The sequence below is a fragment of the Staurois parvus genome, unplaced genomic scaffold, assembly GCF_062004578.1.
Source record: "Staurois parvus isolate SC_StPar_1 unplaced genomic scaffold, SC_StPar_1.0 ptg000338l, whole genome shotgun sequence".
Taxonomy (NCBI): Eukaryota; Metazoa; Chordata; class Amphibia; order Anura; family Ranidae; genus Staurois; species Staurois parvus.
In genome coordinates this window covers 1,011,789-1,073,891 of record NW_028318134.1, presented here as the reverse complement: position 1 = coordinate 1,073,891, position 62,103 = coordinate 1,011,789, and the positions used below count along the sequence as shown (strand labels likewise).

The 62,103-nt window shown below is 44.9% G+C and overlaps 1 protein-coding gene and 1 long non-coding RNA gene across 4 annotated transcripts in view; both read right to left on the bottom strand.

The window, feature by feature from the left end:
• Positions 1-3,876: 3,876 nt before the first annotated feature.
• On the bottom strand, positions 3,877-30,469 carry LOC149457032 (uncharacterized). Of its 2 annotated transcripts, none has more exons than XR_016313758.1 (3): positions 30,379-30,469; positions 8,988-9,080; positions 3,877-6,492 (listed from the first exon to the last, which is right to left on the bottom strand). It is a non-coding gene; the product is annotated as an uncharacterized LOC149457032 (long non-coding RNA). The 2 variants fall into 2 exon arrangements; XR_016313759.1 differs by lacking the exon at positions 30,379-30,469 and adding an exon at positions 13,760-13,822.
• Positions 30,470-60,265: 29,796 nt separating this feature from the next.
• Positions 60,266-62,103, bottom strand: part of CABP5 (calcium binding protein 5) — a 22,119-nt gene continuing 20,281 nt past the window's right edge. For both annotated transcript variants that reach the window (XM_089684187.1, XM_089684188.1), the window contains exons 6-7: positions 60,600-60,747; positions 60,266-60,525 (exon numbers count right to left, since the gene is read on the bottom strand). In XM_089684187.1, the coding sequence (XP_089540313.1) occupies positions 60,500-60,525; positions 60,600-60,747 (174 nt within the window). In that variant the 3' untranslated portion in view covers positions 60,266-60,499. The remainder of the gene's footprint in view (positions 60,526-60,599; positions 60,748-62,103) is intronic.

The window sequence follows — 62,103 nt, the reverse complement described above, 5'->3', positions numbered from 1 at the left end:
ATAGGACTCAACAGTCTATGGGTATACTTCTGAATGGGACTGCAGCCTCCTATCATAGGACTTGGCAGCCCATTGGTATGCCACTGAGTGGGACTGCAGCCTCCTATCATAGATCTCAGCTGCCCATGGGTATGCCTCTGAGTGGGACTGCAGCCTCCTATCATAAATCTCAGCTGCCCATGGGTATGCCTCTGAGTGGGACTGCAGCCTCCTATCATAGATCTCAGCTGCCCATGGGTATGCCTCTGAGTGGGACTGCAGCCTCCTATCATAGGACTCGGCAGCCCATTGGTATGCCTCTGTATGGGACTGCAGCCTCCTATCATAGGATCCTCCATTAAGGAGGAACTAAGGTTTGGACCAAACTCAGTTCAGCTCTAACCCCTAAGAAGCTGTCACATGACAGCAGGCCACTAGCCCAATCAGCTGGAGTTCCCCTTCCCAAAGCCACAAGAGAGCAAGGATGCTGGTGACATCATTGACCTAATGTGGCCACATTACATTGTCTACATGTGGCTTTGTGGCCATTTTAGGTCAGTTATGCCATCCCTTTGTTCTACCCTGCAACCTCCCTCTAAAGCTTCAGCCATAGATGCCAACTGTCTGAGATTTGCCAGGACAGTCCCGCATCTCTGACCTCTGTCATGATGATGTCATGATCACAGCATATACAGTAACTAGAAAAAGGGGTATTAACTGAGGGAATCACGACAGTGAGTGGGCAGTCCCTGCATATTTAGGGGCAGGACGATGGCAGAAAGTGGGTGTGGTCATGCAAAGAACCCTACACTGCTAAGACACCAATGAAAATGCTTCTTCTCAAACAAAAGGGGATCTTTGATGATTTGAGGTCTGGCTTCAGGCCTTCTATGCTGGATATGTCACAATTTAGTTTAACTTACAGCTCCCTAATGGGGCCCTCCCTCCTACCCCAGACCCCACGGTAACCCATGCTGTTTTTACATCAATGATCACATCTAATTTTAAATACAGTTAGTGAAAGTACCATGATATGACTTTATATTAGCTTCCTTTAATCCCCTGTACCACAGCGATCTGATGTCGGAGAGGGAGGGGCAACATCTGAGCCAATCAGAGTTTCCTGCTTTACACATTGCTATCAGTCTAACATTGAACACGAGGGAGAGTTGGCCTCATTCACAAGCAGCTGCTACTTCGCTGTCCAATCAGGAGTCTGGGAACGATCCTTGACCAAGATGTACTGCCCTAACAACAGTGGAGAAAAGTGAGTTCACAGATTTATTGCGCTCTTTGGCAGGTAAAACTATTTACATATTTCCATTTCAAATGTGCTTTTAGCTGCTTGCCACAAATAAATGTCAGATTTAAATACTAAAATGTTCATATTTGACGTGAAAACCTTACAAAAAAAAAGACAGGTGTGTCAACCACCTGCAATGGTAGCCCAACTAATTCAACCAATTATAGGTCAACAAAACCCTGACCCTTCAAAGGGTTAATTATTACTCGAATACCTAATCAATGTCCATAAAAACGGGAAGTAATTATTTTCTGCTGGTTCTGTGATATTTTCTCACACTATCTACATCAGAAAAACCATAAAACAAAAGCGGAAATTGTCTTTCCTGCTAGAACAAGCATCTACCTGTCACCGAGGCTGCATATGAGGGCTGTATCTTCCCAGGCCAGGATTAGTTTACCACCGCAGAGGATGTATGACCCACATTCAAAGTGATCCTCTCAGGCCAGGTTGGTGTAACATGAAAGAGAGCCAATTAGGACCAAGGAGGTTGTATCACCCACCTTCAAGGTGATCCTTCCAGGCCAAGGTTGATGTACCACCAAGGAGGGCCATATGAGGGCCAAGGAGGACCAAGAAAGTTGTATGGCCCAGATTTAAATGATCCTCCCAGGTCAGGGTTGATGTACGACCAAGGAGGGCCATATAAGAGCCCAGGAGGACCAAGGAGGCTGTATGACCTATATTTAAAGTGATACTTCCAGGTTAGGGATTGTCTACCACCAAGGAGGACCAAGGGTCATATGCATGACTCACATTTAAAATGATGCTCCCTTGTCAGGATTGGTGTACCTTAAAGGGGAAGTGGGGCGCCATATGAGAGCCAAAGAGGACCTAGGGGATTGTATGACCCACAGTTAAAATGGTTCTCCCAGGCCAGGATTGGTGTACCGCCAAGGAGAATCAAGGAGGTTGTATGACCAACCTCCAAGGTAATGGTTTATGTACTACCAAGGAAGGCCATATGAGGGCAAAGGAGGTTGTATGGCCCACATTTAAAGTGATCCTCTCAGGTCAGGATTGGTGTACCTCCAAGGAGGACCAAGGAGGTTGTATGACCAACATTTAAAGTGATCCTCCCTGGCTAGGGATGGTGTACCACCAAGGAGCGCCATACAAGAGTCAAGAAGGACCAAGGTAGTTGTATTACCTACATTAAAAATGATCCTCCCTGGCCAGAATTGGTGTACCACCGAGGAGGTTGTATTACCCATATTTAAAGTGATCCTCCATGGCGAGGATTTGTGTACCAGCAAGGTGGACCAAGAATGTTATATGACCCACATTTGAAGTAATATTTTTAGACCAGCTGGTGTACCATCAAGGGGAGGGGGGGGGGGGCATATGAGAGCCAAAAACAACCAAGAAGGTTGTATGACCCACATATAAGTGATCCCCCCCCCCCCCCAGGCTAGGTTTGGTGAACCACCAAGGTGGGAGGGATTCGTATGAGGGCCAAGGAGGATATATGACCCACATTTAAGTGATCCTCCCAGGCCAGGATTGATGTACCGCCGAGGAGGACCATGGAGGTAAAATTATCCTCCCAGGCCAGTATTAGTGTTCCTACATGGAGTGCAGAGGCTACCACTGCACAACTGCCTGAGGACCAAGGAGGTCATATAACCTGCATTTAAAGTGGACCTTTAAGTAGCTTTAGTCAGTCAACATGAACACAAGTATGAGCTCAAGTTAGATAAAAGAATGCACACACGTTCAAAAAAGAAAACAAAAAGACACATTCCAAATCTGTAGATCATCAGGTGTAGGGCAAATCACCTGAGCTCCGCCCACTGATGGGTTTCATTAGTAAAAGCTTATTTGGAGAGTTGAAAGTTGTCAGACAAGAAGGCAACTTCATATCTGTGACAGGCCCATCCAGGACAGGTGCTTTTGGAGGGGACTGCAGGCTAGCCTCTTGCCTATGGACCATGGCCCTGGTATCTGAGGGGACTCTATTGTTTGGGAGGTGTGTGCCTGGGGGGGGGGACCTTTGGAGTAGTTTACTTTGGATTTATGTCTATGTCTCCCCTAAACACACAGACTCAGAGAGGACCAGGATACAGATTTGGGGTCTCTGTGCCCAAACCAGCATTGACTGCTTAAACCCCCCCCCCCTACCTAGACTCTAAAAAGATGTTGATATAATCAGCTCAAAACAACCTGATGCTGAGGTCTCCTGCTGTCTTTCTACCATTGTGTGCCTCCTAGGTGTGCCTTCCCATTGGTAATTGAGTTTATTAAGTCACCTATTGTTTCTGTCTGTCTGTCTCTGTCTGTCTGTCTCTGTCTGCCTGTCTCTGTCTGCCTGTCTGTGTCTGTCTGTCTGTGTCTGTCTGCGTCTGCCTGTCTGTGTCTGTCTGTCTGTGTCTGTCTGTCATGCTTATCCAGCGGCTTTACTGAACTGGATCAAATATACAGGCTGGGGGTTCTGACTATTGAAATGCATCTAATCCAGAGACAGCCAGACAAAAGGCATTTTCAGGATGAGGCTAGCAATGGCAGCCTACAAATGTTATTGTAGTCGAGTTTTCATATAGAGAGGGCCTACCATAAACTATATCTAAAAATTGTCACAAGATTTTGCACATGGAAACAATGTCATAAAAATTTTATTTCTTTTTTTTAGGAATACAATCAGGGAAAGTTACAAACAAAATCTGTCATAGCAAGATAAAAAAAATCTAACATTGTAATTGATAAAAATAGCACAAAAGCCACCGACCCAATTGTTGTGAATACATTGAAAACATGTAATTAAAAAAAAAAACAGGAATAGTACAAGAAAATTTAAACAATTAATATGTTAAATTCTAGTATGCATTGTAACTACGCTAATTTTATATTTTAGAGTAGATTGAAAAACTTGAAAAAAAAATACACAAAAGGTGTAAACATACAAACATAAACACAAAAAAACAAAAACCTGTCTCTGTGACAATTACTTAAGCTGCCTGTCTCTCCAGAAGGATGGTGCTGTGTTTGCTTGGGCATCACCCTGGGTCACTATTTACTTGCTGGACTGATACAGTCATGCAAATCCTGATGCCTGTGTACCAGGCTGTGTTCCCAAATGTCACAGATCAGCCCCTGCTGCAGCCTTTATCCTTTTAACTTGCTACAAAGTTTCAATATTGCATTCTGATCACTAAGGGGAGGGGGGGCGTCTGAGGAATATTTCCTTCTACCTGCAGCAGACTAATATTTTTTTTTTTACTTAGTGTCTGTATTATTTTTGCCACTAATCTGATGGCCCTGGAATGTAACTGCTAGTGGTGCTAGAACACATCTGCTGGTGATACTGGAACACATCAGTTGGTGATCCTGTTACACATCAGTTGGTGATCCTGTTACACATCAGTTGGTGATCCTGTTACAAATGCCCCTCCCTGTTAAATTGTAAGCTCTTACAAGCATGGCCCTCTGACCCTCTTGTATTGAATTGTATTGTAATTGTATTGTCTCCATTTATATTGTAAAGCGCTGAGCAAACTGTTGGTGCGATATAAATCCTGTATAATAATAATAATGTCAGTTCTTAAATGTTTCTTGGAAGGCTGAATATAACTGGCAATGCTTAAAGGAGAGAGAGGGGGGGGGGGTAGAGAGAGAGAAATAGGGGGAGAGAGGGGAAAGAGAGAGAGAGGGGTGAGAGAGGGAGGTGGGGAGGAGAGAGGGGGGGAGGGAGAGGGAGAGGAGAGAGAGATCAGAGAGGGGGGGGAAGGAAGAGAGAGATGGGGGGGAGGGGGAAAAGAGAGAGGGGAAAGAGAGAGATAGAGAGATAGAGGGACGAGAGAGGGACAGGGGGGTGGGGATGAGAGAGAGGGGAGAGGGTGAGGAGAGAGAGAGGAAAGAGAGAGACAGAGGGGGGGGGGAGGGGGGAGGGAGAGAGAGAGAATGGGAGAGAGAGAGGGAAGAGAGAGAGGGGGAGATGGAAGAGAGAGAGGGAAGAGAGAGATAGGGAGATGGAAGAGAGAGAGGGAAGAGAGAGATAGGGAGATGGAAGAGAGAGAGGGAAGAGAGAGATAGGGAGATGGAAGAGAGAGAGAGGGAAGAGAGGGAGACATAGAGAGAGAGGGGGGGAGATGGAGGGAGAGAGAGGGAGGGGGGAGGAGAGAGAGAGGGGGGGGAGAAAGAGAGAAGAGAGAGAGGGTGGGAGGAGAGACAGCTGCAAAGTGCATGATTCAATATGTCACTCCTACTGCCCCGCTATGAGGCTGTGTTCATATATTCTGCAGTGGACTGCACAGGACCACATTACAGTACCCTGAGTGGCTCGGCCACACCTGCCATGTTTTCTGGATTCCACGGGTAGATCTGAAATTGTTCGCTCGTTTCCTTGAACTGTCCTCTAAGCCAATTAAATAGACCACCTCCGAGGTTTTTATGCTTTTGGACATTCCTTCATATAGGAACCTTATATCCTCCAAGCAGGGGCAGACTGACCATTTGGAAACTTGGGCACTGCCCGAGGGCCCGGGGTCAGTAGGGGGCCCCATGAGATGCCCCTGGTACCTTTTTCATAGGCTTTTTTGAGTTTGGGCAAGGACACAGGGGCCCCATGATCCCCTATTGCCCGGGGGCCCCATAAGTTGTCAGTCCACCCCTGCCTCCAAGCCAACCAGGTGGATCCAATGGCTTGATATCTTCACCAACATTTCCATCTTTCCAGTTCTAAGTATGATTTGGGGCTAACGTATCTTTTTTTTAAAAAAAATCTTACAGCTCTAACATTGTGCCTATACACTGTATATCCATCACCGACTACCGACATTTTTTTTTTTTTTCTTTAAAGCAATCTAAAGATTAAGTGCATCACCCAGGAGAGACTACATTGCCAAACTTCAGCTTTGTCTTCATATTGCAGCATAGGAAGGTGATGTGTGAAAAGCCACATCCTGTTGATTGCTAGAAGCGTGCAAAAATATATGTGGCTCTATTAGCAGGCTGGTGATACAGCGTTATGGGGGCATTATACAAATGCCCCCATAAGTGGACAAACTTGTCCTCAGTCACCATGACGTACAATAAATATGGTATCAAGAAACGTGCAGTTCAATCTGCATTATTTCGTGCTGGTACGTAGTAGAGGCTGCCGAGAGGAACTCCTGTGCCGAAGCAGCTAAGCAAGTCCAGGCAGCAGTTGTCATCAGTCTTTTCATCTTCTCCATCTGCCTTTTCCTCATCTCTGATTGGACAGATCTGGCGTGCTGAAACAGAGCAAAGGTTTGAGGTTAGCACCCTTCACAGAAGTCCACACTTCAAATTTTGCCTCTATCATGATGTCATCATAAGAAAAGTTAGTACCCTTTAGAGAAGACCCCATTTCAAGGTCCATGATTTCATCAGGAGGAGCTTAGCACCTTTCAGAGAGGTCCCAACTTCAAATTCCACCCTATCATGGCTTCATGAAGAGAAAGTTAGCACCCTTTCGAGAAGTCCCCACTTCAAATTCTGCCTCTATCATGACTTCATGAAGCGAAGGTTAGCACCTTCAGAAAGATCCTCACTTAAAATTCCACCCCTATCATGATTTTCTCAAGAGGAGGTTAGTACCCTTCAGAGAAGTCCTCACTTTGAATTCTGCCTCTCTCATGACTTCATTACGGTGCCCATTTTAAATTCAGTCTCTATCATGACTTCATTAAGCTCCCTTCATAGAGATCCAAACTTCAAATTCCACCCTTATCATGGCTTCATCAAGAGAAGGTTAGCACCCCTCAGAGAGGTCCCAGCTTCAAATTCCACCCTTATCATGACTTCATCAAGAGAAGGTTAGCACCCTTCAGAGAAGTCCCCACCTAAAATTCCACCCCTTTCATGATTGCATTAAGAGGAGGTTAGCACCCTTCAGAGAAGTCCTCACTTTTAATTCCGCCTCTCTCATGACTTCATTAAAAGAAGGTTAGCCCCCTTCAATACGGTCCCCATTTTTAATTCAGTCTCTATGATGACGTCATTAAGCACCCTTCAGAGAGGTCCCAACTTCAAATTCGACCCTTATCATGGTTCATCAAGATAAGATTAGCACCCCTCAGAGAGGTCCCAACTTCAAATTCCACCCTTATCATGACTTCATCAAAAGAAGGTTAGCACCCTTCAGAGAAGTCCCCACCTAAAATTCCACCCCTATCATGATTGCATTAAGAGGAGGTTAGCACCATCGAAAAAGACCCCACCTCAAACTCCACCTCTATCATGACTTCATCAAGAGAAGGTTACCATCCTTCAGATAATTACCCACTTCAAATTCCTCCTCTATCATGACTTCAAGAGAAAGTTAGCACGCTTTAGAGAGGTTCCTACTTCAAATTCCACTCCCATCATGGCTTCCTCAAGAAAAGGTTAGCACCATTCAAGAAGATCCCACCTCAAATTCCGCCTCTATCAAGACTTCATCGAGAAAAGGCTAGCACCCTTCAGAGAGTTCCTTGCTTCAAATTTCAGATCCATCATGACTTTATCAAGACCTTCAGAGAGGTCCCCAATTCAAATTTCATCTCTATCATGACTTCACCAAGAGAGGGTTAACATCCTTGAGAGAAGTCCTCACCCACTTTGTCATTGAATTTTTTATATTTGAGGTTTGTTCATCCGATCCCCACTTGGTCATCCAATCCCCACCCCCCACCCATTTACACTCACCTTTGCCATACCCTCCACTGTTCTGCTCCATTGCTTTGTATGGACCATCTGACATATACTTGGTGCTTCTGGGTGGGGGGATAAGAACTCTTCCTATGAAACAGTACTGGGGCTGTAGGCAGGTGCAGTTCACAACATTGATACTAGGTGGCTCTGTACCAGAATAGTGTCATGTACGGCAGGGTGTTACGCCCTTTTAGGATGAGCCCTCCCACAAGTGATGTCAGGGGTCAGCACCCACATATAGGCTAAGTGGGGAGGGGACACAGCACTCCTGGGGCATGGGAACCAAACACCTCACACCTCTGAGCATGCAGCCAACATATGTGGGCCTTGGACAGGGCAGGATGCTGGGTGGAGTGGACCTGTGTGCAGGAGGACCTGGCTGTAGACATTCTGCCCCCTATAGAGGTGGTGACTTGGGGGGATTGCAACAGGCCTTTAAGCCAGGCTGGAGATCCCTGTGTGAGACTGCTTCCCTGAGGGTTCCCCCAAGAGGTGTACCAAGCTAGGAGGTGTCTACTGAGAACACAGTCCTGTGAGTACTGATGACCCTGGGCAGAGGAGAGACTATAGGGAGCTATGAGGTCAGCGCATGCTTTCACTGAGACTACTGCAGACCATCCACCTAATGTGATTGACTGTATATGTGAAGTGACTCCAGACTGTATGTCCTAGTGGTGTGACTGTCTTGCCATTCCCTAAATGTTGAGTGAAGCTATCTATTGTGTGGACAGTCCTTCTTTGGGATATAAAGGTCTATGGCTGGGGATGACCTGAGGAGACCTACAGCAAAGAACAGGGCACAAAATGGCGGAGGGGTTGGCCTCAATAGGTGGGATCGTGTTCTAGCAGAAGTAGGGACTTGTGCTTTGGCTCCAAAACTAGCCAACCACAAAGTCCCTCTTACAGGGCCTACCTGCTATGGTCCAAATCCAGACAAGCTAAATCCTAATCCAACTCCTAACCCCCAACCCAAGCATTGAGATCTCGGTGGTAGGAGCCCATAGACAGGCCTTTGGCGGCTATTACAGAATATTGACAGTAATGTTTAGCTCACCCAGCCATTTTCCAGAGTTTTCCAGAAACTGGAAAGGCCATAACAGGAAAGAGACAACACGGTCCATCTTCAGCCTTCCAATCCGTGGAAAATCTGAAAATATCAAGAAAATTTGTTTGAGCGTTACAGGCGCAACTCTTCAGGTTGAAATCACAGAAAAGTACATAAGAAAACATACCGTGCATACATAGGGGAGATTTCCCCTCACTTCCTGTCCCATAGCTGAAACAGGAAATCCCTACAAAGTAAGAGTGGAATTAGTGTCCCTATTGGAAGATTCCCCCTCCATTTCTATCATTGTACACAGTTTGTCAATGATTCATTGGCTGGGATCTGCTGATTGGCTGCCCAGAGCCCTGAGTTGACAATGAACACAGGGCCCTGTGCAGAGGGAACGATCTCTTTGTTTTTTCTCCCTGCAAAGCAGGGAGAAGGAACAAATTGGTATTTAGTAAAAAGCAGCCCATAATCCGCACATTACACTTGTTAGGCACACAATTAACCCCTTGATTACCGCAGGATGTTAACCCCTTCCCAGCCAGTATTGTTAGTACAGAGACGGTGTATAGTATTATCACTGTATTAGTATCAGTGGAGATGTCAGTGGCAGTTAGTCAGTCCCCCCCCCCCCCCCAGTGTCTGTTAGTGTCAGAATGCCCACGCAGTATCACAGTCCCGCTACAAGTCGCTGATCATTGGTGGTATCAACCACTTTCTGTAATACTGCTACAGGGCGGCAGGGGTGTGCAAAATCACATATATATACGTGATTTTGCATTTACGTGTAGGGGGTGAACCGTGTGCGCGCCCTACCTGCACCGCCATTCGTGCCGGCACCTGTCAATCACCGGGTCCTGGCTGGTGATTGCTCACCAGCCCCTGGTGATCGCTGAGTATTATCAAGGGGGGGAGAGAACTGTGTGTAAACAATACAGATCTCTCCCCTGTCAGCTCCTGCACACTGCTTTGTATGGTTCTGCATAGCACAGCCATACAAAGCAATATGCTTACAGTTGAAAGCACAAACACGGCAAAACAGCACACAGTTAACCCTTTGATCACCCCCAGATGTTAACCCCTTCCTGCCCAGTGCCATTAGTACAGTGTCGGTGCTTTTCATTAGATCTGATCATTGTAAAGGTGTCACTGGGGATGTCAGTGACACCAAGTCAGTTCCCCCCCCCAGTGTCAGAATGCCCACCGCAGTCCCACTATAAGTCACTAGTAAAAAAAAAAATCCCATTATCTATACCGCCATTTGTAGACGCTATAAATTTCACGCAAACCAATTAATTTACATGTATTAGGATTTTTTTTTACCAAAGACACAGAGCAGAATACATTTTGACCTAAATTTATAACAAAATTAGATTTTTTTAATTTTTTTACTGGACGTGTTTAATAGCAAAAAGCCAAGAATATAGTTTTTTTCTCAAAATTGTCAGTCTTCGTTTTTTTTATAAAAAAAATCCCCAAAAAACGCACAGGTGATCAAATACCACTGAAAGAAAGCTCTATTTGTGGGAAAAAAAAGGATGTAAATTTAATTAGGGTGCAGCATTGCCAGTTAAAGTAACGCCAAAAAATGGCTTTGTCAGGAGGGGGGGGGGGGGGTAAATCCTCTGCGGGACAAGTGCTAAAAAAAATAATTCCACTATATATACCATAGTTTGTAGACTCTATAACTAACACAAACCAAATATTACACACCCATTGGGATTTCTTTTTTACCCGATGCATTGAGAATACAGTTTGTCCTAAATTTATAAAGAAATGTATTGTGGGTTTTTTTTTTGTATTGGATCAGTTTTATAGCAGAGAAATAAAAAATTTTTTTTTTTTTTTCATTTTCAAGTATATAATAATAAAGAAAATTAATAAAGCTCTATTTCTGTGGAAAAAACTAATATAAAGTTTGTTCGGGTACAGTGCTGCATGACCAAGAAGTTACCAGTTAAAGTAGCGCAGTTCTAAATAGCAAAAAAAATGGCTTGTTCATGAAGGGGGTAAAACCTTCCGGAGCTGAAGCGGTTTTACTTTGATTGCCTTTAGAGGGGGCTGCCTTTATCACTCGTGGATCTTTTGGAAGCCAGAGCATGTTGCGCTCCAGAGAGAGGCTGTGTGGTGGCAGCTTTGCAAGTGAGAATTCATTTTTTGATGGGGATGAGGATGATCTCTTCCTGTGCTAGAAAGGGACATTTGATTTGTGGTTCGAGTTTGTCAGGCTAGGATTTATTTCTGTGTCACGCTTCATTGCTGTTGACATTGCTGTTGACATTGCTGTTGACAGAGCATATACATACATACATGCAGGGTGACCATGGAGCACGAACGTAGAACGTAGCCACCCACCAACAGGAATTCAGATCGAAAAAAGAGATTTTGAGGATGATGAGAGGAACCGAAGGAATTTTTTGAGTTAAGGATACCTATTGAATAGAATATATGTTTCCCCCGCTCCCCATTAAGGATTGGCAACCTTTGAGGAGAGGGGGGGGGGGCTACCCGAAATTGACAGGTACCCGCTCCCAGGCGATCAGAAGCAGAAGTTGTCCTCCCCACCTCTCTCCCCATAGTTTTTTGGGACACATGACAGGTCCCTGAAGACTACGGGGGACCATTCACAAAGAGCAGCACTTCTTGCACATGTGCAGTGGGTACCCGGCTGTGAAGCCGCAAGCTATCACAGCCAGGTGCCCACACTGAGGATGCCGGCACCAAGGAGACAGGACGGGTGGTCAAACCACTGGATGATCTTGTCCTGGCACTGAATGACCTTGTCCTGGACGCTGGGTGACTTTGTCCTGGCACTGGATGACCTTTCCCTGGACCTGGATGACCTTTCCCTGGACCTGGATGATCTTGTCCTGGCACTGGATGAACTTGTTCTGGACGCTGGGTGACCTTGCCATGGATGCTGGATGACCATGCCCTGGCACTGGATGACCTTGCCCTGGCACTGGATGACCTTGCCCTGGCACTGGATGACCATGCCCTGGCACTGGATGACCTTGCCCTGGCACTGGATGACCTTGTCCTGGCACTGGATGACCTTGTCCTGGCACTAGATGACCTTGCCCTGGACACTGGATGACATTGTCCTGCCACTGGATGACCTTGCCGTGGCATTGGATGACCTTATCCTGGCACTGGGTGACCTTGTCCTGGCACTAGATGATCTTGTCCTAGCACTGGATGATCTTTTCCTAGCACTGGATGACCTTGTCCTGGCACTGGATGTTCTTGTCCTGGCACTGGATGATCTTGTCCTAACACTGGATGATCTTGTCCTGGCACTGGATGACCTTGTCCTGGTGCTGGATGATCTTGTCCTGGCACTGGATGATCTTTTCCTAGCACTGGATGACCTTGTCCTGGCACTGGATGATCTTGTCCTGGCACTGGATGATCTGGCACTGGTAGACCTTGCCCTGGATGCTGGATGACCTTGTCCTGGCACTGGATGACCTTGCCCTGGGCACTGGATGACCTTATCCTGGCACTGGATGACCTTGTCCTGGCACTGGATGACCTTTTCCTGGGCACTGGGTGATCTTGTCCTGGGCACTGGATGAACTTTTCCTGGGCACTGGATGACCTTGTCCTGCACTGGATGACCTTGTCCTGGCACTGGATGATCTTTTCCTAGCACTGGATGACCTTGTCCTGGCACTGGTAGACCTTGCCCTGGATGCTGGATGACCTTGTCCTGGCACTGGATGACCTTGTCCTGGCACTGGATGATCTTGTCCTGGCACTGGTAGACCTTGCCCTGGATGCTGGATGACCTTGTCCTGGCACTGGATGACCTTGTCCTGGCACTGGATGATCTTGTCCTGGCACTGGTAGACCTTGCCCTGGATGCTGGATGACCTTATCCTGGCACTGGATGACCTTGCCCTGGGCACTGGATGACCTTATCCTGGCACTGGATGACCTTGTCCTGGCACTGGATGACCTTTTCCTGGGCACTGGATGACCTTTTTCCTGGGCACTGGATGACCTTGTCCTGCACTGGATGACCTTGTCCTGGCACTGGATGCAATCACAATTCAGGTATTCATACAGCCGCAGTTGCTGTGGCTATGGGAATACAATAGCTGTCAGGGGCGACTCGTCCTTTACCATGTATGGAGGAATCTATTCGCTCTCCCTTGATCACCCCTCAATCGTTGTGTGTATGGAGGAATCTATTCGATCTCCCTTGATCACCCCTCAATCATTGTGTGTATGGAGGAATCTATTCGATCTCCCTTGATCACCCCTCAATCGTTGTGTGTATGGCCGGCCGTTGGTATTCAGACGATATTTGCTTCGGCTTGGACGATCGATGAGTTTGCAGAAAGAAAACTTCAGCGAGGAAGAATTTTATGCCAAACAAAGTCTTGGAAATGCCGACACTGTGCAGAAAAGAGACATTCCGCAGACTTTTATCAGCGGCTCGCTCTGCTTATTTCATACAAACGTATCATCCTGGCTATTTATAGAGCGCGGCGTCACGATTCCCCGCCATCCAATCCGAGATGTGACAATGTATCATCAATTGGATACAACTTTGTTCTTTTATTGGCGTCTATAACTCGCCGCCCGTGACCGCCGTTCACAACATCATACACTTTCCCTTCTATAGGAAACGATGAGGTTCTGATTTAAAGGTCCTGCGTCTCGATATTTGCACATTCCTCTCGGCTACACACGCCACAATCATTCCTGAAACGCTCACAAGTCGCGGCGTTCTCCATCTACTCATTGGATGGGAATGGAACTCTTACCGAGGGTGCGGGCGACGCTCAGTGTGTCCTGAAAACGCTGGGAGCCGGTCGCTGCCGGAGAACTTCTATCACAGAAAGGAAGTGAGACGTCACAGTTAAAGGGCTTTATTATTGCAGGGACTTTAAATAGGAGGTTGCCGCATGTGAGCGGGCGGGATGTGTATAGGAAAGGGAAAGTCAGAGACGGGGGTTTCTCTCTCTTATCTTTATGTTGAGTAATGAGCAGAACGCGTGCAAACCTTCGACAAGCAATGACTTGCCATACAATGCAATCACCCCACTAACTCAAGGAAAGAATTTTCTTCTGCATTCCTTTTCCTTTTGCCGTAAAATCAACAAAATTCTCTTTATAGTAACAGAAGGCCAGTCACACCCCTTACAGAACATTCATTTCCTAATGGCACTGCCATGCGTCTAGCCAATGTGGGTGTGTGTGCGACCACCAAAACGCATGGTACCACAGTATCACCGAACCAAAACGCATGGGATCACAGTATCACCGAACCAAAACGCATGAGATCACAGTATCACCGAACCAAAACGCATGGGATCACAGTATCACCGAACCAAAACGCATGGGATCACAGTATCACCGAACCAAAACGCATGGGATCACAGTATCACCGAACCAAAACGCATGGTATCACAGTATCACCGAACCAAAACGCATGGGATCACAGTATCACCGAACCAAAACGCATGGGATCACAGTATCACCGAACCAAAACGCATGGTATCACAGTATCACCGCACCAAAATGTATGGGATCACAGTATTACCGCACCAAAATGTATGGGATCACAGTATCACCGCACCAAAATGCATGGGATCACGGTATCACCGAACCAAAACGCATGGTATCAAAGTACCAAAACGCATGGTATCAAAGTATCAGGTTGGAAAATTTGTGAAAAATTACCGACTTTCGGCTCAATGATGGTCAAATCATACGATCGTTTTTCTGAAAAGAATATGCGCATGAGCCGTGACCTGGAAGGAACAGAAGTTTCACCTGTTATATGGAGTGAACTTTATGACTCGGTCGGCCGATTTTCGAAATCAATGATGGCGCCATTGGATTACTGATGTTTTCGATTTTCAGATGAAAAAATTGTTCGACCCATGTATGGCCTGCATTAGAGAGACACAATGTATAACGGAATGTACAGTTGCAAGAAAAAGTATGTGAACCCCTTGGGATTACGTGGAGTTTTGCATGAATTGGGCATAAAATGTGCTCTGAACGTCATCTAAGTCACAACAATAGAAGAACACAGTCTGCTGAACATAATACTACACAAACATTAGATGTTGCCATGGTTTAATTGCACATAACATGTAAACATTCACAGTGCAGGGAGGAAAAAGTATGTGAGGCCCTAGCTTAATGACTTCTCCCAGAGCTAATTGGAGCCAGGAGTGAGCCAACCTTGACTCCAATCAGTGTGATGATATTGGATGTGTTGCTGACAGCTGTCCTGCCCTTAAAAAACACACACCTGTTTTGGGTTTACTGGTTTCAAGAAGCACTGTCTGATGTGAACCATGCCTCGCAGAAAAGAGCTCTCAGAAGACCTACGATCAAGAATTGTTGACTTGCATGAAGCTGGAAAGGGTTACAAAAGTATCTCCAAAAGCCTTGATGTTCATGTGTCCACGGTAAGACAGACTGTCTACAAATGGAGAAAGTTTGGCACTGTTGCTACTCTCCCTAGGCGTGGTCGTCCTGTAAAAATGACTGCAAGAGCACAGCGCAGAATGCTGCATGAGGTAAAGAAGAATCCCAGAGTGTCGGCTAAAGACCTACAGAAATCTCTGGCACATGCTAACATTTTTGTTGACACATCTACAATAAGGAAAACATTAAACAAGAATGGAGTACATGGGAGGACACCACGGAGGAAGCCATTGCTGTCCAAAAAGAAGATTGCAGCATGTTTGAAGTTTGCAAAAGAGCACCTGGATGTTCCACAGCACTACTGGCAGAATATACTGTGGACAGATGAAACCAAGATTGAGTTGTTTGGGAAGAACACACAACACTATGTGTGGAGAAAAAAAGGCACAGCACACCAACATCAAACCTCATCCCCACTGTAAAACATGGCGGAGGGAGCATCATGGTTTGGGGCTGCTTTGCTGCCTCAGGGCCTGGACGGATTGTTGTCATTGATGGGAAAATGAATTCCAGAGTTTATCAAGACATTTTGCAGGAAAACGTACGACCATCTGTCCGCCAACTGAAGCTCCGCAGAGGATGGGTGATGCAACAGGACAATGACCCAAAGCATACAACTAATTCAACAAAACAATGGCTGCAACAGCACAGAATACGCCTTCTGGAGTGACCCAGTCAGAGTCCTGACCTCAACCCGATTGAAATGCTGTGGCATGACCTTAAGAGAACGATTCACACCAGACATCCCAAGAATATTGCTACACTGAAACAGTTTTGTGAAGAGGAGTGGTCCAAAATTACTCCAGATCATTGTGCAGGTCTGATCTGCAACTACAGGAAACGTTTGGTTGAGGTTATTGCTGCCAAAGGAGGGTCAACCTCCTTTGGCAGCAAAGTCCAAAGGTTCACATACTTTTTCCTCCCTGCACTGTGAATGTTTACATGTTATGTGCAATTAAACCATGGCAACATCTAATGTTTGTGTAGTATTATGTTCAGCAGACTGTGTTCTTCTATTGTTGTGACTTAGATGACGTTCAGAGCACATTTTATGCCCAATTCATGCAAAACTCCACGTAATCCCAAGGGGTTCACATACTTTTTCTTGCAACTGTATATAATGATACAATGTATATTATGATGTATATAATGATACAATGTATAATGGAATGTATATAATGATACAATGTATAATAGAATGTATATAATGATACAATGTATAATATGATGTATATAATGATACAATGTATATTATGATACAATGTATAATGGAATGTATATAATGATACAATGTATAATGGAATGTATATAATGATACAATGTATATTATGATGTGTATAATGAATAATGATACAATGTATAATGGAATGTATATAATGATACAATGTATAATAGAATGTATATAATGAAACAATGTATAATGGAATGTATATAATGATACAATGTATAATGGAATGTATATAATGATACAATGTATATTATAATGTATATAATGATACAATGTATAATGGAATGTATATAATGATACAATGTATAATAGGATGTATATAATGTATAATGGAATGTATATAATGATACAATGTACAACGGGATGTATATAATGATACAATGTATAATAGAATGTATATAATGATACACTGTATAAAAGGATGTATATAATGATACAATGTATAATGGGATGTATATAATGATACAATGTATAACAGAATGTATATAATGATACAATGTATAATGGAATGTAAGTAATGATACAATGTATAATAGGATGTATCTAATGATACAATGTATAATGGCATGTATAGAATGATACAATGTATAATAGGATGTATATAATGATACAATGTATAATAGGATGTATATAATGATACAATGTATAATAGAATGTATATAATGATACAATGTATAATGGAATGTATATGATGATACAATGTATAATGGAATGTATATAATGATACAATGTATAATGGAATGTATATAATGATACAATGTATAATGGAATGTATATAATGATACAATGTATAATAGGATGTATATAATGATACAATGTATAATAGGATGTATATAATGATACAATGTATCTCTCTCCTCCTTTCATAGAGAGATAAAAAAACCAAGGGGGGCTACTCACAAACATGGCATAAATGTAAAGCTGATGTGTTTCGGGGACGAACCCCTTTCCTCAGAGCTGGTCATGATCAGCTCTGAAGAAAAGGGATTTGTCCCTGAAACATGTCAGCTAGCTAACCACACTGACAGTCGGACACCCCGCCATTGTTATGGCCATCTCTACCGCCCTACTAAGCTTTACCTTTATGCCATGTTAGTATGTTTTCATCCCTTTTTACCTTTAACCACCTCCCACCCGCCCTATAGTCCAATGATGGGCACAAGGTGGTTCTCTCGTTCTGGGAGGACGTCATATGACGTCCTCCCATTCTCACTGCGCATGCGCGGCTCAGGGAGCACGCAGCGCAACGCGGTGATCGGCGGTCCCTCGGACACAGCAGATCACCGATCACGGAAAGAGCCGAAGATGTCAGTTCGGTCATGTGATCAGCTGTGTCCAATCACAGCTGATCACATGTAAACAGGGAAATGCCGGTTATCGGCATTTCTCTCCTCTCGAGCTGTCACGCTGACAGAGGAGAGGAGAGACGGTAATCGGTTTTCCGAGGAGGGGACATGTACACTGATCATCAGGGCACTGATGATCAGTGTGCCCTGATGATCAGTGTAGCCCCAGCAGTGCCACCTGTCAGTGTCCATCAGTGCCTTGTGTCAGTGCTCATCAGTGCCACGTGCCAGTGCCTACCAGTGCACATCAATGCCACATATCAGTGCCCATCTGAGCTGCCTTTCAGTGTCACCCATCAGTGCCAGTCAGTGCCACCTATCAATGCCAATCAGTGCCACCTATCAGTGCTGCCAATCAGTGCCAGTCAGTGTCGCCTATCAGTGCCAGTCAGTGCCGCCTATCATTGCGCATCAGTGCCGCCTATCAGTGCCAGTCAGTGCCACCTAACAGTGCCAGTCAGTGCCGCCTATTAGTGCCGCCTATCAGTGCCATATATCAGTGCCATGTATCAGTGCTGCCTTTCAGTGCCCATCAGTGATGCCTGTCAATGCCCATCAGTGCCACCTACCAGTGCCTCCTCATCAGTGCCCATTAGTGCCACCTATCAGTGTCAATCAGTGCAGCCTATCAGTGCTCATCACTGCAGCCTCATTAGTGCACATCAGTGAAGGAGAAAAATCACTTTTGTAAAATTGTATTACAAAAACTAAGAAAAAAATTTTCTTTTCAAAATTTTCAGTGGTTTTTGGTTTGTCACAAAAAAATGATAAAAATGTCATATGGGTACAGTGTTGCATGACCGCGCAATTGTCACTCAAAGTGTGACAGTGCTGAAAGCTGGAAATTGGCCTGGGCAGGAAGGGGGTATAAGTGCCGGGGCGAGGGGTTAATAAACCTTGGATAATGCACTAGGGGGGTGCACCTGCCGTTTGCATTTTTTTTAGTTGTTGATTTTCCTATCTGAGGAGGGCAGCATCTCCGAAAGTCCATCCAAAGGCGATTTTGGTCCCAGTTCCCCTGACTTTCTTTTGGCATTTGATCCCTGGAGCGTTGGAGAGTTTATCCTGTTCTATCATTTTTGTGCACATTCACCACAGTCACTGTTTATTTCATGAATTCATTTATTTTATGAGGCTACAGCATTGAGATATTATCATTCTATTTCTCCGTGAAAGCTGCACTTTCTTTTCTTTTCATTCATCACTTTGAGGATACAGCGGATATAGTGAATGCAGAGTCTGGGAAGACCAGATATAATGAATGCAGGGTCCGGGGAGAGCAGATATAGTGAATGCAGGGTCCGGAGAGCAGATATAGTGAATGCGGGGTCCGGGAGAGCGGATATAGTGAATGCAGGGTCCTGGGAGAGCAGATATAGTGAATGCAGGGTCCGGGAGAGCGGATATAATGAATGCAGGGTCCTGGGAGAGCAGATATAGTGAATGCAGGGTCCGGGAGAGCAGATATAGTGAATGCGGGGTCCGGGAGAGCGGATATAATGAATGCAGGGTCCTGGGAGAGCAGATATAGTGAATGCAGGGTCCGGGAGAGTGGATATAGTGAATGCAGGGTCCGGGGAGAGCGGATATAGTGAATGCAGGGTCCGGGGAGAGCAGATATAGTAAATGCAGGGTCCGGGGAGAGCGGATATAGTGAATGCAGGGTCTGGGGAGACCAGATATAATGAATGCAAGGTCCAGGGAGAGCAGATAAAATGAATGCAGGGTCCGGGGAGACCGGATATAATGAATGCAGGGTCCGGGGAGAGTGGATATAGTGAATGCGGGGTCCGGGGAGACCAGATATAATGAATGCAGGGTCCGGGGAGACCGGATATAGTGAATGCGGGGTCCGGGGAGACCAGATATAGTGAATGTAGGGTCCGGGGAGACCAGATATAGTGAATGCAGGGTCCAGGGAGACCAGATATAGTGAATGTAGGGTCCGGGGAGACCGGATATAGTGAATGCAGGGTCCGGGGAGAGCAGATTTAGTGAATGTAGGGTCCAGGGAGAGCGGATATAGTGAATGCAGGGTCCGGGGAGACCAGATATAATGAATGTAGGGTCCTGGGAGACCAGATATAGTGAATGCAGGGTCTGGGGAGACCAGATATAATGAATGTAGGGTCCTGGGAGACCAGATATAGTGAATGCAGGGTCCGGGGAGACCAGATATAATGAATGTAGGGTCCTGGGAGACCAGATATAGTGAATGCAGGGTCTGGGGAGACTAGATATAATGAATGCGGGGTCCGGGGAGACCAGATATAGTGAATGTAAGTTCCTGGGAGATCAGATATAGTGAATGCAGGGTCCAGGGTTTAGTAACACTTTAATATATTGAGGACACGTAATAAAAATAGCAATGACAAAAAACAGAAATACCAATAAGAAAGATGAAGCAATGAATATGTCATATATACAGTATGTATTCTAACTAAACTAACTTTATATTTTAGAGTAATTAGCCTGAAAAACTGCACCTGCGAGAGGCTCATCTCTGCAACCCCCACCCCTGGTCTCAGCAGTTGGCAGCAGAGAGGAGAACAGAACTCCTATAGATCCTCCAGCTGCAGCACCCCCTCATCTCTAACTCCCCTGGTCTAGGCATTCAGTAGACTCCAGCCCAGGGGCGGACTGACAACTCATGGGGCCCCCGGGCAATAGGGGATCATGGGGCCCCTGTGTCCTTGCCCAAACTCAAAAAAGCCTATGAAAAAGGTACCAGGGGCATCTCATGGGGCCCCCTACTGACCCCGGGCCCTCGGGCAGTGCCCGAGTTTCCAAATGGTCAGTCCTCCCCTGCTCCAGCCCTCTGGTCCTCCTCCAGACTCTGCACCTTCTGCTTCCTAGCTCCTCCTCCAACTTTTTCCCAGCAACAACGGTAAGGGGGAGGGGGGGTGTATTGTGATGTAAGCAGGAGCGTCCCTAGGCAGGTGCAGGGGGTGCGCGCCGCACAGAGTGACACCTATCGCACGGGATGACACCTGACCAGTTCCACGGAAAGGTAAGTTTAAGGCAAGCCGACAATTCCCGCAGGATGGATCAGATCTGTGGATCCGATCCATTATGCTCACTCCGCAGATCTGATCCATTCTGCGGGGATCGTCGGAGGGGGTATCACCAAGTGTTATAGCACCGGGTGACACCAACCCTAGGGGTGCCCCTGGATGTAGGAGAGGGTGGGGTGTTTGGAACATCTACAGGTACAACTGGCCCTTTTGAGGGCAACCATATTGCTGATGTGGCCCGCCATGAAATTGAGTTTGACACCCCTGGCTTAAAATATAACTAAAGGCATCTTTTTTATATATAGTTTTCTATAGCATAGAGAGGGATTAAAATGTCTGTCAGTTTTCGTTGCTGTCTGTGCCCCCGTTAGGGAGATTCCCCCTCTCTATTTGTCCTGTTTACCATTATCATTGAAAGTAAAAGTAGAAGAAAATTCCAAATTTTGGGTTGTCCCCAGAAAAGTAATAGAGGAGAAATCTTCCAATGGGGACACTAGTTCCGATAGCCTGGGGGTCCCCAAGAAATTTCCTTAATTTGCAGGGATTTCCTCTCACTTCTGTTTGGCTATGGGACAGGAAGTGAAGGGAAATTTCTGCAATGGGACACAGATGGCGAAAAAAAGGGTTATAACCTTCCCTTGCACTATCCAAAATGAAAAAAAAAAGTGCCTATAGTTCTACTTTAGGTATAGCTGCCGTATTTGATGGATATTATTGGCAGCTTGTAGACGAGTGCAGTCTATTTTTTCGAATGTAGATGGCATTCGTCTTAAAGAAGTCAAGAGAAACTGGGTTCCCTTATGGTTCCCTGGAGCAGCATTCTGGTTGGCTACGCTGCATCCAGGTGACCCTGGTAGCCATCTTGGGTCAGGCCGAGTTTTTTTCAGTCCTTGCCACTAGGTTTTGGCACGAATTTGTGAAGTGGCTAGCAGGGGTGGACTGACAACTAATGGGGCCCCCCGGGCAATAGGAGATCATGGGGCCCCTATGTCCTTGCCCAAACTCAAAAAAGCCTATGAAAAAGGTACCGGGGGCATCTCATGAACCCCCCTACTGACCCCGGGCTCTCGGGCAGTGCCCGAGTTTCCAAATGGTCAGTCCGCCCCTGGTGGCACTAGCGGCAGGGAGAGGTTCTGGAGCAGGAGGGAAAGCTCAGGGCCTATGTCTGCACTTTAGCAAGCTCCCTGTTGGGTTGGACCGGACAGGCTCCTTGAACCTTCCATCCCACTCTCCCCTTGGCAAGGGTTGCCTTCAGTTCAGGCCTACTACCGCTAACTCTCCACTCCATTGAATGTCAGTTCCTGGTCAGGTGACTGAGCTTCCCCGCCAGGCTGTTGTACTGTTTTGCAAGGTCTTCAATACATTGGTAACTGCACCTACCCAACAAGCTCTTTAAATTTGTTCACTCATTTCCTGGAACTGCTAATTAAAAAGGCCATCTCCATATCTACATTGTTTTGATATAAGAACCTCAGAAATTCAACCGGGATATCCTCCAGATGGCTCAAACTGTCTGACATCTCCTTCCCCAACATTTACAATCATCTTTCTACTCTTTCCACTTTTAATTATGACTTGGAGGTGCCTCGTCTTTTTTTAAGATGTTTTACAGCTGTAACATCTTTTATATATATATCTATTGCCGACCAACTGTTTCTTTTTTAAAAAGAAATCTAAAGATTAAATTTATCTTCGAGGTAAACTTCAGCTTTGTCTTCATATTGTAGCATAGAAAGGCGATGCATGAGAAGCCACATCCTGTTGATTGCCCGAAGCTTATTAAAATTCTACACGTGGTGGTATTTTCCAGACAAGAGAGAAGATACAGCGAACATTTGCAAATGTGCCCAAAGGTAGACATATTTGTCCTCTGTCTCTGCTAGGAATAGACACAATGTCAAGGAACGTGTGGTTCAAACTGGGTTATTTTGTGTTGGGACGTAGTAGAGGCTGCTGACCGGAACTCCCGTGCCGAAGATGCCAAGGAAGACCAGGCAGCAGTTGTCATTAGTCTTTTCGTTTTCGCCATCTGCCTGTTCCTCATCTCTGAATGGACACACCTTGTGAGCTTAAAATAAAAAAATGTTTTACGGCTTTAAATTGGAACTGTACTCTTGCACCTTTCACCTCAAATTCTGCCTCCATCATGGCGTCATCAAGAGAAAGTCAGCACCCTTCAGAGAGGTCCCCACTTCTAATTTTGCTTCTATTATGACATTATCAAGAGAAGGTTAGCACCCATCCAAGAAGACCCTTATCTTAAATACCACTACTATTAAGACCTCATCAAGAGAAGGTTAGCAACCTTTAGAGAGGTCCCCACATCAAATTTTGCCTCCATAGTGAGTTCATCAAGAGAAGGTTAGTACCCTTTATGGAGGTCCTAACTTCAAATTCTGCCTGTATCATGACTTCACCAAGAGAAGGTTGGCACCCTTCAGAGAGGCCCGCACTTCTAATTCTGCCTCTATTATGACATCATAAAGAGAAGGTTAGCACCCATCCAAGAAGACCCTAGCTCAGATACCGCTACTATCCAGACCTCATCAGGAGAAGGTTAGCACCCCTCAGAGAGGTCCCCACGTCAAATTCTGCCTCCATCAGGAGTTCATCAGGAGAAGGTTAGTACCCTTTATAGAGGTCCTTACTTCAAATTTGATCATGACTTCAACAAAAGAAGGTTTGCACCCTTCAGAGATGTCCCCGCCTCAAATTTCACCTCTATCATGACTTCCTCAAGAGATATTTATCAGCCTTTAAAGAGGTCCCCACTTCAAATGTCACCTCTGTAATGACCTTTTCAAGAGAAGGTTAGCATTCTTCAGAGAGATCCCAACTTCAAATTCCACCTCTGTCGTGAATCCCTGAAGAGATGGTTAGCACCCTTCAGAGAGGTACCCATTTATATTTATACATCTATTATGACTTCATTAGGAGAAGGTTAGCTCAGAGAGGTCTCCACTTCAAATTCTGCCTCTATCATGATTTCATCAGGAGAAGGTTAGTACCAGGGTGGACTGACAACTCATGGGGCCCCCGGGCAATAGGGGATCATGGGGCCCCTGTGTCCTCACCCATACCCAAAAAAGCCTATGAAAAAAGCCAATGAAAGGTACCAGGGGCGTCTCATGGGGCCCCCTACTGACCAGTGCCCGAGTGCTCGAATGGTCAGTCCGCCCTGGTTAGCACAGAGAAGTCCCCACTTCAAATTCAGCCTCTCTCATGACTTCATCAAGGTTTGAGTAATAGGCCACTGTACCCCTCTCTGTCCTCTCTTCCTTCTTTTGGTGCAGCAGGTAGTGTGCCTTGATGCTAAGCAGCTGAATCAATAACATGAAAGTAGTGGCAGAAAGGGGGGCATTGCTACCTGTTATAGTCCAGCATTGGGTTCATCACATCCCCCCCCCCAACTTCCCATTCAGAGAGCCCCCCCCCCCCCCCCCCCCCCACTATTCTACCTATATCATGATTTTCTCAAAAGAAGGTTAGCACCTACAGCGAGGTCCCCACTTCACATTTTTCCTCTATCATGACTTCTCTAAGAGAAGGTTAGCACTCTTCAGAGAGGTCCTCACCATCAACTTGAGGCTTGAACAGTCTTTTTGTCCATTCAGTTCCCACCCAGAACTATTTATACTCACTGTTGCTGTACTTCCACACTATTCTCCATTGTTTTGTATGAAACACCTAAAGAATTACTGGATGCTTCTGGTTAGGAGGGCATAGGACCTCCTCCTATAATACAGTGCCTAACTACTACACTTCAAACCCCAACAAGCCAAATCCTAACCCAACTCCTAAACTAGTCCTTAACCCGATCCCCCAACATTGAGATCTCGGAGGTTGGAGCCCATAGACGGGTATTTTGCAGCTAATGCAGAACATTGACAGTAATGTTTAGCTCACCCAGCCATTTTCCAGAGTTTACCAGGAACTGGAAAGGCCATAAGAGGAAAGAGACAACGTGGTCCATCTTCAGCCTTCTAATCTGAATATATTGAGAACATTCATGTGAACTTAATGGGTGCAACTCGGCTGGTTGAAATCACAGCAAAATACATAAGAAAACATACTGTACATGCATAAGAGAGATTTCCCTTCACTTCCTGTCCCATACCTGAAACAGGAAGTGAGAGGAAATCCCTCTAAAGTGAGAGTAAAACCAGTGTCCCCATTGGAAGATTCTACCTCTGCTTCTGTTCTGGTGACAACCCCAAATTTTGGATTTACTTTCACTTTCAATTGTGAAGATAACTGTAAACAGGGGAAATACAGAGAGTGACTCTCCCTAACGGGGGGGGCACAGACAGCAATTAAAACCTGACAGGGGGTCTAATCCACCTCCATCCTATCTAAAGCGGAAAAAAAAAGTTTTGCCTTTAGTAGTAATTGAATATAGGACACACTACGGGATTCCTAGCTGTAACTGTCAGTTTTGTAATCTTTGCAATGCCTCATGGGAAATGTAGTTCCACAACAGCTAGAGAGCCGCAGGTTGCCTACCCCTGTAGGCTTAAACCTCACAGACCTTTGGAAAGCCAGAGCATGTTGCTCTCTAGAGAGACACTGGGTGGCGGCAGCTTTGCAAGCAAGCTGACTTTTGTAGAGGGGGATCGGGATGCAAGACCTTTTTTTTTTGCCCTGCTACAGAAGGACATTTGATTTTCAATCAGAACTCTTTGGTTCTGTAGACGTCAATGGAAACACTGCAGAAAAGCATGTAGTGCTTTTTTTATGCGTTTTTGCTGTGTTTTATATCTGCATAGCAAAAAAGAAAAATTAAAAAATGGGAAAAAGAACACATAAAAATGTGGCTAAAATGCAGGTGCAAAAACGCAATGCATAAACGGCTCAAACGCAACTTGCATAGGTGTGAACCTCGCCTTACTGCAGTGTTTCTCAACTCCAGTCCTCATGGACCCCCAACAGGTCATGTTTTCAGGATTTCCCTCAGATGAAACAGGCAGTGAAACTGATCAAATCACCTGTGCAAAATAATGGAAATCCTGAAAACATGACCTGTTGGGGGTCCATGAGGACTGGAGTTGAGAAACACTGCCTTACTGGGAGTGAGGTATCAGAGGTACCCTGGCTGGCGGAGGTAGTGCGGCTCAGCTGCTACTCCGAATGCAACACAAATGCAGCGCTGAAAAGTGGAGGAAAGGGACAGCTCTTGGAAAAGAGATTCAGCTTTATACTACTTGCAGTGTCAGCTAAATCTGTAATTCGGGAGACTGCCTTAATGTTAGACTGTTCACATGATTGCAGCAGTTCCAGCCTGCAGTGTCGGATCATCCGGCACCCGGGGCAAAGAAGCTAAACTGCACCCCACCCTTCATTATGTGCAGGCTTAGGGGATGCTACCCCCAGCAGTCATCCGCTTGTCAAAATGCCTTGTATCAGAGTGAGCTCACTGGCGCCCCCAATCCATACAGTAAATCATTGCGCCCAGGGCAGCCGCCCGTCCTGCCCACCCCTTGTCCCGGCCCTGCCCGCCTGGTCCCAGGCATTGGTGAGCATGCCCAAGAACCTGATGGGCTTACTGTCACGAGGAACATTGGCCACCACCAGCCCACGTAGCCGGAGCATTTTATACAATATTTGCCACAGCTTTAAAGAATAACTCCACTTTTGTTGAGAAAAAACTCCTCCCCTCCAGGTGATCTCTGTACATTGCGGGGATTTTATGAAATTTGTAGCAAATTGCTACCTTTTGGTATTCTGAAGGAAGAGCTGTTTGTTTGTGTCCATGTGTACAGCAGGGGCCATTCCGGCACTCGGGCCCCATGATCCTCTATTGCCCAGGGGCCCCATGAGTTGCCAGTCCGCCCCTGGTGCAGAGTGAATGTGAATGAGAGCGATTTTACAATTATCCATCACCCCAGTCACACCGACCCCGACTTTGAAATCGTGCGACTTACAGTGAAGTCACACGATCTCAAAGTCGTATGACGTGCCCATTTGAGGTGCGATTTTCAAAACATCTGGCACAGATGTCTATGCAAATGCATGCACTGCTTTAGAAATCAGTGTGGCTCTGACCAAGTCAGAACTGCGCTGATATGAATGCTGTAATGGCAGGGTGCGACTTTTTTTTCAAGTCATATGGCACGCCAATCACATGCCAAGTCGCACCCAGTGTGACCGGGGACTCAAACATGATTTCCCTTTGGGAGTATCTCACCAAAAACGATATTTTTGTTGCAGGGGATGCCCACAATCTGACTTGTATCTTAGTGCAGACTTCTGGGAAAATCAGTAAGCCAATCACACAAGCAGGAAATGACCTTTTCAGGGGACGTTCTGCATACCATCTGTGTACACAACACCTCCAGGTAGCCATATTGCATTTTACTGAAAATTACATCAGCTGCAGATTGAAAAGGAAAGGTCATTTTTAACAACATTCAATTACAATATGACTCGAGTCGCAATTGTATACATGATATATTTTTTATTTTTTTATTTGTCTTTTTTTTTTCCCACGAAAGTGGAGTTACCCTTTAAGGATTGGAGTGATTGCAGAAAGGAAACTTCAGGGAGAAAGAAGTTTATGCCAAAGTCTCTGAAATCTAAACACCGCGCAGAAACAAGCGACTTTTATTAACGGCTTGTGTTGCTTATTTTATACAAAAGCATCAATGTAGCTATTTATAGAAAGTCGCATCACGGATTTCTCGGCATTCCAAAAAGTGGAAAATTTACAATCTATTATATACAACTTTGTGGTTTTATTGCCGCCTACAACTCATCATCTGTGTCCGGCTTTTACAACATGCTAGGATTGCCGTTCCGATGGTGACGTTATGATTTAAAGGCCCTGAGTCGTGTTATCTGCAGATCGAATCTAACCCTCGGGTCACACTTATGCAGATTTCACCTCTTTTTCCAGTTTGCAGAAACGCACTGCAGTCCATTTAACATGATTTCCTATTGATCTAGTTACATCTGTGTGTTTTGAGCCACACCTTTTCATGGAAAGGGTCAGGGACTTTTTTTCCCCGCAGCAGATTGCGTTTTGCATGTAATAGACTTCAGTGGACCCGCACCAAAAACGCAAGTGTTGTGTTTTTTTATACCTTTGGGTGCATTTTGCTATTTTTTTTTTTTTTTGCTAATTAGAAAAGTATGACAGTTTTGTTCATGTAGTGCAACTTTACACTCTCTGGCACTCAAGTAGCATCAAAAGAGCACCAAAGTAATGCAGGAACCTTTATGTGACCAAAGTTGTTATAGATTGGGTTAAGGACTAGGGTAAAATGTTAGGATTAGGGTTACAGGTTAGGGTTAGGGGAAATTGTTCACGTTGAAACGCTAACCCGAAAAATTACCACTAACCCTAATGACTACCCTAACCCTTAACTCAAATCCTATCCCTTAACCCTAACATTAACATTTTACCCTAGCCCTTGTGCCTAACCCTAACATTTAACCCTAACCCTAACCCAACCCTTATGCCTAACCCTAACATTTAACCCTAACCCTAACCCAACCCTTATGCCTAACCCTAACATTTAACCCTAACCCTAACCCAACCCTTATGCCTAACCCTAACATTTAACCCTAGCTCTCAACTCTAGCCCTTTACCCTAACCTTACCCCTTAACCCTAACATTAACCCCTACCCTCTTAACCCTAACCCTAGTTCCTAATCCTAACATGATTCCCTAACCCTACCCCCTTACTCTAGTCGACAACCCTAACATTAACCCCTAACCCTAGCCCTTATGCCTAACCCTAACATTTAACCCTAGCCCTAGCTGTTAACTCTAGCCCTTAACCCTAACCCTAGTGTTTAACCCTAACAATAACCCCTAACCCTAGCTCTTAACTCTAACCCTAACATTTTATGATAACCCTAGCTTCTAACCCAAGTTCTTAACCCTAACATTTAACCCTAGCCCTTAACCCTAACGCTAGTTCTTAACCCTAACATTAACCCGTAACCCTAGCCCTTAACCCTACACCTTAACCGTTACCCTAGCCCCTACCCCCTTACCCTAACCCTAGCCCTTATGCCTAACCCTAACATTTAACCCAAACCCTAGCTGTTAACTCTAGCCCTTAACCCTAACCCTAGTGCTTAACCCTAACATTAACCTCTAACCCTAACATTTTATGATAACCCTAGCTTGTAACCCTAGTTCTTAACCCTAACATTTAACCCCAACCCTTAACCCTAACCCTAGTTCTTAACATTAACCCCTAACCCTATCCCCTTATTATAACCCTAACATTAACCCCTTAACCCTAGCCCTTAACCCTAATAACCCCTACCCCCTTACCCTAACCTTAGCCCTTAACCTTAACATTAACCCCCTACCCCCTTACCCTAATCCTAGCCTTTAACCCTAACATTAACCCCTTCCCCCTACCCTAACCCTAGCCCTGGTGCCTAACCCTAACATTAACCCCTAACCCTATCTCTTAACTCTAACCCTAACATTTTATGATAAACCTAGCTTGTAACTGTAGTTCTTAACACTAGCATTTAACCCAAACCCTAGTTTTTAACCCTAACATTACCCCTAACCCTATCCCCTTACTATAACCCTAGCCCTTAACCCTAACCCTACCCCCTTACCCTAACCCTAGCCCTTAACCCTAACATTAACCCCTACCCCCTTACCCTAACATTTAACTCTAACCCAAGCTTGTAAACCTAGCCCTTAACCCTAACCCTACCCCTAACCCTAGCCCTTAACCCTAACCCTACCCCTTACCCTAGCCCTTAACCCTAAACTTTAACCCTAACCCAAGCTTGTAAACCTAGCCCTTAACCCTAACCCTACCCCCTTACCCTAACCCTAGCCCTTAACCCTACCCCTTACCCTATCCCTAGCCCTTAACCCTAACATTTAACCCTAACCCAAGCTTGTAAACCTAGCCCTTAACCCTAACCCTACCCCCTTACCCTAACCCTAGCCCTTAACCCTACCCCTTACCCTAACCCTAGCCCTTAACCCTAACATTTAACCCTAACCCAAGCTTGTAAACCTAGCCCTTAAACCTAACATGTAGCTTTGGTCACATAAAGTTTCCTGCACTACTTTGATGCTACTTGAGCGCCAGAGATCGTAAAGTCGCATCAAAGTCACACAACATGAACAGAACTGTCATACTTTTCCTTTAGCAAAAAAAAAAAGCACAAAAAAGAAGCACAAAACATGGCAAAAATGTGTGCTCAAAAATGCAAAACGCACTGCAAAATGAGCCAGGATAAGGCACCAACTGCAACCTGCATAGATGTGAACCTAGCCTAAACGCAGATCCTTCTGCAGCCACACATCACAGGAACGTTCAGAACTCGCTCTGTTATCCATCTACTCATTGGATCAGAATGGAACTCTTACCAGCGGTGAGGATGGTGATCGATGTATCCTGCGACAGAACTGACAATACAAGGAGACGCTCGCTGGCTGAGAAGTTCTAACAGATAAAGGAAGTGATGTGTCACATTTAAAGGACTGCAAGGACTTTAAATACGATATTGCTGCATGCGAGCGAAACATTTATAGGAAAGGGAAAGCAAAAGTCAGAGCCGGGGTTTTCTTTTTCAGCCGGCTCAGCTGTTAAATGCTTTCAATGGTGACACGGGGATTGCTCAACAAAGACTCAACAGGCAATAACATGGTAATAAAGTAACATTATCTTTATTACAGCGCAGAGACAATCTTTTTTTTCCACATTCCCTTTCTTGCCACGGAATCAACAGCATTATGGTCTAAGTAACTATCATGGGGGAGATTTCCCTTCACTTCCTGTCCCGTGGCCAAAAGAGGAAGTGGGAGGAAATCCTTCCAAAGTGGAGAAATCACACTTTCTTCCTTCCCCTGCCCCACTGCGCACTTGTTGCTGCACTCCTTTACATTGTTATTGATATATGATGCCTTATCATTACTAGGTTAACTTTATGTCAGGCCTTTAATGGACTGGGTTAGTCTTCTTTTTTTTTTTTTGCATTTATAGTTGGTTGTCATCTGCATCTCAATCCATAAGTATCTCCTGTTTATACTCTGCTCAAAAAATGAAAGGAAGACTTTTAATCAGAATATAGCATCAAGTCAATGAAACTCCCGGGATATTGATCTGGTCAGGTAAGTACCAGAGGGGGTTGTTCATCAGTTTCAGCTGCTTTGGTGTCAATGAAATTAACAACAGGTGCACTAGATGGGCAACAATGAGACGAACCCCATAACAGGAATGGTTTTACAGATGGAGGCCACTGACATTTTTTTCCCTACTCATCTTTTCTGACTGTTTTTCACTAGTTTTGCATTTGGCTAGGGTCAGTGTCACTACTGGTAGCATGAGGCCATACCTGGACCCTACAGAGGTTGCACAGGCAGTCCAACTCCTCCAGGATGGCACATCAATACGTGCCATTGCCAGAATGTTTGCTGTGTCTCCCAGCACAGTCTCAAGAGCATGGAGGAGATTCCAGGAGACAGGCAGTTACTATAGGAGAGCTGGACAGGGCCGTAGAAGGTCATTAACCCATCAGCAAGACCGGTATCTGCTCCTTTGTGCAAGGAGGAACAGGATGAGCCCTGCCAGAGCCCTACAAAATGACCTCCAGCAGGCCACTGGTGTGAATGTCTCTGACCAAACAATCAGAAACAGACTTCATGAGAGTAGCCTGAGGGCCCGACGTCCTCTAGTGGGCCCTGTGCTCACTGTCCAGCACCATAGAGCTCGATTGGCATTTGCCATTAAACACCAGACATGGCAGGTCCACCACTGGCGCCCTGTGCTGTTCCCCCTGAGCACATGTGACAGACATGAAAGGGTCTGGAGAAGCCGTGGAGAACGTTCTGCTGCCTGTAACATGGTTCACCATGACCGTTTTGGTGGTGGGTCAGTGATGGTCTGGGGAGGCATATCCATGGAAGGACACACAGACCTCTACAGGTTAGACAATGGCACCCTGACTGCCATTAGGTATCGGGATGAAATCCTTGGACCCATTGTCAGACCCTACGCTGGTGCAGTGGATCCTGGGTTCCTCCTGGTGCAGTGGGTCCTGGGTTCCTCCGGGTGCAGTGGGTTCTGGGTTCTTCCTGGTGCAGTGGGTCCTGGGTTCCTCCGGGTGCAGTGGGTTCCTCCGGGTGCAGTGGGTTCTGGGTTCCTCCGGGTGCAGTGGGTTCTGGGTTCCTCCTGGTGCAGTGGGTCCTGGGTTCCTCCGGGTGCAGTGGGTTCTGGGTTCCTCCTGGTGCATTACAATGCCCGGCCTCATGTGGGGAGTGTATGCAGGCAGTTCCTGCAGGATGAAGGAATTGATACCATTGAATGGCCCCCACGCTCACCTGACCTAAATCCAATAGAACCCCTCTGGGATGTCATGTTTCAGTCCATCCGATGCAGCCAGGTGGCACCTCAGACTGTCCAGGAGCTCAGTGATGCCCTGGTCCAGATCTGGGAGGAAATCCCCCAGGACACCATCTGTGGTCTCATTAGGAGCCTCCTCCAACGTTGTCAGGCATGCATACAAGCACGTGGGGGCCACACAAACTACTGAGGACCATTCTGAGTTGCTGCAATGACATTTCACCAACATGGACTCGCCTGCTGCATCATTTCTTCACTTTGGGGTGTCTTTGAATTCAGTCCTCTCATTTTCATTTCCATCAAACGATGGGGCATCCTTACGTTCCTCACACATTACTCCATCCATATCAGTATAGAGATCCAGAAGGAGAATTCTCCCCATTAGGATCTGATGGGTTTTCAAAGTCTGCCTTTAATTTTTTTTGAGCCACAATATTACCACTTGGATGTGGAATTCTGTGTTACTGTCATATCAATTATTTCTGTACTGATGTCAGCCAGTCTGTTGTAATTGTTCTTTTGCGCTTTCCTAATAAAAACATTGAAATACAAAGTGGGGGGAATCCCTGGAACTAGTGTCCCCATTGGAAAATTTCCGCTCTCATCCTATCCTGGTTGACAACCCAAAATGTAGGATTTTCCTTCACTTTCCCTCTCAGTGATAACATAACAATTAAGGCTCATTCACACTAGCATTTGGGACTACAGGAGAACACCGCGGTTCAGCTGCAGTTTTACCCCAAGTCACCCCCCCCCTTTAGCCGCAGAGGCCACACCCGGGGGTGTATGCATGCCGTGGCTGTTGTGCTTCGCTTCACAGCAAGAATTCTTCCATCCTGGCACCACAACACATTCAAGTAAATGGGGCCGGCTGTAACCATCTGCAACTGCATGTGATTTTGGCATACTAGTGTGGGGTCCAAGGGGTTAAAGCACAACACCCCCCCCCCACCACCTGTCAGATCCCCTCTACATGTGGATTGCTCTTAAGACAGCAATGCTATCGTGAATGAACCCATAGAGAGGGTGTATTTCCCTAACAGGGGCACCGACAGCAATAAAACCACACAGGGGGTCTAATCCCTCTCCACTCTGTCCCGGAATAAAGAGAAAAGTGTTGCCTTCAGTTATACTTTAAGTCCAACCTATCAGTAATTTTGGAATAAATTCCAGGCATGTTGCATAGTACAGAGAGGGCCATTTCACTGCGACAAAAACTGGTGGTTGATCTGCGTTTTTAATTCCAACCCCCTCCTCCCACCCACCTAAATGCTAACATTGCAGTAGTAGGTGGCACCGCTTGTCAGACATGCCCATTGAGGTCAATGAAACCACGCTGCAATCGAGAGCCAAACGCCTAACTTGCAGTTGTGTGATGGAAGGCCAATATATATTTAAAAAAGGGTATTCAGAAGGCAGCAGGATAACCTCCTGAACACCTAGTGGCTGCTGCTCTGCCGCCCTCTGAAAAGCAATCCACCATGGACTGGTAACATCAGAAGCCCCCCTTCATGTCAGACTCCCTCTCCCCATAACATCTGAGTCACCCCATCTTGTCAGGAACCCCCCTATACATCAGAGGCCCCTATACATGAGAGCCCCCCCCCATCATATCACAGTCCCTCCATGACAGAGTGCCCCCCATCCTAAAGTTCACTCATCACATCAGAGAATCCCCAATCACACAGTCGTCCGCCATCACAATTACACAGGCCCCCCCCATTACAGAGGCCCTGCAGTCACACAGTCCCCCCATCACAGAGTCCCTAATCGCATACTCCCCCCATTACAGAAGCCCTCCAATCACACAGTCCCTCCCATCACAGAGCCCCAAAATCACACAGTCCATCTATTACAGAGCCCCAAGTCACATAATCCGCTGATCACAGAGCCCTCCAAACACACAGTCCCACATCACAAAGTCCTGCAGTCACACAGGAGCCCCATCACAGAGCCCCAAAATCACACAGTCCCCCTATTACAGAGCCCCAAAATCACACAGTCCCCCCATTACAGAGCCCATCAATCAGACAGTCCTCCCATTACAGAGCCCATCAATCAGACAGTCCTCCCATTACAGAGCCCATCAATCACACAGTCCCCCATCACATAACCCCCCCAATCACACAGTCCCCCCCATTACAGAGCCCCTCAATCACACAGTCCCCCCACTACAGATCCCCTCAATCACACAGTCCCCCATCACATAACCCACGATCACACAGTCCCCCCATTACAGAACCCCTCAATCACACAGTCCCCCCATCACACAGTCCCCCCATCACACAGTCCCCCCATCACAGAGCCCCTCAATCACACAGTCCCCCCATCACAGAGCCCCTCAATCACACAGTCCCCCCATCACAGAGCCCCTCAATCACACAATCCCCCCATCACAGAGCCCCTCAATCACACAGTCCCCCCATTACAGAGTTCTCCCATCACAGAGCCCCTCAATCACACAGTCCCCCCATTACAGAGTCCCCCCATCACAGAGCCCCTCAATCACACAGTCCCCTCATCACAGAGCCCCTCAATCACACAGTCCCCTTTTCACATCAGAGCCCTAACTGTTGGCTCCATCGGTACAGCAGAGGGTGGGAGGTGAAGTTGGTTTGCAAAACTTCTGTCCTGTCCGGAATGCTGGGGGTGTCCTGCATGCCGCCCGCCCTGGATTAACACCGAGCATTGCCATGGTATGCGTCTTCCAACACAATAGCAATGAATAATGCCATGTGTCGTGGCCCTAGACCACCATTGGTTGTCACAGTGCTGGAGGTCCCCCCCCCTCACCGTACCATGGTAACTTGTGACACTTAGTCCCATGCCCGCGACCCCCTTTTTAAGAAATACTGGTCCTTACAAAGTAACTTTATAGCAATACTAGAGATGCTTCAGCAGGGGCTGATATGTGTCAAACATTTGTGAACTCGGCTACAGGATTTAGGTGATTGTGTCATCTCTGAGCTGGCACCACCTGGAGGGAAATGAGGTGTGCACTCACTTACCATGCCAGGGCCTTCAGTATATTAATCCGCAAGTGTGCTGGACATGGCGCTGCTTTCCTTCACTAAAGCTGAGTTAAAGATTATGTATCCTCTAACCAGCAATCACTGGACACCTACCTACCCACCCACCTTCCTGCAGATCCTCTGCCTGTGCTTTCCATCTCTGTGCTCTATGTTTTATCATCTGTATACATGAAACTTTGCACGACAAACATCTTCCCTCCACCCAGAGAAAGACACTTCCCCGGAATCAGCTGTTGTTTGTAGGAGTCACACACCAGAAACAAACAAAAATGAAAACTGAAAAAAAAAACTAAACAAAAACAGCTTCAAAGGCCAATTTCAATGCATCAGTCAACCAATAAGAACAAGTTCACTCAATTTGGAGTAAATGTAATCCTCACCATGTAATACAAGCCATGCGGCCTAAAATAGAAATGAAAGGCAAAACATCTGTGTATAGATATAAAAAAAAACATTAGAAATACTTTTTTCCACCCTTTTTTATAAGGGATCACTTCCCCTCTGTTCTCAGCTGCATAAGGATCTGGGGTAGGAGAAACAGCAGAACACTGATCTTCCCAGTAAATGACTGTGCCCGGGGGGGGGGGGGGTTGTCAGGCAGGGATAGATCTAGCCTACCTAACCTACCTAGGCTGGAGTTGCATTATAATATTGCAGAGGGCAGAATATCAACAGCACAACCCGGAAATAATGTCTGACAGGTAGTGCGGAGGCAGTTCTCATCAGAGTCCCTGTTTACATCAACTGAGCCCCCTTGCATCAACTATTTGCATCAGAGTGTCCCCTTACATCAACTATCCACATCAGAGCCCCCCTTACATCACTTTTTCCCATCAGAGTTACCCCTTGCATCAACTGTCTGCACCAGAATGCCCCCTTACATTATGTGTCCCCATCAGAGTGCCCCATTACAACCCCATCAGAGTGCCCCCTTACATCCCCATCAGTGTTCCCCCTTACATCAGATATCCCCATCAGAGTGCCCCCTTACATCCCCATCAGAGTGCCTCCTGACATCAGATATCCCCATCAGAGTGCCCCCTTACATCTCCATCAGAGTTCCCACTTACATCAGATATCCCCATCAGAGTGCCCCCTTACATTCCCATCATAGTGCCCCCTTACATCCCCATCAGAGTGCCTCCTTACATCCTCATCAAAGTGCCCCCTTACATCCCCATCAGTGTTCCCACTTACATCAGATATCCCCATCAGAGTTCCCCCTTACATTAGATGTCCCCATCAGAATGCCCCCTTACATTCCCATCATAGTGCCCCCTTACATCCCTATCAGAGTGCCTCCTTACATCCCCATCAGTGTTCCCACTTACATCAGATATCCCCATCAGAGTGCCCCCTTACATTCCCAGCATAGTGCCCCCTTACATCCCCATCTGAGTGCCCCCTTACATCCCCATCAGAGTGCCCCCTTACATTCCCAGCATAGTGCCCCCTTACATCCCCATCTGAGTGCCCCCTTACATCCCCATTAGAGTGCCCTCTTACATCCCCATTAGTGTGCCCCCTTACATCCCCATCCTGTTGCTCCTTACATCAACTGTCCCCACCAGAATGCCCCCTTACAGGAACTGTCCCCAGAGTGCCTCGGGGATCAGTGGATTCCCTGTTAGAGACCTGGGAGGGGAAACAACCAAAATCTGGAGGGGCCACAATCAAAATATGGGGTGGTTACAGCCCACCCCAGCACCCCCTAGATCCAGGGGAGGAGGTCACAGCCCACCCCAGCACCCCCCCCCCTAGATCCAGGCCTGGGCCAGGGCAAGTCTGATCATTGGAGGAGAGCAGGCTGAGTTCCCAGCACAGCTAGATAACTGACCACACTGTGCTCTCATGCCAAGTGTGGTCAGTTTTGAATAGGAAAGCATAAGGAACACCAGAGATTTCACACAAAGGAAGCAATACAAAGAGAACAGGAGACTTCTTCATACAAGCACATGGCACAGCCGGCACAGATCAGGAATAGGACGTGTTGGGTTGACATATTCTTTAAAGCTAAAGCGTCATCTGCTTATATGTTGTCATCCCTGCCCCTCCCCCGTCATGAGAATGACACCTTCCCGTTTATATTCCATACCTGTATGACACCAATGGGTCTGTGCAGCGGCAGTGCTGTGGTGTCAGTGTTCCTGTGGAGGAGGGTTCTAGGAGGACGGGCTGCTAGTGTAAGATTAGTACAGATACAAGTGGAATTTAACAGTCTGAGTAAAACATTGAGCTGAAAGATTTGAAAATTAACACGGATGTCCCACATGAATCCCTAAAAGGTGTTATATATTTACTCGGTTAAATTAGTGAACGATGAGAGCGAGCGTGAGCTCCTGGGCCCACAAAGCTCCCACCCCCTCCTCCCCTCTCCCATTCCTACTGTTAGGAAATTCAAATTTAAAAAGAATCTCTGTAGACCAGGGATGTCAAACTGGCGGCCCTCCAGCTGATGCCAAACTACAAGTCCCATCATGCCTCTGCCTTTGGGAGTCCTGCTTGTAACTGTCAATCTTGCAATGCCTCATGGGACTTGTAGTTTGGCAACAGCTGGAGTTTGACACCCGTGCACTAGAGTATAAAAGCACTAAGTCCTGCTTCACTCTGCTGCCACTTCTGGTGCGACTTGCTGCAACCTGAGGCTAGGGCTGCTGTTAGAAACCACGGGGCCCCATACAGCTAACCTGACAGGGCCCTCCTCAAATAAACACTATGCTTCAGTTATGAATGAACACAGTGAGTGTTCGGTACCGATCCCTCATTGTGTTCATTCAGGAAAGGAAGGGGCTGGAAAATGTGACATATTTAATGGACCCTTCCCCCACTCTCCATCCTGAAGGATCCTATTGCATGCTGGCAGCTGCCGGTGGGAAGGAGAAGAGAGAAGATGGCAGCACTGCCAGGTAGGGGTACACAGGAGGTCCTAGGCAGTCGAGGGAAACATATGGTGCAAAGGGAGGGTGATTGGCATGGCAATTCATCAGGGTCTGGCTGAGATACTATCCATCTATGGGCAGACTGGTTGTACTGAAGTCGATCCATCAATCGACTTCAGTACAGTCAGCCTGTAGGATTTTTTCATGCTATCATTGACAGAGATGGATGGATTTGTGGATGGTTTCATTGATGGATTCATGGATGGGTGAATGGATGGATTGATTCGTGGATGGATTTATGGGTGGATGGATGGATAAATTCATGGATGGATGGATTCATGGATGGATTTATGGATGGATAGATTCATGGATGGATGGATTCATGGATAGATCCATGGGTGGATTTATGGATAGGTGGATTCCTGGATGGATTTATGGATGAATAGATTTTTGGATGAATAGATTTATGGATTGATTTATGGATGGATGGATTCGTGGGTTTATTCATGGATGGATGGATGGATTCATGGATAGATTCATGGATGGATGGATTTGTGGATGGATTTATGGATGGATGGATTCGTGGATGGATTCATGGATGGATTTATGGATGGATGGATTCGTGGAGGGATTCGTGGATGGATTCATGGATGGATTTATGGATGGATGGATTCATGGATGGAGAATGGATGGATTCACGGATGGATTTTTAGATGGATAGATTCATGGATGGATTTATGGATGGATGGATTCATGGATGGATTTATGGATGGATGGATTCATGGATGGATTTATGGATGGATAGATTCATGGATGGATTTATGGATGGATAGATTCATGGATGGATGGATTCACAGATGGATTTTTGGATGGAAAGATTCATTGATGGATTTATGGATGGATGGATTCATGGATGGATTTATGGATGGACAGATTCATGGATGGATTGATGGATGGATGGATTGATGGATGGATGGATTCATGGATAGATTCATGGATGGATTTATGGATGGACAGATTCATGGATAGATTCATGGATTGATGGATGGATGGATTCATGGATGGATTTATGGATGGATGGATGGATTCATGGATAGATTCATGGATGGATTTATGGATGGACAGATTCATGGATGGATGGATTCTTGGATGGATTTTTGGATGAATGGATTCATTGATAGATTCATGGATGGATTTATGGATGGACAGATTCATGGATGGATGGATTCTTGGATGGATTTTTGGATGAATGGATTCATTGATAGATTCATGGATGGATGGATTCACAGATGGATAGATTCATGGATGGATTTTTGGGCAGTTAGATTCATGGATGGATTTATGGATGGATGGATGGATTATTGAATGGATTTATGGATGGATAGATGGATTCACAGATGGATGGATACCCGGATGGATTTTTGGATGGATAGATTCATGTATGGATTGGTGGATGGATGGATTCAAGAACAGATAACTCAATACTAGAGTGAGACCCAACAATCCACGGGTGTGTTCATTCTCCAGTATCTACTAACACTGGAATACCAGATTCGAGTGGGCAGAGGCATTAGTCGGCCCCCAGTCAGCTCAGGCCAGGTGAGGGTGACACCGTTCCTCCAGTCAGTAATATAGGTCACTTCTGTGTGCCGTAGAAAATCCCGCTCAGCCGTGGGAGGGGGGGACAAGGTGATTTCCCTCTGCAGCGATGGAACGGCTTAATCCTCGAACAGGAAACAATTATCCAGTCTTTTATCTGAATGCAGACGGCGGTTTATTTCATGTGAAGGCACATCTGGGGCCCTTTTGTGACCGGAGCCGGTTGGAGCCTGTGAGCTGACGTCTGATACATTCTGTTGGTCTTTAAAGCATAACTGACTTTTGGATGAAGTTAAAGGGGAACTAAACCTAACATAGAAAATAACAGGCAGGGTCATATGACAGAGGAGATTTTGTCTACCTTTCTTTTCCTCCAGAAAAAAACTCATTTCCTTCCTGCTGTCCTATACATTGACATACATGGCAGGATTACAGATGATGGGTGTAGTTGCCGGATGTTGGGACGATGTTTGCATGCACATCAGCCATGGATGACCAACAGCCAAGGATAATTGATTTTCATACCTGAAAGCAGACCGTGTCAAGATGGCAGTGATGGCAACAGAACAACAAGGGGGTGGCGCAGGTTGAATCTCTTGAGGATCTGGAACAGCTTTTCCCAATCTTTTTACCCCAGAGGAACCCTTGAAATAATTTTGAGGTCTCGGGGAACCCCTGCTAAGATTAGTTAATTGGGGGTTGCCCCTTACATTGCTGGTCATTACATTGGTGATCATTAGGAAGAATTCCCTTTATATTGGTGGTCAGTAGGAAGAACGCTCCTTACATTGGTGGTCAGTGGGAAGAATGCTCCTTACATTGGTGGTCAGTGGGAAGAATGCTCCTTACATTGGTGGTCAGTGGGAAGAATGTCCCTTACATTGCTGGTCAGTGGGCAGGATGTCCCTTACATTGGTAGTCAGTGGGAAGAATATAAATGGTATTTAAAGTGCCGCGCTCCTGTTATTGTGCATGTATATCTCTAAATACACTCTAAACTTATAAACTCAAACAGTGAATATTTGTATCAAGTATAAATCATAGTAATAATCATGAGTGATAATCCATAAATTAATCAATGCAATAAAATTATTACCAGTGAATTACACACATCATAGACTAGATGTGTGTAATGAAAAGATGTGAAACCTTAATATAATGTGAATATTAAGTGAATATTTATAATGCATATAATTAGTACCTTTCTAATTATATATAATCAATCCAATAATGAATTGTGCAACTTTACACTCCCATGTGCACGTGCATAAGTGTGATTAATGAATTAATAAAATAAAAGTCTTTAAAAAGAAGTGCCAAAGTGCAGGTGATTCCTTGTTTCCTCTCGCCAGGTGCCTTAAGGTCTTCCTATGCGCTCACCTTTATGTTTGCCTGAATGAGTTCAGGCAAATACGCTTTTTGATCCTGCCAGGATCGATGGATAAAAGCTTTATATTATAGATGTGCCAGGGTGTGGATGTAGGTACTCCTGTACTCTCCTCTTTCTCCTTTATTCCACTGCTCATATATCGATTGTGAGACCAGCTTTATCTCCTTATTCCCCTCCAGGGGTCATCTCCTTCTCATTTCCTCCTCTCACCCATATGCAATTTGGGGGTTAGATATAGAGAAAATAAAACAAACGATGGTGCCTTATCCTTTAGAATGATGGAAGTTTATTTCTGCCTGTAGCGGTATTATACAGCTAGATACATTTCCTTGGTGGTACAGGGCGGCAAATATATCATATAAAAATCCTGGGTGAGCAATCCTCTATCTCTGCTCTCCCTCCCTGCCTGCCTCTGTCTGCAGTCGGACTTTCCGAGCCTCACCGCTACCACGTCGTGACGTCAGAGCCCCTCCCCTACGCGTTGCGTCACAGGGTCACGTGACTTCATCAGGGGGATAATGATTGGATCCAATCCAATCCAATCCAATCATTATCCCCCTGATGAAGTCACGTGACCCTGTGACGCAACGCGTAGGGGAGGGGCTCTGACGTCACGACGTGGTAGCGGTGAGGCTCGGAAAGTCCGACTGCAGACAGAGGCAGGCAGGGAGGGAGAGCAGAGATAGAGGATTGCTCACCCAGGATTTTTATATGATATATTTGCCGCCCTGTACCACCAAGGAAATGTATCTAGCTGTATAATACCGCTACAGGCAGAAATAAACTTCCATCATTCTAAAGGATAAGGCACCATCGTTTGTTTTATTTTCTCTATATCTAACCCCCAAATTGCATATGGGTGAGAGGAGGAAATGAGAAGGAGATGACCCCTGGAGGGGAATAAGGAGATAAAGCTGGTCTCACAATCGATATATGAGCAGTGGAATAAAGGAGAAAGAGGAGAGTACAGGAGTACCTACATCCACACCCTGGCACATCTATAATATAAAGCTTTTATCCATCGATCCTGGCAGGATCAAAAAGCGTATTTGCCTGAACTCATTCAGGCAAACATAAAGGTGAGCGCATAGGAAGACCTTAAGGCACCTGGCGAGAGGAAACAAGGAATCACCTGCACTTTGGCACTTCTTTTTAAAGACTTTTATTTTATTAATTCATTAATCACACTTATGCACGTGCACATGGGAGTGTAAAGTTGCACAATTCATTATTGGATTGATTATATATAATTAGAAAGGTACTAATTATATGCATTATAAATATTCACTTAATATTCACATTATATTAAGGTTTCACATCTTTTCATTACACACATCTAGTCTATGATGTGTGTAATTCACTGGTAATAATTTTATTGCATTGATTAATTTATGGATTATCACTCATGATTATTACTATGATTTATACTTGATACAAATATTCACTGTTTGAGTTTATAAGTATAGAGTGTATTTAGAGATATACATGCACAATAACAGGAGCGCGGCACTTTAAATACCATTTATATTGATTTGACACTACCAAGTGAGTTTGTGCAAGTGCCAGCGCACCATACAGTAAAGATTAGTATATAATTAATATTTTTAACACCTATTGGATACATAATAGCTCACAAGGATTCACACCACAGTGGGAAGAATGCCCCTTACATTGGTGGTCAGTGGGAAGAATGTCCCTTACATTGGTGGTCAGTGGGAAGAATGTCCCTTACATTGGTGGTCAGTAGGAAGAATGCTCCTTACATTGGTGATCAGTGGGAAGAATATCCCTTACATTGGTGATCAGTGAGAAGAATGCTCCTTACATTGGGGATCAGGCAGAAGAATGCTCCTTACATTGGGGGTCAAGGAGAAGAATGCTCCTTACATTGGGGATCAGGCAGAAGAATGCTCCTTACATTGGGGATCAGTGAGAAAAATGCTCCTTACATTGTGGGTCAGTGGGAAGAATGCTCCTCACATTGGTGGTCAGTGAGAACAATGACCCTTACATTGGTGGTCAGTGGGAAGAATGTTCCTTACATTGGTGGTCATTGTGGGAAGAATGTTCCTTACATTGGTGGTCAGTGGGAAGAATGTTCCTTACATTGGTGGTCAGTGGGAAGAATGCTCCTTACATTGGTGGTCAGTGGGAAGAATGCCCCTTACATTGGGGGTCAGTGAGAAGAATTCCCCTTACATTGGTGGTCAGTGGGAAGAATGCTCCTTACATTGGGGGTCAGTGAGAAGAATGACTCTTACATTGGTGGTCAGTGGGAAGAATGCGCCTTACATTGGGGGTCAGTGAGAAGAATGACTCTTACATTGGGAGTCAAGGAGAAGAATGCTCCTTACATTGGGGAGCAGTGAGAAAAATGCTCCTTACATTGGTGGTCAGTGGGAAGAATGCTCCTCACATTGGTGGTCAGTGAGAACAATGACCCTTACATTGGTGGTCAATGGGAAGAATGTTCCTTTACATTGGTGGTCATTGTGGGAAGAATGCTCCTTACATTGGTGATCAGTGGGAAGAATGCCCCTTATATTGGTGGTCATTGGGAAGAATGCCCCTTACATTGGTGGTCAGTGGGAGAAGGAGGAGGACACACTGAAAGAGCTCTCTCTGAGAACCAGCATTATCAAGCCTGGGCCTTGCTTGCTAGCTTGGCCCAGGAACCATGTCTGATCCAGGGGAGGCCCTGGGAGGGATTCCCCTGATGACACTGAGCCTAGTGAGGAGGAGGAGGTGGAGGACCTGACAGTGGGTCCAGGCCCTGGTGAGGATATGGATGTCTTTAGACAGAAGACTATAGATCGATTCTTGGCTATCGGAAGAGCTGAGGAAAAACGTAAAGTTTTGAAGGCTAATCATAAATCCTTCAGAGCCAAGTACTGCCAGGCCTGGAGTAAGAACAGATTGGCCATGAAGCCAGAGCTGCAGAACATGGAGGAGAAGGTAAAGAGACAATCTTTATTACTTGAAAAGTTGAAAGCCAGAAGTGGAGCATTTAAAGAAAAGTTTGATAATGAAAGGAGGTTTGCCAACCAGACCTCAGCGAGTTCTGTGGGTCAGCAGCTCCATCTACTTCAGCGTCTCTCCCCCCATGTCAGGCTGCGGAGTTGTCAGTAGCAACCAGCCAGGGGGTTGAGAGTGAACATGGCACCCTGACCTTCATCCAGCAGCTGGAGATATTTTAATGAAATAAAATTTTGCAATCAGCATGCTTTTTTTACAAAAATACAAAAGAATAAATAAGAAAAAACTTCATACAGTAATCAAATAACAGAAAACATAAGCAAAAAAAGAACTAGCTATATCTCCATACAATTAAATGACACCTCTAAAAATAGGAAAATAATAATTTAGGCCTTTATAGCCATGATAACTGAAAAACAGCAATTCTTGTGTATAAGGCCTTTCTGACCCGGCTACAAAAAATCAAAATAACATGCCACAATAATAAAATTAAGAAAAACCTGAGGCCTCTACAACCCCATACATCTGCCTGTTTTTGTTATGCTCCCTATGGCCACCATCAGCCATCAAAGGATTACACTTAACAACCAAAGAAAAAATGGAACATACCAAGGGCTTTATGGCCTAATACTAGGCATTAGTACAACGTCCCTCTGCGGGGAAAGCAATTTCCACTGAAAAAACATTGGCCTTTACGGCCAAAAATAAATTTTACATATCTACCCAACCAAAGCTAGACCTTCAGGTGCACATTCATCCAGCAGCTGGAGATATTTTAATGAAATAAAATCTTGCAATCAGCTTACATTTTATACAAAAATACAAAAAGAATAAATAAGAAAACTTCATACAGTAAATAAACGACAGAAAACATAAGCAAAAAAAAAAGAACTAGCTATATCTCCATACAATTAAATGAGACGTCTAAAAATAGGAAAATAATAATTTAGTCCTTTATAGCCATGATAACTGAAAAACAGCAATTCTTGTGTATAAGGCCTTTCTGACCCGGCTTCAAAAAATCAAAACAACATACCACAATAGTAAAATTAAGAAAAACCTGAGGCCTCTACAATCCCATACATATACCTATTTTTGTTATGCTCCATATGGCCAACATCAGCCATCAAAGGAACATACATAACATCCAAGAAACAATGGAACATACCAAGGCCTTTATGGCCTACTACTAGGCATTAGTACAACGTCCCTCTGCGGGGAAAGCAATTTGTACTGAAAAAACATCGGCCTTTACGGCCAAAAAGAAACTTTACATATCTACACAACCAAAGCTAAGAAACTTAGACCTTCAGGTGCACATTCATCCAGCAGCTAGAGTCATCCCTGAGGGCAGACAGGTTTGCCTTTTTTGATGACCCTTCTGAAGTCCCTGAGGATGGACAGAGGAGATACAGATCGGCAAAGCCAGTACTGGTGGAGAAATCCCAGTACACCAACATGGCTGCTTCCAACAAGTCTGCCCCACCGGCTGTGAGTACTGCTGATGAGAAGGAGCTCTGCAAACTGCCTGCCATGGAGGAATCCTCAGCCAACTTGGAGGGAAAATCCCTGACAGAGAGGTCTCCAGACCATCAGGGGAATGTGGAGGAACCTGCATCAAGCACCCCAGTGATGGATGTTACTGCTGAGACAAGTAGCCCCTCTACAGGCAAGATGGCTGCCACCTGCAGAGAGTTTGTTTCACCCGTGCTCCCAGGTGTTCCAGAGCTGATTGATGCTGGTGGGGGAGGGGAGTAGTACACTGCACCATGTGGAGAGCAAACAGCAAACATGGATGCCTCCTGTGTCAGTGAAGTTTCACTTGTGGCTGTGTCTGAAAATTCAACATGGTCCTGGGCTGAGTGTCCTTTCCTGGAGGAAGAGATGAGATCTGGAGCTGAAGTTTCTATGGTTGCAGCATTAAGTGCAGACATTTCTATGAACTCTATGACTGATGACACTGCTAAAGCAATGGGGGTGTTGGTGGTGGGGTTAATGTTGATGGTAAGACTAAAAATGCTCAGCAGAGAGAGGATACACCATCCAATCCCGAATCTGTGCAATCGGTATCTGCTAGAGTTACACCAGATGCTCCCAGACACACAAATGTTTCTGCTGCTGGGAGGAATGAGGGGAGCTATGCCTCTGTTTTGGGGGGTCACACCAAGGAGGGTGGAGGGAGTGTTGGGAATGCTAATGGTCACAATTTGGGGAGGTTTGGTGGTGGGATGGTTGGTGGGGTCAGGAGGAGGAATGTGGGAAGCTATGCTTCTGTTTTGGGGGGTCACACCAAAGGGGCTGGAGGGAGTGTTGGGAATGCTAATGGTCACAATTTGGGGAGGTTTGGTGGTGGGATGGTTGGTGGGGTCAGGGGAAGGAATGTGGTACAGTTGAAGTGGGAGGGGGAGGGAACCCCACCAGTAAGGGGGAGGGTGGCTGAGTTGATTCTGTAGATGGGGTTTAAAGCTTGTGATGTGTTTGCTTTGATCTGCCCAGTTGGCAGTTGTGAATATGATTTGTCATTTGTGAAACCTGAAGGCCTGGATCTTTTTTGGGAGAGATATAGGAAGTGCAGGAGCCTTCAGCAGTGGAGAGGTTTGGTAGAAAAGGTGGTTTCAAGGCAGCCTTTGATAAAATCGGTGACAATCCTGGTCCGGAATGAATCCATACCAGAGGCTGATTTGGTAGTTTGGCTACGCCGATATGGTGAGGTCCTCACCCCACTGCAGAAGGTCCTGGATGAGCATGGGATATGGAAAGGGGCCTGGAGAGTGTTACTGCAATTGAGGGTGCTGGGCAATGTGGTTCAACATCTTCCCTGCCCGGCCTTTCTGGGGAGGGATAGGCTGACCATGTTCTATCAAGGTCAGCCTAAGGTTTGTAACAAATGCGGAGAGAAAGGTCACTTTGCATCATCCTGCACCATCAAGAAGTGCTCACTGTGCCAGGATTTAGGCTATTTGGCCAAAGAATGCACCCAGATTTGGTGTAGTTTGTACCAGCAGCTGTGTCATCCATATAGTCAGTGCCCAGAGGCACTACACAACCTGCCAGGACTGGAGGCTGAGCTGCAGAGGCTGGATAAAGAAGATGAGGCAGCTGATGCTAGGGAGGAAACTGTAGTTGCCCCTCCTGTGTCTGTTCCATCTGTTGTGTCAGATTCTGTTTCCCCCAGTAATGTCACCCCTCAGTCTGTCCCTCCTGTTCCTAATTCTACGGTACGTAGATCCTCCAGACTTCCGGAAGCTGCTGGGGGGGGGCGGGTTTAGCGGATCTTCCCCCGGCCTACTCCACCTCCGGTACCTGTCCCCCACGACAGCACAAATGTGGTCAGGAGGTTGTGGGGGTGCTGGATGGGGGTGGAGCCAATGGGGCCCAGGGAGGGGTGTCCATGTCCCGTGTCTCACCTCCTGCTGGGGGGGATTCGGCTGATGAGGGGTGGGAGAGGGTGAAGGAGAAGAAAAAGAAGAAGAGGAGGATGAGAAGAGCTGTCCTCTCTTCCTCAGAATCAGACCCAGAAGGGGTCCCTCTTGGCAATACTTTTTCAGTTTTGTCAGGTGATGAGATGGTTTCTGATATCCATTTCTCTATCATCTATGGATGAGGGGGAGTCACATACTCTTAAGAGATCTGTTTCGGGTGATGAGAGTGTGGTAGAGGTTAAGAAACAACTACCCCAATCATCCTGATGGCAGTTCCCGCTCCGTTAAAGGTGACGACCATTAATGTCGCCAGCATTAAATCTGCAAGAGCTCGTGATACGGCCTTATTTTTGCTCAGCGAGTTTGATGCTGAGATTTTATTTTTGCAAGAGACCTGGCTCAATACATTGGCAGATGTCTATCTAGCAAAAAGGGAGTGGAGATGTGGTCCCTCCTTTTGGTCTCTTGCGGCTGAACCGTGCAGCGGAGTTGCGGTTCTTTTTAAAACCGATATGGTAACGTGCCGGCGGGTAATTGAGGTAGAAATGGGGAGATGCATGGTCTTAGACATCTTTGTTAGGAGGCAGGATCTGCGCAAGATCAATATTTATGGACCGCAGTCAAAACGGGGCAGGAAATGCCTCCTCACAAAGATCAAGCCCTTCCTTTTTACGTCCCAGCAGGTTGTCTTTGGAGGTGACTTTAACACCTTAATTAGGCCTGAAGACAGGAGAGGCTCCATAGACAGGCTGGGTTATGATAGCGTTTTTCTCAGAGATTTGGTTAGACAGGCAGGCCTGGTAGATGTGCACATTAAGCACTGCCCTGGCAGCACGGGGTTCACATTTCAGAGAGGGAATAGTCAGAGCAGGATAGACAGGTTTTTTTTAAAGGAGAACTCTGCTTTCTCGGCTCCTGAGTTGAAGGCGGTGGAGTTCTCTGACCAATGTATGCTGTCTGTGACTCTGAATGCCTCGGACACTCCACCCAGGGGAAGGGGTGTCTAGAAACTGAATTCGGCTCTCCTGGAAGATGTAGAGGTAAGACAATCCTTTGAGGATTTTTTTCAGGCACAGGTTTCTATTCTGGACTTTTGCAGCAGTAAGTCAGAGTGGTGGGAGCTTGTGAAACAAAGGGCGATTGGACTTTTCAAGGCCATAAGTAAGAAGAAGCAGCTTGGTATGTATATTGCCTACCAGCATTTGCGGAGGAAGCTTGATCGTCTTGTCTTGTATGGAGGAGATCCAGGGGAGAGCTCTGAAGTAAAGCTTCTTCTTAGGAAGTGTCAATACGACCGGCATGCCTCCTTGGTTCTGGAGAGGGATTATGGGAAATATCACTCGCCTGATCCTTACCAGAACTGTAAGCAAGGCATAGCAGTTAAGACAGTCATTGGCCTGAAAGACAGTACAGGTTCCCTGATAAAGTCCAGATCAGGGATCTTGGAGATCTTTGGGTCGTATTATGCAGACCTCCTGGGAAGAAAGCACCTTAGCCGGGACAGGATGGAAAGCTTTCTGGATTCTACTCCAGGATTGGGAATTGGTGCATTGCTTTTGATTTGACAGAACCAATTTCAGTGGATGAGGTAGTTCGTGCTATAGACAAGCTGGCTACCAAAAAATCGCCTGGGCCAGATGGATTGACAGCTGAATTTTACAAGTGTTTTAAGTCCATTCTGGCTCCCTTTTTAGCGGAGGTTTTTAACAGCTGTCTAGAAGAGGGTTCGCTCCCTCCCTCCATGAGGCAATCCGCTGTGATTCTTCTGTCAAAAGGTAAAGACCTCTCAATGATTGAGAAATGGCGCCCCATCAGTCTTCTCAATGTTGATAGAAAGATCTTGGCAAAGATTCTTTTTTGGCGCTTGTCATCAGTAGCAGGCGATTTTTTTTTTTTTTGTCCAGCCATCAGCACTGTTCGGTCCAAGGTAGAAGTACCTTTTCAGCAGTTTTGGCTATCCGGGAGGCTTTGGAACGATGTAGGGCTGCTGGATGGAGAAAGTACTTGCTGGCATTGGATCAGGCAAAATCTTTTGATCGAGTGAATCATGAATGTTTGTTGTTACTACTTGGTAGATACGGCCTGCAGGGGAGGTTTATAGATTGGCTGAAGACATTATATAGAGGGGCTGAGAGCTTCCCACTTGTTAATGGTTGGGTTGGACAGCCTTTTGAGGTCGGCTCTGGTATGCACCAGGGATGTCCTTTGAGCCCTCCGCTATATGCTAGTGTATGATCCAAACGCACACGTGCCTGAGTTAAAAATGGCTGTGTGTATAAGTGGGTGCTGGAACCGAACAAAATCAGCAAGGAAAAAATGTCACCAGCACACCGAGGATCACCAATATGGGTCCAAAGGTTTCAATAAACCATCACATAGTTACAGCAAGGCAACGTTTCGGAGTCTCGCAGGACCCCTTCATCAGGCATGTGACCATGCCTGATGAAGGGGTCCTGCGAGACTCCGAAACGTTGCCTTGTTGTAACTATGTGATGGTTTATTGAAACCTTTGGACCCATATTGGTGATCCTCGGTGTGCTGGTGACATTTTTTCCTTCCTCCGCTATATGCTTTCGCAATCGACCCCTTTGTAAGAAGGCTAGAGGGTGGATGGTTGTGCCGGGTGCCTCTGGTCATTGCTGGTGTGCCGCCTTTGAAGGTTGTCGCCTATGCTGATGATGTGTCTGTTATTATTTCTGGGACTGAGGAGGCGCAGGAGGTGGTCTCTGTGATAAAGCAGTACACGGAGGCTTCTGGCTCTAAAGTCAACTATGAAAAGAGTGAAGTTTTCTGGATGGGTGAGGAGGGTGAAAGCTACGAACTTCCAGATGCCTTCCCAGAGCCCCAGCAGGAAATTAAAGTTTTGGGCAACAAATTTGGTCCCGGTGACTATGGTCATCGAAACTGGGAAAACAGGTTGGTAGATGCCAATGCCAAAGTAGCAAGCTGGAAGAGATGGAGGCTTTCCTTGAGGGAGAGGGTTGACTTGATCAAAACTTACCTGATCCCAATCTTTTTATATGTGAGCTTCGTCTGTATCTTGCCGGTATCTCTCTATGCAAGGGTCTACAGCTGTTTTTTCCAGCTGTTATGGGGAAATAGGCTGAACCTGATAAAACGCAATGTAACTTACCTGTCCAGGCGGGAGGGTGGCCTAGGAATGGTCAACCCAATAGTTTTCTTTTCTCTGCTCTTTTTAAAGTACAATCTTGGTAATATGTTAGCAGAGACCACGCCGGGATGGGTGGGTATTTTTCAGTCTTGGTTTAGGCCTTTTCTGCGTTGCTGGGAAGATGGCGGGCCAGTGAAAAGTCTAAGAGTCCGACATGGAAAGCTCCCGGCTTATGTTGCCCCATGTCTGAAAATACTTCGGCAGTGGCAGGTGACAGTGGAGGATATCAGGTCCCTTCCCAGGAAGCTTCTGGGGGAGAGGATTTTGGCTTCTGCTTTCATTGTGTCACTGGCCTTAAAGGATTGCCCAGGCTCCGTAATGAGGGAGGAGTTGCGTTTAATTAACTTGGAGAGAATCCCTTTGAAGTTTAGTGATCAAGCCTGGCTCGCTTTCCATGGAAGGCTCTATGTGAGAGGGAACCTGAAGCATCGCCCTGTGGATGATCGGGAGTGGAGTCTATGGACCACTTTCTGCTCCAGTGTCCCTTTAACATAGAGGTGTATAAAATGGTGGGGAGGGTTCTGAGCATCCCCTTTCCCTATCGCATGAGTTATGCAGAGTGGTTGTACGGGGCATACCCAGCTCGCTGGGACTTTGATTTGGATACACTTTTTTTAGTTAGTATAGTTGTTCGTTACTTCACATGGAATGCACGGTGTCAGATTACCCTGCGGGGAAAAAAAAGTCTTCCCTGTTGAGGTGGTGGTGCACGATATTCTGGGTGAGGTTGGGAAGATTCGGGGTCTTGAGAAGGGCAAGGAGCCTCGGGAATATCAGACCTGCCTTTGGTGAACTGTCCATCTCTGGGTGAGGGGCGCTTTTCTTATGCTGTTCTTTTCACTCAGTTTTTGCTGATTACGATCTTTTTGAAGGAGGGCTGCACGCATAATGGTGGCGGGTTTGTTTCGTGACCTCTCAGGTTTGATGTCTGGTGTAGTGATGTAGAGTGGTAGTACAATTTACTTCCCCAGTTATGACGTGTTCATTTCTGAGAGGTTTGCTTTTGTCTGACAGCAGATTTTGCTATATTTATTTTTGTTTTGGTGTAAATATATATATAATTTTTTTTTTTATATTCTGTATATTATTTATTTAATAAAGAAAAATTGGGAAGAATGTCCCTTACATTTGGGGTCAGTGAGAAGAATGACCCTTACATTGGGGGTCAGTGGGAAGAATGACCCTTACATTGGGGGGTCAGTTGGAAGAATGTTCCTTACATTGATGGTCAGTGAGAATGACCTTACATTGGGGTCAGTGGAAAGAATGTCCCTTACATTGGTGGTCAGTGCGAGGAATGCTCCTTACATTGGTGGTCAGTGGGAAGAATGCCCCTAACATTGGTGTCTGGTGGTACGAATGCCCCTTACATTGATGGTCAGTGCGAGGAATGCTCCTTACATTGGTGATCAGTGGGAAGAATGCCCCTTACATTGATGGTCAGTGAGAAGAATGACCTTACATTGGTGATCAGTGGAAAGAATGTCCCTTACATTGGTGGTCAGTGGGAAGAATGCCCCTAACATTGGTGTCTGGTGGTACGAATGCCCCTTACATTGATGGTCAGTGCGAGGAATGCTCCTTACATTGGTGATCAGTGGGAAGAATGCCCCTTACATTGATGGTCAGTGAGAAGAATGACCTTACATTGGTGATCAGTGGAAAGAATGTCCCTTACATTGGTGGTCAGTGGGAAGAATGCTCCTTACATTGATGGTCAGTGGGGAGAACGTCCCTTACATTGGTGGCTGGTGGTAAGAACGCCCCTTACATTGATGGTCAGTGGAAAGAGTACCCCATGTACGGTAAAGATTAGAATATTATCCTTACAGTCAACTAAAAAGATCACTGGTGTCATGCTGGTGTCATGCTCTGCCAAGTGCCTCTGGATCTGGAATTATGCAGGCACTGTCAATAATGTGGTCTGTTAGCCGCTTCTAAAGGAATCCTTTTCAACCTCTGGAGGAACCCTGCAGCTCAATAGAACTTGGCTGGAATGGCTGCTCTATAAGGTAAGTCTGACATAATATTCAAATATATGTTTATCCCTGAATCATTTGTTTTGAAAGTTATATAAAACTTTTTGCTAAGGCATGAGTTCCCCTTTAAGGGTCCAGTTGGCGTATAGATAAATTATTTTTAGTGGAATATAGCCCAAAAAGGGTTAACTACGCACGCCTCCTCCCCTCCTGTCTGTCCTATCTTGTGGTCTCTAAGCTGGTTATATGTGCATATGTGGACAGAGATTAAACACATCAGAAGCAGGCTGATATTGATGTGGGGGGAGGGGAGTGAGCTTGCATTGGTATGTGACATGTAAACATACATACTGGGGAAAATTCAAGCTGATGTGCTTTATTCACTCATTATTTATAATACATAATAGCCTTTTTTTACAATTGTGTGAGGGAAATTGCAAAAATTGTTGTCTTTAGTAAAAAAAAAAATTAGGACTGCCCTGTGTACCCCTTACAATCGCATTGTAAATCACCTCCACCCCCAAGCCCCTCAGGACAGACTGGTTATCTATTCTGGGGTGTACAGGGACAGGTAGAGTTGAGGTGTGGGTTCATCACTACCGTGAGTTTGGGGCAAACCCCGTGGGTTCAATATTCTCCATCCTGGTGAATGTATGCATTGGTTAACCCAGGAAAATTTTTAAAAACTATAATGCACTGTGTGGCCTTTGAACCATGGTCAGCAGGCTTAGAAGGGCTATATAGGGAGCTTTTTAATAAGCCTGGCTCCCCTGCTATAAAAGCGGGTGCACAGAGCAGCCATAGTATCAGCGAACTGGAAGATGATGTAAGGAAAGCTCCAACTCCATAGGGAAAGAGTAGGTCCATCTGGGAAACTGTACTTTAATTTTGATTGCTAGCTCTTTGGGAAATCAACTCCTTGGCTGCCTTTTTTGATGTCCTTAATATTGGGGGCTTTTCATCTTTCATTTTATTTTGTGTTTGGTTTGAGGTCATTGGTTAATTTTACCCCATCCTCATAAAATAAAAGTTATGCATACACCAGTTGGGCCTATTATTTTTGAATAAAACTGTCCTGTTGCTGGCCAATTTTACACTGCTGTATTCTCTGCAGTATCTTAATTCATTGTAGTAAAGCACCAGCCTGTGTTTTGTCTCTAGTAAATTTGGGCCTAGCCTTGCTATTTAAAATTGTCTTGCAGCTGGACAATTCTACACTGCGGTGTCATTGGTGCTCTCTTAATTCTTCTTGTAAGACACCCACCTGTACTTTTTTTTTTTTTTCTAGTAAATTTCAGGCAATTCTCCTTTAATAAAAATGTCCTGCCACTGGCCAGTTTTACACTGCTATATCATCTGGTCAATGTTGCACTCAAAGCCACATCAAAAGAGACTCTCCTCATTGTACAGGGTTTTTTTTTGCATCACTACATATCTCACAAGGCAGTGCGCAGATTTACATAACTTTTGTTGACAGTAATTGGCGTATTCGCCCTAAAAATTGCCAACATTTAACAAGATTCACCCTTAATAGACTTCACTGGGATTCCCACCAAAGTTCAGGCTCATGAAATTTTCAAAGAAGATTTGCTGAAACCTTGACAAACGGAACAAAGGTAGATTCAGCCATCACTAGCTCTAGGTATACCTTGTCCCATGCTACTTTCTCAAAACATCTTACGTCAACCAGGTTATGTCTGGAGGAATAGGGTGAGAGATGAGGTAGAAGAGCTGAATGAATAGGAGTGAATGAATGAATTTAGAACCTGGAAGTGTTAGAAGGGTGAATTACATTAGGGATGGATAAGATCCTACTTGACTCTTCTCAAGTTAGCAGAGGAGACTCAAGAAATTATTTAGTGAGCCTCAGGGCTTGGTGGGTCTAACTAGAAGTCTTGGTGAGGAATTTAGAACCTGAAAGTGTTAAGAGAGTGAATTACATTAGTGATGGATGAGATTGTACTTGACTCTTTTCAAGATAGCAGAGGAGACTCAAGGGATTGTTTAGTGAGCCTCAGGGCTTGGTGGGTCTAAGGAGAAGTCTTGATGGGTCTTAGTGAAGACTTTATGAACCTCAGGTTAAGGCTAGATAGGCCTCATCAAAGTCTTGGTAAACATTAGGAGAATTGTGGTGGGTCTCAGGGGAAGGTTTTGATGAGCTTCAGGGCAAGGCTTGGTGAGCCTCAAGCTAGAGGTAGTGAAGCCTCCTGAGATGTACAGTAATGTGTGCAGCTAAAGTTTGATTTAGAGCTAATCAATTGATTTTTCTACTTTTAAAAAAAAATAATTTTTTTTTCCATGGGCTCAAAACAATTTTTAGGCCTAAATACTGTGCCAACAAGTGCCTAAAAAAATCCATCTCCGATCATGCCTGTGGTATTTGAAATTCATAGGACTTTAAAGGAAATTCGAACAATTAGTGTGAATGATGGATTCACTGCAGGGATCTCCAAAGTCTATGACTGTTTCAAAAACCAACATTTTAGTCATGCATCCTGCAAATTGCAATATGATTTTGTAATATTTTGGTCATGTTCTTTCCAGGGCAATTGTTTCTCAATTTCCTCCTGTTTTCTCACACGTACTACCTCAGTCATTTATCTCATGTTGTTCACAAGTCACCTGTGGGGAAATTTAAGAGATTACAATTTTTTTTCTACCTTTGATTAAATTCCTGGATAATAAAAGGTGAGCTGGTGCCCAACAAAGACCCAACATCTTTGAAAGTGCATTGCCTTATGGCCTTTGTCGATAGGCTTTGGCCTTGTGCTGAATTCATTGACAGGAGCGATGAAACTTTAGTTGACCTTCTTGTGTCCTATATTTCACCCACTTCAAGCAGGTTTGGCATTCCTTTAGACTTGTATAGAAAGTGTAAGTCCTTACACTAACAGGTTCCTTTATTAAGAGAAGCCAAAACAACCCTCAAAAAAATTCCTTCCTGATCCCTCGAGAGGCAATCGGATATTCCCTGGATCAACTTTACCTATAAATGTTAGTATCAGCAACCGTAAGTTGCACTGTAAGTCATGCGACTTTCAGGTCACTTTAGTGCGAACCTAGCTTAAAGTGGTTGTAAAATTCAGACGTGAAAAATGGACAAAGCATATCCCTCTATAGTGTGTACATATTGCAATCCAGAGCATCAAGTGTCATTTCTGTCTGCTGCCTCCTTCCACTGCTATCACCATGAGTCACTTCTGATGAGTTTTTCCAACACAAGAAAAATGGTGACGGGGTTAGCACAGTCTGTGATTGAAAGCCTTAGCTCTGCTCCTGTGTGCCGTGTGATGGGGGTGTGTCCATTCTCTCCAATCAGCTCTCAGAGCTCTTCACTGAGTGTAACTTTAGCTCCCCACCCCTTGCTTTTCAGAGCTGAGAGATCTGTGTAAATTCTGCACTTTGAATGGATGTAGGGGAAAGACGGCTGTAGATAAACAGATACAACTTATGTAGGAGGATTTATTTCATTTCTGTGTATCGCTTCACTGGGCATATGGATGGGTTTACAATCACTTTAATTATCAAAACAAATGCCTGAACCACCTAATGATATCCCAAAAAAATAAACACCTTTATTAAAGCAATAATAAATAAAGTCAATGAGCATTTAAACACAGAAAACGTGCAGAATACATTCATTGCCATTCAGAATCCATCATCCACCAGTGTAGATAGATAAGCCTAGTAAACCAGTATCTCCAGACCCCATAAGAGTCCTGTGCTGGTGTGACTGCATCTAAAGAGACTAGTAAGCAGCTTAAAGTAAAATGAGGAAAGGAATGAACAGAAGAAAAATACAATTGTGTGTCAAATCCCTAAAGTCTCAACATTGCCCAGCATATGAAACAGATGGTTCTCCGAGGGAATGGAGCAATATGGGAAGGCTGTGCAACTCCACCCCTATCATGTTGGCCCACCAAACCGACTCTTTATCTATTCTTATATCTAAGATTGATCTATCTATCTATCTATCTATCTATGTATCTATCTATCTATCTATCTATCTATCTATCTATCTATCTATTATCTATCTATCTATTATCTATCTATCTATCTATCTATCTATTTATTATCCTATCTATCTATTTATCTATCTATCTATTATCTATCTATCGATTTATCTAATTATCAATCTATCTATCTATTATCTATCTATCTATCTATCTATCTATCTATCTATTATCTATCTATCGATTTATATAACTATCTATCTATTATCTATCTATTAACTATCTATCGATTTATGTAATTATCTATCTATCTATTAGCTATCAATTTATCTATCTATCTAGCTATCTATCTATAATTATCTATCTCTCTATCTATCTATTATCTATCGATTTATCTAATTATCTATCTATTTATCTATCTATCGATTTATCTAATTATCTATAATTATCTATCTATTATCTATTTATCTAATTACCTATCTATCGATTTATCTAATTATCTATCTATAATTATCTATCTATAATTATCTATCTATCTATCTATCTATCTATCTATCTATCTATCTATCTATCATCTATCTATCTATCTATCTATTAACTATCTATCTATTTATCTAATTAACTATCTATCGATTTATATAATTATCTATCTATCTATCTATTATCTATCTATTAACTATCTATCGATTTATCTAATTATCTATCTATCTATTAGCTATCAATTTATCTATCTATCTATCTATCTATCTATCTATCTATCTATCTATTATCTATTTATCTAATTACCATCTATCTATCTATCTATCTATCTATCTATCTATCTATCTATCTATCTATCTATCTATCTATCTATCTATCTATCTATCTATCTATCTATCTATCTATCTATCTATCTATCTATCTCATATCTATCTATCTATCTATCTATCTATCTATTATCCATCTATCTATTTATCTAATTAACTTTCTATCTATCCATCTAAGTTGATAAAGAAAAGTGATTATTATATGCTTTACTAATATTCAATGTATCTAATGTATTAGGTGCTTATATGCTAATGTAAGGTTCATGATATAACCGGCTGAGATGAGTCACTAGAACAATGACCTTGGAACGTGTTGTTGTGCAACCTGCAGACAAATTGTTCAGCTGGCCATACACTAGTAGATTTTCAAGCAAACGTTCATATAAATATTCTTGTGACGTCTCATGTAAAAATTCCCCGTACATTCGATGACTTGACAAAAGCACTTCAAAATTTAATTTAATTTCAACATTTGATTTTTTGGATGCATGAACTTTCCAAATGAGAGCCACATACACTATTAGAAATTCACTTGTCTGTGAAATGTTTTCCATCCTGCTCCTCCAATTGGCTTGTCACTGCAGTCCTAAACAATTGTCATTTTAACCCCCCTAAAGATTAGAGAATCAAAACATTCTTAAAACCTAAAATATTTTAAAATTCAACCGATTTATGACTAACTTAAGTCCCCTAATATTCTACAATAAAACATTTCAGAGTCTAGGTCTCGGTAAGGATGATATGGTGTTCCAAAATATCAGAAATGAATGTCTCATGTAATTCCTATATGTGTTACTTGCACTGTGAAGTGATTTTGTTACAATGTTATATTTTGGGAGGTTCTATGTGACAACTGTCTAAGATTGAAACCCAGAATCCTTTATTTTTGGCAAAGATGCTAGGTCTGGAAACATCAACTATGTCCGGCCTCTACATGTATGTCCTAATCTGTCTTTCTAATCTTCACTTCAATTCGTAATAATATCTTCTCTTCTAAATAAACCTTCCAAACCATTTACCATGAGAAGAAGTTGTTTTCTTTATTAGATTTTATATACACTGTTACCAAAAGTATTGGGCCCGCCCTCCAAATCATGTGTTTCAGGTGTTTCAATCCCCTCCATGGACACAGGTGTATACAATCCATCCCCTAGGCATGCAGACTGCTTCTACAAACATTGGTGAAAGAATGGGTCGCTCTCAGGAGCTCAGTGACTCCAAGCGTGGTCCCGTGATAGGTGGCCACCTGGGCAATAAGTCCATCCGTGACATTTCCTGGCTACTAAATATTCCACGCTCAACTGTTAGTGGGATTATAACAAAGTGGAAGCAACTGGGAACAACAGCCACTCAGCCACCAAGTGGTAGGCCACGTCACATGACAGAGCGGGGTCAGCACATGCTGAAGCGCACAGTGTGCAGAAGTCAACAACTGTCTGCAGAGTCAATAGCTAAAGACCTCCAAACTTGGTGTGGCCTCAGATGAGCCCAACAACAGTGTGTAGAGAGCTTCATGGAATGGGTTTCCATGGCCGAGCAGCTGCATCTAAGCCTTCCATCACCAAGTGCAATGCAAAGCGTCGGATGCTGTGGTGTAAAGCACGCCGCCACTGGACTATAGAGCAGTGGAGACGTGTTTTCTGGGGTGACCAATCACGCTTCTCTGTCTGGCAATCCAATGGGTGTGCCTGGGTTTGGCTGTTGTCAGGAGAGCAGTACTTGCCTGACTCCATTGTGCCAAGTAGGGACGGACTGACCATTTGGAAACTCGGGCACTGCCCAAGGTCTGGGTTCAGTAGAGGGCCCCATGAGATGCCCCTGGTACCTTTTTCATAGTCTTTTTTGAGTTTGGGCAAGGACACAGAGGCCTCATGATCCCCTATTGCCCGGGGGCCCCATGAGTTGTCAGTCTGCCCCTGTTGCCAAGTGCAAAGTTTTTGGTGGAGGGGGGATTATGGTGTCGGGTTGCTTTTCAGGGATTGGGCTTGGCCCCCTAGTTCCAATGAAGGTAACTCTTAAGGTGTCAGCATACCAAGACAGTTTGGACAATTTCATGCTCCCAACTTTGTGTGAAGAGTTTGGGGATGGCTCCTTCCTGTTCCAACATGACTGCGTACCAGTGCACAAAGCAAGGTCCATAAAGACATGGAGGAGCCAGTTTGGGGTGGAGGAACTTGACTGGCCTGCACAGATTAAATAGAGTGGAGACTGTGAGCCAGGCCTCCTCCCCCCGACATCAGTGCCTGACCTGACAAATGTGCTTCTGGAAGAATGGTCCAACCTTCCCATAGACACCCTCCTAAACCTTGTGGACGGTCTTCCCAGAAGAGTTGAAGCTGTTATAGCTGCAAAGGGCGGGGCCAACTCAATATTGAACCCTACGGACTAAGACTGGGGGGCCATTAAAGTTCATGTGCATGTAAAGGCCAGTATATATACAGTATATATAATGTACTATATATAGCCCAATAGTTACAGCACTCAAAGTGTTATATTAACAAGTAGGAGTGTTACATAATACAATTTCATTAAAATGAAACTTTGAGTGCTGCAACCTTTGGACTGTCTCGGTCATCCCTGTTGCTTTGCTGAGCACCAGTTACAGTTGCCTGAGTGCACTTTGCCTTCATCACTGGACAGCTGGGATATATATATATATATACACACAATTTATACAATAAAATAATCCACATGCAACCAAAAATCTATAAAAATCAACTTTATTGATTCACAAAATCTCTTCAGTATCCAGGACTGGGTGTCATAGACGAGGAGATGAATAGTATATATACCACATATTGATGGGTTCCTATCATGGTCTAGATCATGAGATGAGTTGGCTTGAATTGAGACATTCTGTGTAACATCCGCCTTCTCGAGGACAGTCGGCAACGTCGGTCACACGCAGCATTTACATCAGGCATTGAAAGGTGAAAGGTCAGCGTGACATCATCCGGACGAACTCTGTGGAGGGAGGGAATAGTCAGAAGAAGGCTGGAGAAGGTGTCGGGGGTCAGAGTCCCGGCCAAAGAACTTACCTTCAAAATCCACCGTGCCATCTCCGTTCAGATCGGCTTCTCTCACTACGTCAGCAATCTCATTGTTGGTCAGCTTCTCTCCTAGAAGCCTTTGCATGGCTTGCTGTAGCTCTTCCAAAGTGATCTCTCCATCACCATTAGCATCAAACTGGAAGAGATAAGAGACAGGAAATGTATTTATTCTATTCAAGCTGTCCATAATGGAAGGTTCTTTATATCCTTAGATCTTCAAGGACTTAGGCAGGCCATAGACGGGGCAAAAACCGGACTTTTTTTAAAAAGAAAAATGAAAAATTGGTCGTTCAATCGGCCGACGTTACCACCATTGGTAAAAAGAAAAATCAGCTGATTTTCGGCCCGTCTACGGCCGGCAAATATAATAGCAGTGTCCCTGCAGAGAGCGCCGCTGTTATATTTGACATTTAAAAGTATAGCAAAGTTGCAACATTGTATCTATTTGTATCCATTTTGGATACAGAGGTTTCTATTCGGATACAAATAGATACAATGTTGCAACCACAATACTTTTAAATGTCAAATATAATAGTGGAGCTCTCTGCAGGGTCACTCCGCTATTATTGACATTTAAAAGTATAGCGGTTGCAACATTGTATCTATTTGTATCTGAATAGAAACCTCTGTATCCTATATGGCTACAAATAGATACAGATGTTCTTCTTTTTCTGTCTTCATCTTCTTCTTTTTCTTCTTTTCCGTCTTCTTGCAGGTCACGGCTCATGCGCATTTTTTTTAATCGGTAAAAAGATCGGCCGATTTGACCATCATTGCCGTCAAAATCGGCCGATCCACAAAATCGGCCATTTTTTTTAACATGACCGATTTAAAAAAATGTGTCAAAATCACGAAAAACGGCCGACAAATTCACCCACTAACGATCCGATTATTCTTTTGGACGAATTTTCGGCCGATTTTCAACCCATCTATGGCCTGCCTTCGGCTGGACATACATTACCCAATTTTCTTGTACAATTTCTGTGCAATCTCCTTTAGATTTACCTTCAACTATGTGGTGCAAGGGTTTGCCTGACAATAAAAATCGAATGTATTGTTTAGGTTTGCCCTCATATTATATGTTTTTTGGTAAATCTAACAGAAAATTGTACAATTGTATGTAGACCCCTAACAATGACTGGATAGAATAGGGGATAGCTAAACCTGTTCAAGGTATTTTTTTTTTGCTGTCCGTGACCATTGAGAAGATTGCCCTTGATTTCCTGTTCTGGAGACACAGCAGGAAGTGAGCGGAAATCTTTTCAAAGTGCGGGGAAATCCTCTACTGTACAGTTGTCACCGAAACAGGTAGCCCCATATGTGACAGCAGTGGGATTTTGGATTTTCAATCAGTGTCTGTCTTCTTGACAATGGTCACCGGGACAGATGCCCAGGCAGGGATACAGATAGCAATGAACACGTGAGTAAATCTGAAATTTAAATGTCACCCTGTGATATTCAAGCCCAGATGAGTGTTTATTTAAATGTATAA